The sequence below is a fragment of the Lolium rigidum genome, chromosome 1, assembly GCF_022539505.1.
Source record: "Lolium rigidum isolate FL_2022 chromosome 1, APGP_CSIRO_Lrig_0.1, whole genome shotgun sequence".
NCBI lineage: Eukaryota > Viridiplantae > Streptophyta > Magnoliopsida > Poales > Poaceae > Lolium > Lolium rigidum.
In genome coordinates, this window is record NC_061508.1 from 236,004,891 (window position 1) to 236,076,979 (window position 72,089).

Below are 72,089 nucleotides of genomic sequence, written 5' to 3' on the forward strand. Positions count from 1 at the left end.
TGGGCTTAAGGTCACAAAAGAAATCGGTGCGCACCGGATCATTTGCTATGGAGATTCAGATCTTGTGGTACAGCAGTGTTCCGGAGATTGGGATGCAAAAGATGCCAATATGGCCTCGTACCGGTTTCACGTGCAGAAAATTGCCGGATTCTTCGAAGGTTGTGAGTTTCACCATGTGCCACGCGCGGAAAATGAAGCCGCGGATGCTTTGTCCAAGTTGGGCTCATCTAGGCAAGAAATTCCTCCCGGAATAGCTTTGGCTCACTTAAGAGTACCATCGATCAAACCGAGCCCGGAATCGGAATCAATTTTTGTACCAGAGTCACACGTGGTGCCCATGGATATCGATGAAGGAAACCCGGGGACTGCTCCGGCAAGCTCGGGGACTGCTCCGGCAAGCTCGGGGACTGCTCCGGTAAGCTCGGGGACTGCTGTACCCATACCGGAAGAAATGATGCTGGTAGATAGCATGGAGATAGATGCACCAGTATTTCGGTTCGAGAGATACCGTCATGGGTTAAACCTATTAAGGAATTCCTGATCAACGGCACCTTGCCGGCTGACGAAAACGAGTCAAGGAGGATACAAAGAAGGTCCAAAGCTTACACATTCATCAACGGTGAGGTGTACAAGAGAAGCGTTACCGGTATCCTTCAAAGATGTGTGGAACCGGAGGAAGGTAAAGAAATGCCTGAGGAAATTCACCAAGGAGAATGTGGGCACCACGCTTCATCAAGGGCGCTAGTAGCAAAAGTATTCCGGCATGGGTTTTATTGGCCCACTGCTTTGGAGAACGCTGAGGATTTGGTAAGAAAATGCAACGGCTGCCAGAGGTACGCCAAGCAAAATCATACCCCAGCATCCGGTTTAAAGACAATACCGTTAACATGGCCATTCGCCGTTTGGTGCCTTGACATGGTTGGACCATTCAAAACTGCAAGAAGCAGCATGACTCATATCTTGGTCATGGTGGATAAGTTCACCAAATGGCTAGAAGTAAAACCTATCGCAAAGTGTGATGGGCATAGAGCGGTGAAATTCCTAAAAGATGTCATTTTGCGGTATGGATACCCGCACAGCATCATCACTGATAATGGAACCAACTTTGCTCAAGGTGAGTTCAAAAGGTTACGTGAGGACAACAACATCCAGGTTGGATTTATGCTCGATGGCACACCCACAAGGCAATGGCCAGGTGGAAAGAATGAATGCTTTGGTACTTTCCGGTATCAAACCTAGACTCATTGATGCGGTGGAGAAGTCACCGGGATGTTGGCTCGATGAGCTACCATCGGTTACGTGGAGTATAAGAACGACTCCAAACCGGTCTACCGGATACACTCCCTTCTTCATGGTTTATGGAGCAGAAGCGGTCATACCAACCGACATCATTCATGATTCACCAAGGGTACAGCTCTATACTGAGCAAGAGGTCAAAGAGGCCAGAGAAAACGATGTGGACTTGCTAGAAGAAGCAAGAGAGCTGGCTTTGGCAAGAACAGCCATTTACCAGCAAAACCTAAGATGCTATCATAACCGGAAGGTTAACCCGAGAGTTTTTCGGGAAGGAGATCTTGTGCTTCGCCTAGTGCAGCGCACTGAAGGCCGGCATAAGCTTTTGCCACCATGGGAAGGTCCCTTCATTGTAAGCAAGGTGCTTCACAATGATTCATATTACCTGATCGATGCACAGGAGTGGAAAAAAGGAAAGGCGGACAGGTCCGGAGAGGAGAGCAAGCGTCCATGGAACGTAGCTGTGTTGCGTCCTTTCTACTCTTGAAGTTGTGGTGTAAGAAGTTCCTTTTTTGTACCTTATATGCTATGAATAAAAGATGCCGGAACCTTGAATGAATCTCGGGGACTACCCCAATAAGGTTGCATGTAACTTGTTTATTTTTTCAGTTCATCGGTTGCTTATTGAACGTTTTTTCTTTCCGGTTTAGTAGTGTGCTAAATCCTACCGGAGTCTTCGACTCTGCTGCTGTCCGCAACCCGGCTTCATGGCAAGCAAGATAAACCGGTAGGGGATAAGCACATGAACTACGAAAAGGAGAGCGAGGAAAGAACAATCCGGAAAATTTAACTAACCCGGTTAAACCGGTTTTTGCAAAATTTCAAAGTTATTTCTAAGTTCAAGAAGATGCTTGTTTGGTGAAAGAACCTTGTGCTCATACGCCAAAGAACGCCCAGAGAAGGCAGGCAGAGCCAAGGCAAAAGAACCAAGTATGCATCAAGTTGGATGCGGAAACAATTGGGAAATCTTTGCAGTGCAGGATAAAGGCAGAACCAAAAGCAAATATGCTAAGGCAAACTTAGAAATACTTAGCTACCGGTATAACTTACCGGCATAAAATGTTGTGCGGCAACCACAAACAGACTTAAGGTTTTACATCATAAGCCCCGGCATACCGGGGCAGAATTTAACAAACATTGTTTTGAGGCAAACAGGGCCAACAGATAGATCACAGGCAAACATTTGATAAAGGGTCATTAGGCAGCAGGGGCATCGGGTGGAGCAGCACCGGCCTCAGCATCTTCAGGGGGAGCAGCGCCGGTTTCGGGAGCTTCCGGCGGCACGTCCTCGGCAGCCTCATCTTCATCTCCCTCATCTTCTTCTTCCTCATCGCTGAGGTAGTCCTTGACACCAGGAGGGGGAGGGATGAAGGTGCGGACCTCGGCATACTCAGCAAGCCGGTATGCCCGGTCCCGCCGCTTCGCGGCGAGCGCCGGATCCGTGTCCGTGGGAGCATCTGCGCGTACGCCTTGGAGAGCATCCAGATCCAGATCAGGGTACCACGAGCACGCGGAGCGCAGCGCCGTGTCAGCTCCGGCACGAGCCACGGAGCATTGCCACTCGCGAATCCGGTGCCCGGCATCATTGAGCCGCGCGGCAGTCAGCGTGATGTTCCCCGGCAGCTCCTCCTCAGGCCACAGCACCTTGAAGACTTGGATGGCGGCGGCTGGCAGGTCGGCAAGAAGCCGGTCGACGGAGCGCATATGTTGGACTCGCGCGGAGAGGGCGACAAGATAGTCGTACCCATCCCGGTGCGGCGTCCAGATTGGGAAATTCCCGCGCAATCCGATCCTCCCTCACCTTCTTCAAGGCATAGACCTGGGATTCCGGGAAATGCTCTACAGGAAGAAGGAAAAAGCATAAACACGAGACACCGGAAAAGGTATGTCGGAAAAGCAAGGAACAAGAATACATCTTCAAAAGGAAAAAGCTTATAAGCAAAAGAAGGGACAAGGCAAGGACTTACGGAGAGCCAGCGCGTCTATCTTCATAACCAACCGATCGTATTCCCGGTGATCGGTGGTCATGGTGTCAATGAGGCGCTCCGCTGCCTTCCGCGATTTCCTCTCCTCCTCCAGCTCTGCCGTTAAGACGGTGTTGGAGTTCGTGGAGTCCTCCACGACCTCCGCCAACCTGGCCTCAGCTGCAACTCGGGCGTCCTTCAAGGCTTGCTCATGCCGGAGCGCGGCTTGCATAGCCTGTTCCTTAAGCTCCCCCAAGGCGGTCTTCTGGGCCTCCAGTGCCTCGTTGTGCTCCTTGAGGAGCTGCTCCTTCTCGCCTAAGTACCGGAAAGAAAGGTCTTAGCAAGCAACAATAGATGAAATGAAAAAAGGAACGGGTTAGCAGAAAAAGAAAGGATGGTACCTTGAAGCTTGGTGACCTGGGCCTTCAGGGCCTCGATGGTAGCTTCCGGAACAACTGTTAAGCAAAAGAATGCGTAAGTATCAAAGAGGAAACATTCCGGTGAAAAGATGCCGGAGGGAAAAGAAACAAACCTTGGCAGTGGCTGTGGGCCTCAGCAAGGTCCCGATGCTCCCACAGAAGCTCCTCAAAGAGTTGCTTCCGGGCGTCGGCAGTGCTCTGTTCAAGGGAAGATGGGTGTGAGAAAGAAAGAAACAAGGTTTCAACCCGAAACTCGGGGACTGGCTATGCCGGTTTCACATGCCTCTAGTTAAAGTTTCGCGCTGAAAACTGTGTTTTCACCACGAAACTCGGGGATCGGGAGAATAGATAAGATCCGGAAAGAAAAGAAACCGGCATCAACAAAAATACAAGAGGTTTAGCAGAACTTACCACCACGTTGTTGGTAGCATCGTACCAGGCACTGTCAAACTCTTTCACGGCGCGTTTAAGCCGCGTAAAGTGTTCTTCAGTGGACCGAGGCCCAGCAGGGTCTGGTGCCGGAAGGCGATCCATCCCCAGGCCGCGGGTAGATGCGGAAATATCCGCCTCATTCCACTTCTGGGCGTAGGGGAGAAGGTGCCCCAGGTCCTTGCCCGCGCGCTTCAGCTCAACAATCCGGCCCAGGAGGCCGGTAGGCTTGTCTTGTACAGCGACAGCAGCGGGACCGACATGCAGCACCACGTCCCCCGAGCCGCCTGAGGCGGCGCCCTCCACAGCCTTGCCGCGGGAAGCCCCGGGCTTGAGGAACTTGGTGATCTTGGGGGTCTCGGACGGCGCCGGTTGCTTGGCCGCGGAAGGTCCTTGGCTGGGCGGCGGTGTCGGCGTGGCCTCGGGAGGAGGAGAAGATACCGGCGCGGAAGTATCCGGCGCGGTAGGGGAAGAGCTTGACTGCTTCTTCTTTTTCTTCGGGGGAGGAGGAACCAGAGGTTCCGCCGGCCCGGCATCAGTCTGGCCGGCGCCAATGTTGCTGGCACCGGTGTCTTGGGTCTCTGGAGGGGAGGTGAAGTCCTCCTCCGCGCGGTGATCAGGAGGTGTTGGGGCCGCGCGCCCCGAACTTGTAGTGCCTCCCGAGGGAGGCAGAGCTGTTGCCGGCACCAGATGGTACCGGACTTGAGTGAGGAGGAGGAGTTGAGGTCCTCGCGGAGCCGGCAGAGCCAAGCTCAAGCGCAGGGCTGAAAGAAAGGAAAAAGAGAGCAAATTGGAAAAAAGCAACCGGAAAAGAACTCGGTGGAAACAAAGAGAGCATGAAAAGAGATAAAAACTTACCCGGAATACATCGGCATCCGCTTCTACTTGTAGCGCTTGGTGCTAACCTGCTTCCCTCCAACGACCTCAGTCCGAGGGCGTTTGGCAGAGGGAGCATGGCTGGGGCCGGCGCCAGCGGCTGGAGGATCACTCTTCTGGCCTTCGGCCATGAGTTTATCCAGGAACTCATCCCCAACCTCGGCTTGCAGGGGGGGCTCATGCTCATGGACCTGTGGGTTGTTGCTGGCTGAGGGAATGTCTACAGAATGGAAGTAACAAAAAGAATATAAGAAAACGAACAGAAAGGCTACCTCAAGCAAGGTCAAGTCATCAGACGAACCAGCTGGTTCCGGCGGAGACTTGCCGAGGCGAGAAGATGGAGTCCGGCCCATCCTTAGATCCAGCCAATGAATGACGGGATCCGGATCGTATTTGTCCAGAGGCCTCTTCCGGCAAGGGCCTCGTCGGTCTGAATCAATCCGGGGGAAGCGGGCCTTAGCCTGAAAACAAAGGAAAAAAGGGAGGTTAGACACAAGTACAAAAGTTACCGGCAATACGACCCGAGCCGCATATCTTCTTACTTCTTTGGACGGAGGATTCCTGGCGCTGAGAGGGCAAAGGCCCCACTCCCAGTCATCCGGCATGTCCGTTTGGCAGATTTGGCTAGCCTTAAGGACCACATCCTCTTTGCTTAAGGCCAGGCCGGTGATCTTGGTGGGATCGCCGGGGCCGTACATCTCACTAATCTTGTGAGCGCGCTGCTGAAGGGGAAGCACCCGGCGGCTGATGAAGGCGCGGATGATATCGTCGGAGCAGATGTTGGTGTCCTTCATCAACTTCATCATGAAGCGCACCACCCAGTTCGTCTCAGCATGATCCGTACCGGGGTTGTATTGCCAGTTGGTCTTGGCGGGCGGCGCCGGGTTGAACGCCGGCAAGTTGATGAGGTCGACGTCGCCCGCGTTCTTCACATAGAAGAACGTAGTCTGCCACAACCGGCAAGACTCGAGGCCGTTGAACTTAAAAAAGGGGCTCCCTTGGCGGGAGCCGATGATGCAGGACCCGCATTGAACGGGGGGTTTGGGCTTAGGAATATCCTTGCCCTGGACCGAATTGATCCGGAGGGAGAAAAAGCGGGCAAACGTCTCGCGAGCGGGACGGATGCCAATGTAGCCCTCCATGAAGGCCACAAAACAAGAAAGATAAAAAACGGCATTGCCGGGAAGGTGGTGAGGTTGGAGTCGATAGAAGTTAAGGAACTGACGAAAGAAATCGAGAGCGGGAAGGGCCGAAGCCACGCTCAAAATGAGCAAGGAAAACAACGACTTCACCGGGTTCGAGCACCGGTTGGATCTCGTCACCTGGAAGCCGGCAGATGACTCCTTCCGGAATCCTCCTAGACCGGTAGAGCCAGTCGATCTCGAATTGAGTCACGTCGGAGCCCCTCCAGGCTCCGCGTGTCTTATCTTTTCCGGAGGCCCGGCTAGACGTGCCGGCCTCTTGGCCCCGGCTAGATGCCAGATCCACCCGGGCAAGATCTTCGGTTAGCCCGTCGGAGCTACTACCTTGGTTGCTAGATGTGGCAGCGGGGAGAGACCCTTCGCTAGACATAAGAATCTAGGCGACACCGGGATCTATCGAAAAACGGTTTTCCCCAAAGAGACCCTCGCGCGAAGATCTACGAGTAAGAGGAAAAGCAAAATAAAGAAGGGATAAATACTCTACCGCCCCCAAGATCCGAAGTGCAAGAAGGAAAGGGGTAAAGGCGCATCGGGCCTAACCTGAGGCGGCGGAGTCGCGGAGGAAAAGGTTCGCTGGAGGTACGGTGAGCCTGCGGCCGGCAAGGAAATCCGTCGACGGCGAGGCGAGGAAGTTCTCGAGGAAACACGAATGCAGCGGACGCGGTGAGCGCGCTGCAGAAGGTTCCCGCACGAAGAGGTCCGGCGGAACGGAGGCGTGAGTTCGCCGGGCGACGGGCTCGAGCGAGCGGCGGCGGACGGAGAACGGTGAAGGCACGGACGCGAAGAGCACTATGCGCGAGGAAGTGGAGAATGCGAGAAGAGGAAGAAGGAGCGGCGGTTGCGCTTATAAAGAAGAAGGGGAGTGGGCTGAAAACCGCTGGGCCGTGGCGGTTCGCCTCGCGGCCCGCGGCGGTTCGCACCATGGGCCGCCACGTGTCGGAGAGATACACGCGAAAAACAGGAGGCCACACGGAGGCACACAGGAGATCCGAACGGCTAGTGGGATCCGCAGCGGTGCATTAAATGGGCGCGCGGGAGTCGAAGCGAAATGACAACTGACACTGGCGCGTCAGTCACAGTGCGCATGTCTCTGTCAGGCGCGGGGCCCGAGATATTCTCGACTTCGCCGAGGAGGTGTTTAATGGTTAGGGTACCGGAAGACAAGATACCGGAGAATGACTTACGAAGAAAGATAAGGAAGATCCGGGCAAAGATGCCGGATCCGAGCGTGACGCCGGATGGATCAAACCGGTATCCAAGGACATAAGAACCTGGCATGGTCTGTTGGATAGGATCCGCCAGACTATACCAGCTTCGGGGACTAATGTTGGGGGGATGACCCCCGGTATGCCAAAGGCATGCCAAACCGGATGGTTTGAGCCATCAGGATACCGGTTAGATGTTCATGCCGGAGTCTAAGATAGGCATTTGGCTGAACAGGGTATGCCGGTATCCTCATAGGAAGGATACCGGAACCGGATAGAAAAGATACCGGGCCACCGGAAGGATGAGCTTGTCGGCAGGGCTGGTCAAAGATCCTTTCCAGAGCTAGAAGACAAAGATGAGCTAAGCAAAGTAGCTTTAAACGAAGGGCTGACGATAAAGAAGAAGATGACGAAGAAAGAAGCCGGAGGACGTCAGCCTCCCTGATTAAAGAAGACCCCGGTGTCATCTATGATTAAAGTAGCTTTGTACAGTAGCCTTGTAAAGTAGTTTGTCCAGTCAAAGATGCCATTAGGGTTTCTTGCACTGTAAGCCACCCTCTCCCCTATATAAGGAGAGGGGGCAGCCCTTCTTCACGGGCATGTAGGTACGCGCGGAACACAGAGAGAGAAAAACCCGTAACTTGTGTGAATCAATGAACATGGTGATCTAGAGTGAGTTCTTCCTTGTGTCTTTCTTCTTCAACCTCTGGCCTTGGCCAAGTTCTTGAGGAAACCATCCGGAAGTTCGTCCCACCTGATCACAAACCCTCCCCCGAATCCTCTTGCATCCATTCGGCCCCAATCTAAGCCATCCTATGGCATCTGCTTGTTCACCACGACGACAAGCTGAATTACGGGTTTCACAAAGGGCTAAATCCCGTCGTCTTCAAATGCCATTGGTTTGACCCACGTCGGGTGAGACGGGATCCTGAAATTGGGTTGGTTGAAGTTCAAAGGAACTCCGTTTATAAGGGAGAGGATGTGTACATCTTGGCTACCCAGGCCTTTCAAGTATTCTATCTCCCGTACGCGTGCAAAAACCCGACAAAACGTCTACATGGATGGGATGTTGTGATGACGGTGCCTTCACGCAATAGGCCGCCCCCGCCAAACACTGACGATTACCGCCACGTAGACCCCTCAGCAAGGAGTGTCGAGTTTTATCAGGAAGAAGGGCTCCCCGGCCATTTCACAATCGGCTTGCCGACTATCGATGACATGGTCGTAGACGATGAACAAGAAGACGCGGGCATGGATGGAGACAATGCGGAAGATGAAGCCGAGGATGTCCGTGCCCCGGAAGACCTGAGTTTGCTCGAGGCGTTCAAAGCAGGGATTGACCTCGATGCGGATGGACCACCTCCAGGTTTCATTGATGATTATTGGTTCGCCGAGCCCGATGACGATGAGGAGACACGCGGTCCAATCACGGATGGCGACACGGGCTACTGATCTATGTAGTAGTAATTGTGAGGCTAGCCTATTTGTAATAACTCCGTGTAATAGAGATTGTCTAGCTAGGTTATTTGTAAGAACTCCGTGCTATGTTTGAGAGAACTCTATGCTAGCTATTTGTTGCTTCCACTAATTAATGTTCATCCTTTTGCATTATTGTTGCTTTCATTAATGTTCATCTACTTATATTTCTGTTGCTTTCACTAATATTTATCTCTTTACAATATTGAGTACTAATAAACCACTCTCTTCATTTGTGTTTGCAGGTGATTGAAGCATGCCGCCAAAAAAAGGGGTGGCGGTCTTAAAAAGAAGCTCAAGGACTTGGTAGGTGTAGGGACTTTGAGGCAGGGCCGAGCTACTACCCCCCCTCCTAGCCCCCCTCCTGTCGCTCCCACAGGGCGGCCGCGTAGGAAGAATGCGACGCGGGTACTCACTCCTAGTCCTAGCCCCCCTCCCGCAGCCGATGATGATGACGAGGAGGAGGACCAGGAGCACCACGGGGGTGGGGAGGACCAGGAGGAGGAGGGGGTGGGGAGGACCGGGAGGAGGAGGGGGTGGGGAGGACCAGGGAGGAGGAGGGGGACGAGGAGGACCTCTCGGAGGATGAGGGGTTGGGGAACTTAGTGTTCGATCCTGATCCAAGCCTACAGTGGTGTGAGCCGGAGGATTACCGGTACGTTCCAGTCGTGGAGAGGCTGAGGCCACGTGATAGGAAGCCATATCGGCGTGGGATAACACAGCTCCCCGCGCCGAAGCACTCGGCGCTACGAGCACGTTGTTCTACAGCCCTATGGAAGGAGGTACATGTTAATTTTTGGCATTTCGTTATCGCAATTTTGTCATTATCAAAATTATTATCACATACATATTGATGTTGTCATTTCATGGTGCAGCTCGTTCCAGTATGAAGACCCGTCGCAGAGACCGCCACGTGGGTACTCGAACATCCTTGGGGGCCTACTTAGATGGTATTTCCCGGGGATAGTCAATCTCCCTACTGGTGGCTGCGACGTAGCTTGGAGGTGGGCGCACTACAGCCTCGCGGAAGATCCTCTTGGCCGCGGCACCGCGGCGGATTTGGTTGTTGCCAAATTCTGGGTACGTGACTTTTGACTTCTTACCATTCATACACTCTCCTTGGTTCACAATAATTGCACTAATGCCCCTTGTTTTACCTATGTGCATGGTTGCAGAAATACTTCAAGAGGGCCGAGGGCAAGGAGAATGCTTGCGATGATGTCCTACACCAGCTTGCAAGAAAGAGGGTGACTGGCATGCACTACGAGGCACATGTTCAATGCGTCCGCGACTGGCACGCCGACCGCTTCGTCCACATGACTAAGGAGGACGCTCGCGACACGCTCATGCAGCCGTGGCAGTACTTGCAGGTATTTGCATTTATGTGTTATTGATTTCTTTATCGCCATGTAGTTTATTTTACCATAATGGGTTTATCTTGTGCATGTAGAACCCTCCTCAGTACGTCGGCAACGACGATAGGTGCTTTCGTGCGATGGTCATGTGGTGGACATGCCCCCAGTACCTCAAGAAGCACGAGGAGGGCAAGAAGAAGCGGGCAGATATGCGAGGTGGATCGCATATCCAAGGCAGCATCCCCATCTCTCTTCACCTGCAGAAGGAGGTGAGCAAATTAATGGTTCCTTCATTCTTTGAATTCATGTTATATATTTGCTAACTCTGCAAGGGTGTGCCACTTCACTTTATTACATGTTCTCTTTTGCAGGAAGTCAGTACAGGAGCGAAGCCTAACGTCTTTGCCGTGCTAAATAAGATGAAGCAAAGGAAGACGCCTGATCCTGAGACGGGGTCCATGTGGGTTAACCCGCAATCCGAGACCCAGTGCACGTCGTATGTCTCCAAGTTCAAGCAGAAGTACGGCGAGGACGCCAACCCAGAGGCCGAGGACTTTGACCCCGAGGTCGCGGTGCTTGCGGGAGAAGGCTTGAAGCATGGCCGCCTATGGTTTGGTGACGGGTGCGTCGACCCGGCGAAGGTTCCCTCTCTCCGCCGGATCCGTCGTGGTCGTAAGAGCGGCCAGCCTGAGGTAGAGCCCCGGCCACGGGCTCGGATCTAGCTGTCGAGCGGTTACGGGTATGTTCTTCCTCGGGCCTCTACCTTTCCTTTACATGCACATGCTTTCCATTGAAATGTTAATGACATCGCGGACACATCGTAGGCGGAGATGGCAGAAAAGGAGCAGGCGGCCCGGGAGCACGCACGGAACTTGGAGCGGCGGGTTCCGGAGTATCGGCGGCAGCGAGGCACGGATGATGCTTGCGGATGCAACAAGCAGCAGCGAGATGATGCAGCAGCATCGAGCACGGATGAGCTGGCTGATGAGCCAGACGGCTCTGTCTTCTCCACCGGGGAGTATTCCTGCTCCTCCACCTTACTCCATGCCGTGGATGCCGCCACCGCCCACTCAGACCCGGGGACACCTATCACCGTGAACAACATGAACATCATCCGGAGCATGAACCGCGGTGAGTCCTCCTACACTTGTGCCCAACCCGCTACTTGTGCTTGTTCAAGTAATCATTATGCAAATGACAAATGCCAATTCCATCAAACCTTGTAGATTATGTGTCACAAGGCAATGACGATGAGGCGGGCGCAAGCAATGGAGGAGGACAAGGTTGATGGCATGGTCTTCGTGCACTCGTCGTCGTTGTAATGGATTGTTCGCACTTGTTATGGATGTTGCACTTGTTATGGATTGTAATAATGGACATTGCACTTTGTTATGCATGAACTATGTGTGCTCGATGTATTTGTGGTGTTGTTGATGTGTTTGGTGATGCTATGGTGAATATATATGTTGCTGCTGTTATATATATGTGAAATGCAATTTTGAAATGCAGGGATTAATGAAAAGCAGCAAAAAAAATGAAAAAACCAGGGGCCTTTGCCGTGTGTATGCACACGGCAAAGGACTTTTGGTCACTTTGCCGTGTGCATACGCACGGCAAAGGCGCCACGTGGCGCAAGCCTGTGCTCCTGGGAGCTGTCTGGGGCGTGCCTGTAGGGGCCTTTGCCGTGCGTGCTAGGGCTAGGCCGCACGGCAAAGGTGAGCAGCTCGGCACTGGCTGGGCGCACGGCATTGACAGGCGCACGGCAAAGCCCTGGTGGCGCACGGCAATGTCGGGGCGCACGGCAGCCTCCCTGCCGCACGGCAAAGAAGTGGCGCACGGCAGAGATGCTCACGCACGGCAGCGATGGTAACGCACGGCAAAGGGCTTTGCCGTGCAGTTTTTGCATGCGCACGGCAAAGACGGCTTTGCCGTCGAAGACTTTGCCGGGCACTCGTTGCCGTGAGTGCACGCACGGCAAAGCCGTTTCCGTGCATACAGGCGTCTTTGCCGTGCAAAGTGGCGCACGGCAAAGCCCTGCTTTCCCGTAGTGTACACGGGGCACCACAAAATAATATTCTCTTCGTAAAGCTAGAAAGCAACCTAAGAAATGCGACGTTTTGAGTGCGTGTAGTCTCAAACCAGTTGCACATGGGGAACAAGTGTGCAACAATAATACACGCAATACCATTCCCTCAACCCTCTTCCTTCCCGCGTCCGCTGCTATATATATAGCTCGACGTCATTCCCGCCATTAGCCACCACAACGAGCAAACAACTCGATTATTTCCCTATACACGCGTGATGGATCGCCAGAGCATGGGAGGCGGTGGCGCCGGCGCTGTGCAAGAGTTCCGCTACCTTGGCGGAGCTGGGCAGCCCGAGGTAGCCGGCGGGGCGTTCCTGCTGTCGGAGCTGCTGGAGGACACGCCAGCGCCTGCCGACCAGCCGCAGGAGGTCGTCGACGACCAGCTAAGCCGCGTCATGCGGTCCCTCGAGGCCGAGATCGGTGGTTGGCCGGCGCCAGCGCCGGCCGCAGCGGAGGACGAGACGATGAGCGACGACGGGGGACTGGAAGAGATGCTGTCGGAATTTGACGGCAGCCCGAAGGCCGAGGCACCGCCCCTGGCGGCCGAGCCGTTCGAGTACTGGGAGGAGGTGCCGCCGGTAGTGCTGGGGAACGACATGGGCGGCTGGTACGTCCACGGCGAGGGCATGGTGGCAGGGTACGAGTTCAGAGAACCATGTTATTACACGTACGGCGAGGCCTCCGCTGTTGAGCAAGTGTACAGCCCCATATGCCTGTGGGAATGACCCAATGAGTGATGAAATATGCGCCTGAAAAGAGTTACCAAATACTATGTGAGCAGAAACTCAGAAAGGGCAAATGGGCCTGTACATTTTAGTTATTTTAGAAGAAATAAATCTTCCATGGAGGAGGAAGAGATATTTTTAACATTTTTTTGCCAAAAATCCACCGATAATTATTTATAGTAGTACAAGAATCCAAAAGGTAATAAAATTACAAATTGATCTTTAAAACAACTAGCAGTAACTACAAGACTAGCGTGAGCCGAAGACGTGCCGCCGTCGCTTGCCCTTCCATCGCCGGAGAACAATGAGTTCATATGGATTTGAGAGCCAAACTGGATTTCGATCCGAGGGTATCTTAGGTTCTGCCACAACATAGATTTTTTTACTTGCTTAAAAGCCCATACTGAGCTGGATCCTAACCATTTCGAGATTACTGCGACATGTATCAAACTAGTTTGCTGCGACTGTAAAAGGCATAACTTCCAGCGGATTATTGCACGACAAATAGGTTCAGTCGGTCTGAGAAGTCACTGCCATCAGATGAAACCACAGGTACTGCATAGAGATGAAGACAGCGCTCTGAATATTACGCCTCCGGCATCTTCCTTGGGCATACGTAACAGGTATTTGGTTTGCAGGAGTCTTTTGCATTCACAGTGTTCACAGTGCCTCTAGCCTATGGCTATCCGTCACCAGAACAAGCACCAATTTCCTGCCAGACCTGAAAGAAAATTATCTCACGCCAAACATCCAGAAGAACAAGATTCAACTGAGAACTACTTGAGAAGTTGCAGTTTGATTTTCAAAGGCTTAACTATGGAGTGATTATTTTGTTACCTAAAATGAATGAGGCTAACAAAATTCAACAGTTTCGTCCTATTTGCTTACTTAGATGCATTTATAAGTTGATTACTAAAACTTTAACGATCCGATTGGATCATTATGCTTCAAAACTCTTTAGTACGCAACAAAATGCTTTTATAAAAAAATAGAAACATTACTGATGGTATTATGACTTTGCACGAAATTACCCAGCATACTCATCTGAAGAAGAAAGTTGGGGTGGTGTTAAAGTTAGATTTCGAGAAGGCCTACGATAAGGTGAATTGGGATTTGTTGATCCAATGTCACAAAGTAGCCTTGTTGGCAACTCGTGTGGGTGTGTGGGTGTGTGGGTGTGTGTTGTATGTTGTGTTCAACTCCTTGTACCTTGTCGCCGTTGAGAGCGTTATTAATTTAACGTCAGGCCTTTTTGGCCTTTGATCTAAAAAAAACATGTCACAAAGTAAAGGGTTTCGCTGATCATTGGTGCAACTGGTTGCATCAGATTTTACATAATGGGATGATCTCGGTAAAAATTAATGATGAGTTAGGTCCTTATTTCCAAAGTGCAAAAGGGGTTCGACAAGGAGATCCATTGTCGCCCACTTTGTTCAATATGGTTGGTGAGTGTTTAACCAAGATGGTCTTGACGGCTAAAAAAATATGGTCTGGTTGTTGGTTCGGGAGAGAAGGGCGGGCCTGGTGCAGCGGTAGAGCCTCACCGCCTGTGACCAAGAGGTCCCAGGTTCGAGTCGCGGTCTCCTCACATTGCACTTTGTGAAGGTAAGGCTTGCCACTAACACCTTCCCCAGACCCCGCACAGTGCGGGAGCTCTCAGCACTGGGTACGTCCTTTTGTTGGTTCGGGAGCTGATTTGATCCCTAACAGAATTGCGATGTTGTAATATGTTGATGATTCATGACCCCAAGAAATCTATCAATTTAAAGCTTTTGTTGTATGTGTTCGAATTAATGTCAGGTCTTAAGATAAATTTTATGAAAAGAAAAGTTTTTGTGGTAAATGGGGAAAATGATGTGATTGCTTTGTATGCCAGCATGTTTATGTCAGGTTGGAAGTCTACCTATGAAGTACTTAGGTGTTTCTGTATCTTTTTCTAAACTAAAAAGTGTGGATTGGGATTTCGTGGATGCTAAATTATTGAAAAAGTTGGCTGCATGGGTTTGTGATAGTGCAACTTCTGGGGGAAGGTTGACTTTATTGCAGTCATGCTTGTCTAGAATTCTTTTATACTATATGTCTATGTTTCTTATGAACAAAACCTTTGTGTAGAAGTTGGTGAAACATATGAGAAGCATTTTTTGGCAAAGTAAAAGTAAATAAAGGGGAAGTGCCATATGGTAAAGTGGTGAAGAATTTGTAGATCTAAAGCTAAGGGTGGTCTGGTTGTCAAGACTTACGAAAACACAATATTAGCTTGTTGGTCAAATGTTGGTGGAAGTTGGAAACTAGAGATGGGCTTTAGAAAAGAATTGTTAGAATAAATATTTGAGAAATAAAACTGTTGCGAATGTAAAGAAAAGGATGTATATATGGCTGGCGGGAGACTAAAAATGAACAGTGATAACTTGATAAGGTTTTGGAAAGATGTGTGGCTAGGGGATACATCTTTAGAGCACCATTTCCTCTCATTTTTTTATGTTTGCCAAGAGCCGGAGGTGATCTTTCAATATTGTGTTGCCAAAAAAATTGTGCTTTAATTCAGAAGGAGGTTACACACGGAGTTCTAGAACAATGGAATTATAAACAGAGTAAAGCTAGAGGTTAATATGAGCGAGGCTCACGATACGATTTCCTGGAGTCTTAATAAGAGTGTGTTATTTACTACAAAATCGGTGTATAAGTACTTGGAATCTGGTGTGTGTGGTCCGAATTATAAATGAATTTGAAAGTCTGCTTTACCTCTTAAAATCAAAAATTTCATGTGGCAAATGATGCAAAATACGGTCCTGACCGAGGATAATTCAACAAAAGAAATAGGGGTGGAAATCCAAATTGTTCTTTTTGTAATCATTTGGAGGATAGAAATCATTTATTATATTCTTGTTCTTCAGCAAGAGTGGTGTGGGGTGCACTGGGATCAGTGTTGGGGACTAACATATGTATTTCTTCTTTTGGGCAGTGTTGGGCTTAGTTTTATGCCTTCTGGCCTGGGGAGAAAGAGGTTTTATCATCTGGTGTTCGCAGCTATATGTTAGTTTATTTGGATTACTCGAAACAAGATAACATTTGATGGATACAAGATGAGATCTCCTATTTCGCTGATTTTCACAGTGTGCTCCTTTTTGAAATACTGGGCAGGTTTGTACAAGGAGGAGGCTAAGGCGGCAATTGAAACTGGAGCGGACCAGATTGTTTAGGTGGCCGTGAAGCTTGCTTGAGATAATCTGGGAAGGCCTACTCTAGATCCGGTGGTACATGGAGTGTTGATGATCACCAATGGCTGCGATGTGGCACATTCTGGTACTGATGCTGGTGGTATGAACTGTTTTGGTTTGAACTGAATGCCTTAGCAAGTTTTTGTCCCCTAGAGGTATTTCGCACGAATACTTGGTGAATACTTTCAGCGGGTTTCCTGTTAGCGTCCCACACAAACGTCCCCCACAATAGCGCTATCATGTTCTTTCCCATTTCTTTCATTTTGTTTTGTTTGCTGGTGCTTCTAAAAAAGACATGGTATTTCCATTGAGAAATTAATGGAAAGGGGATAGCCCGTTTGGAAAAAAGAAGTTGCAGTTTGATACAGAACTGGTTCAAAGAACTTCCGACCAAGAAACTGGTGATTAACAAGAGAATGCCTAATTGTTCTCTTTTAGCTTCCTGTAAGCAGACTCAGCTCTATTATATTCCTAATAAAATGACCACTTCGGCGCAGAAGATAGAGAACAAAATGTTTGGCATAAGTCAGCGAGTACAGAAAAATAGATGCATAAGTAATAAACTATGAACTGTTCTACTTCTTGTGAACACACATACAACGCCCACCTAGAATGTTCCTCCATCAAGGAAATGAACCGATTAACTGAAACAAAAGGCCCTCTAAATAAAGCACTAGTCCATGATTTTTTTTTTGAGAAACCCGACACGGGATCAGTGCCAAAGTTAAACCATGCGTTCTAAGCTCAAACCAACTGGAAGCAATATCGCATCCTTTATGTACAGCTGTGTAACTGACTAACGGTCATGAAGTACCACAGATAAATGGGCAAAAGAAGTCCGGAATAGGATAACAAGTACGTAGATTCCTGGCCATGAATGTTTGCAAGAAAGATGATAAAAAGGTAGCATGAAGGTGTGGTGCCATACACCTTGATTCTAATATACGCCTCTGGAGTTTACTGCACAAAGCTCGACATCATTTCTAAGTTCTAACAGAACCAAAGGCCATGATCAGAACTTAACTCTAAGTTCCTCAATTAGAGCACAGCTGCATTACCTGCAATGAAAATGTTTGGTTGGTTTGTTTGTTAAATAGGAACTTCCTGTGAATATTGGAACTTACATCTCATCTTAATTTGATAATCACCTGGACTGAATCCCCTACTTCGTCTTCCTCACATGAAGAGAAATATTTTTGTCTGCAGTTTATGACTTGAAGTTGTCATCAGCTTCGAGAGATTTGCTTCATCTCAAGGCCCACCTAGCAACAGCTAGTACCATAGTCCATATGCAGGAATTGAGCCAATTAACTGAACCAAAAGGCCCTCTAATATAGCACTAGTACTAGTCATTAAAACGTCCTTCGACAACGATACATTTAAGTTCCAGCTGGAATAATGAAGTCTTCGCTACAGTCTACAAATGCACAACAATGTAGCTACAGCTGCTGATTCGCGGCTGCCGTTGATGCAAGGCATCGAATGAATTGGAGCGCACCATCCAAGAGTCCCATCTTCACATTACAACCTGCGATATAGATCCCAATTTTCAGTTTCTGGACATACAGTAACACGATACTCAACAAAAAACAGAGTGAGGAGCACAAAACATGTTCTGATAACAAACCAAACCATACCCTGCATAATCAAAGCTCAACACGGATATTCACAATCTGAATGATACTATACTAACCCCACAAGGTCACTTGACAAGTCCTGCCCGTTTAGTTGTGCTTACTTACTACAAGATTTGAGTTCCAATGGTGGCAAGATAAAAAGAAGTTCAAGAAGTTCGAAGTGCAAAACCATCAAAAGGTTATCTAGTGATGTGGGTCTATAGACAATCCCAACGTGTAACGGCAATAGAGTATGAAACCGAAATTGGAATTTTTGTAGACTTGACTAAGAATGAAAAAACAAAATTCTCGATATTATGGCCAATGTTTGGATTCTGAATTGCTGTATATTCTTGACCGGTTATATGCACCTAACTCAGTAAATTAGACATTTTGCAGTTCTCCACGAATGAGTACTCCTGTTCTAAAATATTAAATAATTAGGAGAAGAGCATGGTAGGTGTAGGAATAACGAAAGCCACCAAGGTCATTTTTTACCACTCCTTTATTTGTGCTAACGCAATCAATAATATAGGAGAGAGATTGGTACATGACATCATGCTACAAATGTGACATCATAATTGTACAATCATAAACTCACAACCACTAAACCCTTCTGATAACTCTATTAAAGTTTTTAAGATGACGGACAGGGTTTAAACACTACAGGATGACCAATGAGCAATCATTTCATGTGCAATTGTGAGTTTTTTATAGGTTATTATGCAAGTGTTCACAGCAGTGTATATGAACTTGAGAACATTAGATCGCACATCCATCTTGAAGCATATGAGCTGCAGCGCATCAAGGTAATATGACGAATAATCACTACCAACTAGAAGTTTCCCAGAACCTCATATTAAGAATGCACGATATACTAAAATTACTAAATTTGATATTTAGTAATTTGATAAGTTACTAAAATTACTAAATTACTCATATCAAGCTGCAGGTTTGTGTGAATATTCTAAATTTGATATTTCACCCTGAGCTGAGTAAATTAAGGCAAGACAAGAAAGTTTATCATTATTGATCCTATTAGTATCACTAACTATTCTAGTAGCTGCTTAGCTAAACAATATTGCATAAAAATGCACAAAAAATGCTTCCAGCAGTACCTTTAGCATTCTGCTGCCCTAAGATGTTAAACCAGAAAACATTCAGCAAATCAAGAATTTCTCAATCATATCGAAATCAGGACAGTTTCCTAACCACCACCTGGGTTCCTCCATAATACAAAAAACTAGTCTATCCCCTAACCACTGAATTACTCCATATAGTACATGAACGTAAGAAATTAGGTTATAAGCCAATCCATGTACCTCTAACTATCAGAGAACTAATTCTTCTGTAGCCACTGTTGCAAACTTCGCTTCTCTTTTTTCCTTTAGAAGATCAATCTCCCTAGCCAGCTCTTCTATGTTGCTGCCCAAAGAGACGATTTGGTTTGTCCAATCTTCAGCCTTTGAAAACCATTGATGCTGGAAATTTTCAATCATCTCATTTGCTGCAGCAAGTTTCTGCTGCTCTTCCTCCTGCCGTTTCCTCTCCAACTCATTGACGCTAACAACAAGGCCTCCACTATTAGGAACATCATGATAACGGAACTTGTTCGAAGGGAACTTCTTTCTGTACTCACTGAAAGAGGCCTGACTCTGTTTCAAAGCCTTCTTATAGCCACTGACCAACTGGCCCATCACATTCAGATCATGCTCAAAGTACCTAAGCTTTGCTTGATACTTATTCTCTTGCTCAAACCTGGCTGCGTTTAACGTCTGAATAATTGTGTCCTTCTCCTGCAGCAAGTTGGCCATATATTGTTTCTGTGACAGCGCTTCTTGAATATCTCTATCCTTCTGTTCATAGGAGATGCTGGCCTTCAACAACAAGGTATGTATTGGATCTGAAATATTTGCATTAAAGAATGCTGATCCAGATGATACACTATTGTTGCAGTTCCGAGCACGTTTTTGTTGATTGCCCTGCAGAAACTGCTGCTGTGCTTCCATCTGGTCATTGTACCCGTCAATATCCCCAATGTGCCTTTTCCCATTATTTCCAAATAAAAATGAACTCCCAGTCCCCAGGTCCACTCCATTCTTATGTGCATCAGCTCCCATAGCCAAGAATTCTCCAGAGGGAAGATCATGTACGTTCTCCGTACCATTGTATTCCGTGGGAATCGAATTCATTGCCTGAAGGAGGTTCGTTGATCCCATCCCATGCAAGGATCCCAATTTTTCGGAGAATCCATCATCAAAGCTCATGACATCCCTCATTCCGACATTCCCTTTATTCAAGTTCTCGAACTGCATCCCCGGAAAGGAATTTGTTGCACCCTCACCCCCATTCTCATCCTCCATCCTCCAACCCATCTCCATCCCACCCCTATACCCCTCAAATCCATCCTGCTCTGACTCCTCTCCCTCCTCATTATCGCTCTCATCCAGATTTTGCACAAATGCATTCTCTTCAGCATCCATACTGTCATCGTCATTGGCAGAGCTGATCCACCCTGCTGTGCCTCTCTCTTCTTCACATTCTTCCTCCACATCCTCCTCCGCCACTGCTAGCACTTCCTCCTGTGTCATAGACACCATCTCTGGACTTCCATCCTCCTGTGCTGGACTCACTGATACACCTTCATCTCCCTCGCATAACTTCTTTCCTGGAACCTCGTCATTTGAAGTCCTCGCTTCATGAATAACAGCTAGTGGTTCCGGTGCAACAAAATCCAGACCCAATTCATCCCCCACATTTGGTTCATCCAAGTTCATGTCATTTGCATCATCATCCACCACCATCGATGCCTCTGATATCTTGCTCCTTGCATTAGCATCCACATCCCCCGACTCTAAATCATCCATGTTCTTGCTCCTCCGATCCACATCCTCAGACTCCAACTCGTCCACGTTACTGCTCATCAAACGCGCACCCTCTGTCTCTGATTCCTCCAAGGTTTTGCTCCTTGTATCAACAGCTGCATCCCCTGAATCCAACTCATCCAAGTTATTGCTACTCAAAAGCTCTATCTTTGATTCCTCCATGATTTCCTTCATGTCAGCATCTGCATTGCCAGACTCCAGCTCATCCAAGTTATTGCTCTTCAAAGGTTGTGCACCCTCTATCTCTGATTCCTCCAAGATATTCTTGGTCCTCGTCTCAGCATCTGCATCCCCCGACTCCAGCTGCTCGTCCAAGTTACTGCTCCTCAAATGCGCACCATCTGCCTCTGTTTCACCCAAGGTCTTGCTCCTCAGATCATCATCTACATCCCCTGCCTCCAACTCATCAAGATTAATCTTTGATTCCTCCAAGATTTCCTTGCTAGTCATGTCAGCATCTGCATCCCCCGCCTCCAGCTCATCCAAGTTATTGTGTGCACTCTCTATCTTTGATTCCTCCAAGATTTCCTTGCTACTCGTGTCAGCAGCTGCATCCCCCGCTTCCAGCTCATCCAAGTTATTGTGTGCACGCTCTATCTTTGATTCCTCCAAGATTTCCTTGCTACTCATTTCAGCATCTGCATCCCCTGGCTTCAACGCCTCCAAGTCATTGATCCTCGAAGACGCACCCTTTATCTCTGGTTCCTCCAAGATCTTGCTCTTTGTGTCACCATCTGCATCCCCGGGCTCCGACTCGTCCAAGATATTGCTCCTCACAGGTGCAACATCCATCTCTGATGCTTCTTCCACAGGATTGCTCGTCACATCAGCATTTGTATCCCTCGGCTCCAGCTCATCCGAGCTCTTGGCCACATCGCCATCATCATCATCGTCCTCTAAAGACACCACCTCCAGGGCAGCCTCCCTCTTCTCTTCCTCCTCCAGCGGCTTCAGCAGATCCGGCTTCTGCGTCAAGATGAGCCTCTGAAGATACGGCCCGAAGTAGCACACCCCGTCATCCCTCTTGGGTAACTCGAGGATCTCCTTCTCAACGAGGCCCCAGATCAGGCCGGCCCAGTCAACCCTATGCGCGGACTCGTCCTTGACCGCCTGTTCCGCGGCGGCCACCTCCGGCGGCAACACGCACATGTCGGCGCCGGTGAACGCGGGGAGGACGTAGACGCGCATGAACTCCAGGACGGCGGAGACCAGCGCCGCGGGGTCGACGTCGTCGGGCGGGGAGGCCGCAGGGGCGGGCCTGGGCGGGAGGGAGAGCGCGCGCGCGAAGTCGGTGCGGGAGACGGCGAGGCGGGTGTCCCAGACGAAGCTGCGGTGCTGGGCCGGGTCGTAGTAGGCGACGAGCTGGGAGACGAGGTCGGGGCGCGCGGGCTCGGACTGGAGGTCCAGCCGCGCGAAATCGAGGAGGCCGACGGAGCGGAGCGCGGCCTCGTGGGCGGCGAGGGAGGCCGGAGGGGCCGCCGGCGGGTGCAGGCGGAACTTGGCGCGGAGCTGGGCGAGGCGCTCCTCGGCGGCGGCGCGGAGCTTGCCGGTGAGCGGCTTCTTGAGCTTTCCGCCGCCGCCGGCGAGGGATCTCCGGGGCGGCATCTCCGGATCGGGCTTGGCGGCGGCGGGGGAGGCGGAATCGGGCATGGCGACGGCGGATTTGGTGGGGTGCTTCCGTGGGGAACGCCGCTCGGGTTTCTTGCTCGTCGGTTGGGGTTTGCGTCGGGGCATAATGGCTTGAGAGGTGAAAGTTGGAGGGGCTTATTATAAAATTGCAGGTCTCCCCGTTTTCTAGGTTATTTATGGTGGATAATTGCTGCCAACAATTTTTGCAGGGTTTTTATGCTAGTAACAATTTTTGAACACCGAAAATAAACGTATTACAAGAAGAAAAAACTTAACTTATCAAATCAGTCAAATGACATAGATTTCCTTTCAAAATGTGCAAATACCCAACACATGTGCTTCACACAAATCCTGCGACGGCATTCTCTTAGACATAAACCCCTCAAGAAGGAACAATGAAAATGGTGCGAGGGGAGGGGAGGGGCGAGGGAAGGGATGAGTTTTCAAATGTTCAAAATTCATGTGCAGAATGATTCGAGTCTTTGCCACATATCATCTCAAATTCGAAAACACCACGACCTCACAAGCTCAGGTAGATAAGTGTCAAAAAGCTTTTAAGCAATCGATGCAAAGTTCACTACTGATTATTTGAATTATTAAATTAAAAAAATCTCGGCTTTGTAAAGGTTGTTTCATGTTCAAGGATGAGAAAAGGAATATCTTACGATTTAAAATTTTTGGTCTCACAAATATTGTGTCAAACCTACAAAAATAACCAAGTTTGGCTACGATATTAAAAAAATCCCGTGGATCCTTTTGAAGTTTTACACATCACTATATGTTTTCATGCGTACTATTTTTACTGAACTTTTACATATCCTTATATGGTTCCGTACTTGTACTATGTTTACCGAACTTTTCCGAAAAATTATATGATTTTGTACTTGTATTATGTCTACCAAAATTATGCACATCAATATATGTTTTCGTACTTTCTACGTTTACCAAACTCGTACACATAATTATTTGTTTTCATACTTGCTATGTTTATCGAACTTGTACGCATCATTGTATGTTTTCATACTTATTATGTGTCATTGTTTGAGCGACGCAGGTTTGTTTGACACGGGTCCATGTGAACCCTGATGAAGTAAATTAAAATAAAATAAATAAAATCAAAATAATACGACATAAATCGGGTGTGTATGAATGTGTGCAAGTATGTGCGTGTTAAATTTTATTGTGCAAAAATATAAAGAATCTAACTTGTGCCAAAATGACAGTGTACTTATAATAGTACAATGATCCTGATTTTTATTGTGTAAAAAATACAATGTCCTATTTTTTGTGTAGGCCACGAATTTTCGTAGTATTTCTTCAAATTTTGCACAGGTAACAATCAAGGCAGTATGTATGGGCGTGATTTATGTCCAAAAAATTGAAGCTTCGGAAAGTGACTTTTGAATTTTTTAAAATTTGGGTTCATGTGGACCCGACATCCGTGTTCTACTAGGTATTTTTCAATCGTTTAACCTGATTCTTTATGTGCACTTCCAAGGTTGTTGAAGGATAATATTCCATTCGTCCTAAAATAAGTGCACGTTCGTACCTAAATAAAGAGACACTTATTTTAGGACAGGGAGTAGATAAGTGTGATTTTGTGAGCTATGCTTAAATAAACTTTTTAGTGTAATTTCACATCAAAGCTAAGCTAACTTCCTTTCTTAAAAACACAGTTTGTCCAGTTGACATGGGCATACCCTTCGGGTACCCATTATTAGTATACCTAGCTCGGCCCAATATGGAGGAGACCCAATATGGAGAAGGCCCAACAAGGCAACCCGAGGAAGTAGTCGACTAGGACTCTTGTAAAACCCTAGGCTGGTTGCATATATAAAGCTAGCCAGGGCACCCGAAATAAGGAGGACAATAGATAGATAGAATATGGACAACATAGCTCCGCCTACGGCGGCACCCTGTAAACACATCTATGATCATATACTGGATTGCTAGCAGCACGTAGGGATCCTCCACCGAGGGGACCCGAAGCTGGGTACGTCGTGTGCCTAATCTCGCTCCCGGAATCTCCATCGTCGCTCTCTCCCGAAACCCAAGTCTACAATACGTAGGCATTGCCGAGGTGATCCCTCGTCAATTGGCGCCGTCTGTGGGAACAGTAGCGATTGGATTTTGTCATCTGGGCGGGATCCTTCAAATTCATCAGCAATGTCAGCAGCAAGATTGAAATCGAGAAAAAGAAACCGGGACCCCTCATCATCTTCATCAGCAAGCACAGATCCGTCGGACCTTGAGCAGCGCCTATCCCAAATACGGTTCCGCAAGAAAAGCAGGAAGAAGGCATCATCGTATCACGCTGTTTCTCAACGCAAGGGGCCAGATAGCTATCATCACGTCGCTGCGAATCTTGTACATGAGCTACGCCAAGTGCTTCAGGTAAAGATCTCAAGGATCTTGAAAGAAAGAAAGGAAAAAAAAAGCAGCGGAGCAGCACATCCCGAGAAAGCTTCATCAGGAAGTATGCAACAACTACACGCAAGGGTAATGCTTCACGAGTTCAAAGATCCGATCGGTTGCTGTGTTCTCTCCGAAAAACAAAAGATAAGTACTCTTGTTACTGTTTATTGATACGTACTTTCAGTTTGTTGTGTTTGGTCTTTGTTTGAACAACTATTCGTCTAACAAAGGTAAACGACACGTGATCGTATCTCTAGCAAGAAAAAACACCGCATAGAAAATATAGATCAATATTTGCTCCGAAATTTTTTACGAGTAATTTCAGATTTATTTGCAAACGACAACTCTCGCGGATGCCAGCACGAACCTATTAGTGCGCACTCGCCATGGAGGATTCGCCATCGGACACAAAGACCATCAGGTCCTATATTTCCAGTTAATTACTATTCGTAAAATTTGTTTGGCCAAATTTTTTTCGGGTTGTGCTGTTATTTGGGCGCAGATTTCCGCGCTCCAATACAATTTCAGATCAGAACAAGCTCCGATTACTTCGCCGCATACAGTCGCATGCTCGGGGGCTCGCCGTCGTGAACCCGACAACGTGCACTCGCTCGGGGGGCTTGCCCGCCATGAAGTCGACGATTCTCTCCTACATGCCGACTACTTCCACCGTGTCATATATTTTTGACTAAACGTCGCTCGGATCCGCCACATCGACTGTATCTTCTTCATCAAGCACTTCCAACCAGGCGCCGCGCGACTACATCGACTATGTCCGCCGCACGATCTCCTTTCACGTCGACTCCGCCACAGCCGATAAAAAAGCTAAGTGTCCCTCTTTCAAGATTCGATTATTATTTACTTCTGTTACCCCCGAATACTCGGGGGTTGCACCATTACATCATTAGAGCCAATTCATCCGGGGGATGTACCATTACTTCGTTACCACAAATATATTCGGTTACTTGGTGAATTTCTTTTCTTCGGCTCTGGATATATCTTCTCCGGCTCAGTGGAATTATTTTCTCCGGTTCAGTGAAATTATTTTCTTCGGCTCAGTGGAATTATTTTATTCGACTTAGTGGCTTTATCTTCTTCGGCTCAGTGGATTTATTTTCTTCGGATTACTAGATTGGTTTTCTTTGGGTTATTATTGGTTCACTTATACAATATTACCCGATGCGTTTCCGGGTCAATGGATTCATCTTCTATGGTTATTACCGGAACTATTTTCTTCGGATCAATGGATGTATCCTCTATGATATCAGCGGATTCATTTTATATGGTTATTTCTGGATTCTTCGGGTCAATGGATTCATCATCTATGATATTGGCGGATTCATCTTCAATATATACTTCATGGTTAATGGCCTAATCTTCAACGTGGATTCATCTCAAATACTTCATCTTGGATTCATCTCCAGTGCTTCATTTTTTATGGCGTAATCTTCAATGGTTCAATCTTCAAACGACTTCATCTCCAATGGCGTAAATTTTTGGTTGATTCATATTATATTATTGTCAATGGATTCATCCTCAATGGCTTCACCTTATATGACGCCGCAATTTCGTAAAGTTCTTCCGACATCACGGCTAAACACTTGGAGGCTCGACAACGACTTCGCCGTGAGTAACAACTGTGACACAACGTCTAAGCAACAATTATGACATCACCCCAGCAGTGCTCGGGGGCTCGGCTATCTCTTTATCAACAATTTGGTGGCATCCACTTTCGCTATTCGGTGGTTTCTACTTCGGCTCGACTTTTTCGCTGCACTCGAAGCCTTTATCAACTCAGATGCACGACCTACTTCTGTCGACTCCGTCATATCCAATAAGCTAAGTGTTCTTTTTTACGCAAAGTTGATAATCATTTACTTTCGCCGCACCCGACGCTCGGGGGTTGCGTGGCGTATATTCACTTTACATGTCATCGAATCCGAGCATCTGACACCGTATGCGAAAAAGAGAGTCAAGGAAAAGATAGAAAAAGTTTGTTTATTTGTGCAGGAGATAGCAAATTTCAAAGTATAAGAGAGAACCCGACGAAATTGTGTACAGGGAGAACTCGACGAAATTATCCTCAAGGAGGACCCGAAAAATTATCTTCAAGGAGGATCCGAAAAATTATCTTCAAGGAGGACCCAAAAAATTATCCTCAAGGAGGACCCGAAAAATTATCCTCAAGGAGGACTCGAAGAATTATCCTCAAAGAGGACCCGAAGAAATTTTCCTGAAGGAGGAACTCGACGAAATTATCATCAAGGAGGAACCAAAAAAAAAAAGAGGAAAGAAAAGTGAAGAGGATAGGCAAATCTTCGGGTCCATTGACTCGTCATTTGTTCTGAGCAAGAGCATCGGTGATGTGCCTGACGACAATATAGAAGAGCCCAATATATTCGGCTGTCTCATCAAGCCCGAGAGAAAAATAGAAGAACCCGCAAAATGGGTCATTGCATCAGCCGAACAAGGCACTCGACAATATATTCTCAGAACGCCAAAGTTGCGAACAATTTCTGAATGCCGCAAAACTTTGCGAAGGTAAGACCCCGGATCCGTTCGTGTGGCGTGGCGCCGTCTCCGACGTCGGTTTGCTACTTTTATCCGTATCAACGGATACGAAGAAAAATCCTAACGGACGCGTTAGGTACCCGATAAAATATGGCCGGGACTCGACGGAATGGTAAGACCTTAAGCGGCACTCGTCGAGTTAACACCAGTATCCCGAGATCATGTCCAGGGACGTGATCTTGAAGTAGGTTTTTGCGGATTGCCACTAGAGCAGTTAACTAGTACCTGATCTGTCAGATGAACTAGCCCCAATTACTATTATCCCTGTACAATATAGATATGGATGTCAAATAAAAATAGCAACGGTCTGGAGTCGATAAAAAGAGGGGCTGCGCCAAGTTGTTTATCGAGTAGTACAACTTGAGCCTATGCCTAGGTGCAAGCACCTGCTCATAGGCTTGGGGCTACTCTTATCGAGAGTATTGTTCACCCTCCCGATAAAAAAGAGGAAAAATTGTGGAGTCAATTACAAGCAAGTTGAGCCTACACCCAAGTGCAAACACTTGGCGTAGCCTCGGGGGCTACTCCCATCGGGAGCGCTGGTCGCGCACCCGATAGAAAAATAACTTCGACATCATCTATGACAATCAAGGTTTGTAGACTCAACTCGATTCTACGACTCGAGTGGAGCTTACTCCCATCGGGAGCACATGGATTTCATCAAGTCCTCCAGAAATATAGTTAAGTTCTTCATCGAGTAGTACAACTTGAGTCTATGCCCAAGTGCGAGCACTTGCCCATAGACTCGGGGGCTACTCCCATCGGGAGCGCTACCGCGCACCCGATAATTTCAAGAATCGTCGACATCATCTACGCTACACATGATCTACGACATGGACCTCGCCGCGTATTTTCTTCGACTCCGGAGATGGTTATGCTTGGAGTTTCTACGCAAGTCTTCGACTTCCCTATAAACTCGGGGGCTACTGACAAGGGCATACCCTTCGGGTACCCATTATTAGTATACCTAGCTCGGCCCAATATGGAGGAGACCTAATATGGAGAAGGCCCAACAAGGCAACCCGAGGAAGTAGTCGACTAGGACTCTTGTAAAACCCTAGGCTGGTTGCATATATAAAGCTAGCCAGGGCACCCGAAATAAGGAGGACAATAGATAGATAGAATATGGACAACATAGCTCCGCCTACGGCGGCACCTTGTAAACACATCTATGATCATATACTGGATTGCTAGCAGCACGTAGGGATCCTCCACCGAGGGGACCCGAAGCTGGGTACGTCGTGTGCCTAATCTCGCTCCCGGAATCTCCATCGTCGCTCTCTCCCGAAACCCAAGTCTACAATACGTAGGCATTGCCGAGGTGATCCCTCGTCACCAGTGATAGTGAGCACACGAGTTTCACACAGGCAAGGATTTTGGAACCATTTCTCCGAACTCCTGTCCTCCGCTCAGTGGGTAAAATAGATAGGGGAAGCAACAAATAAATGGAGAAAGCGCAGAGAAGGGAGAAAGCTTTTTAACATGAACGTTTACAACAATTCTAATAGTATAGCCGACTGTTGGCTATAAGCAAGATGTTATGTCATCTATAGTCAATATGTAGCCAACAAGTATAATAGTTTGCTATAAGAATGTACAGTTTTTTCAATGGATGACCATATTTCATTCACACAATTTGTTTAGGAGCACGTGCTAGAGCTAGCTCTTGCATAAGAGGCTAAATATAATCTCTCTTCTCTTCTCTCTTCTCCAACTAGACATAAATATGTTATTTTAATCCTTGTAGCCATCTGACTAAAATTTATTGTACTTGCTCTTAGAACTGGATAGTCGATATCCTTGAAACCTGGACCGCGTTGTGACACTTTGTGATATGTGCATAAAGTAAGGAGAAATAAATACTGGTGCATTCCTTGTTTAATGATTGGTACAATACATAACATTGCATGCGGAGCAAGGATGGTTAGTGAAATTAATTATTCTCTTCTAAAATGTCATTTATTTGTTAGGCTGGCCATAGTGCTAAGTATCATGTAGTAGTATCATGTATATGATATTATCTCTATATTGAGTGGTATCATGGAGTAGCATCATAGCTACGCTATATTTATTATTTCTTATAATTTCAATTCAAATTGTGTACAAAATTTATTTGGCATTAATTTTTCTCGTAATATGCGCTATGATACGGTATCCACATATGTTACTCTAATCTCCTCTTTCCTCCTTAATTAAGTGCCACATTAGCATTTTTGTGAGACCAATATTACCTCCATTTCAAGGAATAAGGCGTCCTCGTCTTACGTGTTTTTTGTTTAACCAAAAATCACTTCAAATAGATAAACATTATTTGTATGAAATTAGTATTATTGAAAAGTTCTTTTCAATACAAATCTAACTATATTAATTACATATAATATAATCAAGATTTTGTTGCTCAATTTTTATGGTGAAAGTTCATCTTGAAATACGTGTATCCCTTATTCCTTGAAACGGAGGTGGTATGCATTATACTAGCTAAGATACTAGCATTATAACTAGCATTATAAAGCACATGCGCACTCCATATAACAGATAAATATGTGCCCACTCCATAAAACAAATAAATGACATTTATTTGTTATAAAGCACATGCTCACTCCATGTAACAAATAAATATGTGCCCACTCCATATACTACCTTCCATCTCAGTTTACACGGGTCCTAGGCATATCCCTAGATTGCTAATTAACCAACATAATTATATATACTACAAAATATATATAATTAGAAACTTCAGATGTTGTGCTTTTTAATGGTAAAAATTTTATAGTGTAAATTTTATACTCCCTCCGTTCCTTTCTATAGTGTCTATAGATTTTTGGCACGGAAATTAGCGCAAGAGTATTTTTTACACAAGACCCCTTGGCTGAACATTTTAGATCAGACTAAAATTAGGGAAATCGATAACTTCCTAACTTACCGTAACAAATCCCACAAATCTGTCTGGTTGATTCTCTATATATGTGCAGCCAGGTTTAATTAAGGAAAGAAAAAATTGCTTCCTAAATCTAAGCAATCCTTGGGTCATGCATTAGGAATCTCAATTAATTGTTTCCTATTTTGTGTAGATTTTTTTCATGCATGTCGTGTGGGAGTTGACCGGTGGAGGGGGTAATTGAAAAAAAGCCAAGCTACAGCCTTATATTGTGAAACAAATGCCAAAAATCTATAGGCACTATAGAAAAGAACGGAGGGAGTATTATATTAATTATCTATATACTTAATAATAAAGGAGCTAAGATTTCTGCCAAAATTTTCGTCCAACTTTTTATTGGACCGTTTTGCCCTCCCACCAAATAACATAATACCACGCAATGCCATTATACCGGTTCATGGTCTTTTCTTTTCCCCAGACCGTCGTGCTCCCAAACTTCGTATTCCAATCCAAATTCAGAGTCCCGATCGACCGCGATTCTTTCTTCCTACGGATTTAATACGGAGTATATTAGTTCCAGCCGCATAAGCATCACCAAAAATCCCAGAATCCAAGACGTCGGAAGTCGCGGAGGCCGGATACCTGACCTGACCAGTCAGATCTCGCCCCCAGCCCTGCTCCATCGAGGATGATGAAGTGCTTTTTTTTAGATAAAAGGCACTGAAGTGCCCGACTTTGAATTAACAAAGCCAACAACGGCGAGAAAGATACATAGTGCTGAACCCAGCTTACAAAACGACACCACACACCCACACGAACTACCGAAGAGGCTACAACCGGAAGCGCGACCAAGAAGCTCAGCCAAAGCGCCTACGAGGACTCGAAGAAGAGCTGGAGTCTACAGTGTCGGGCCGGAGCTCACCCGAGAGCGAGCCATTTTCACGCGCGCCTCAACAACACTCCTTCGTCGCAGAAGCGCCACCGGAAGCCGACCACCACCGGGGACCGACCCGCGTTGCTCGCGGACCGAGAGGTAGCACCAAGGAGGCTCGACCGGGGAGGGCACGGAGCAAGCCTTGCCGATGATCGCCGGAGAACCACCGCCGTCACAACCATCGGAGAGCCTCGTGTTGTGGACTCCAAGACGATGTCTTCAAGAAGAGAACGACACCGGAGTGCCGCCACCGCCCGATCCGAGGATCTAGGGTTTTCACCCGAGCCTCGTAGATGGATAGAGAGAAGCCCCGGTCGACGCCTTCGGGAAGGTCACGGCGTCCGCGGACGTCGCCGTCGTGGCCCAAGCGGGCAAGGGTTTCCCTCGGCAAAATCCCTCCACCATCTACGGATTGGGCCAACCAGCGGGTCAACCCACCACCGCACCACGCCGCTCGCCGGCGCCACGCCGCCCTCACGGCCGTGGACACCGGCCGACACCCGAGCTTCGGCACGCCCGCCAACCAACAAGCTCCCACCTTCCAGGGCCGCCGCCCCGGCGTCCAAGCGCACACACCTCGAGATTGAAGAAGGAGACACGGCCCGCCGCGAAGAACCCGAGACGAGAGGCGGCGGGGGGGTTTCCACCAGCCGGATCGGCGGCCGGCAGCCCCTGGCTGCCGGCGGCCCTCGGATCCGGGGGTAGATCGGAGCTCGGAGTGCCCGGAGGCCCCTGCCCCGGCCCGAGCCCACCCGCCACGCGCGCCTCCACGAAATCGTCGGGTCGCCCCGCCGCGCCGCCGCCCAGGCCGTCTTCCGCCGGAGGAGCGTCCGCGCGCGTCACCAGCCGCCGGGAAGATCCCGAGAGACCCGCCCCGCGACGGGTACGCCGGGAACACGAAGCCGCCACGCCGCCGCCGCACGACCACGCCACGGCTCCCCTCGACCAGCGCCGCGCCCCCGCCGACCGCCGCAGCCCGCGCCACCGCAACCGAGCGAGAGGGGAGAGAGTCCCCGCCGCCGCCGACGCCCCCGAGGCTTCGCCCCGGCGCGCCCTCTGGCGGCGGCGAGGGAGAGGACAGGGGAAGGGGAGGCCCGGCGGCGCGCGAGTTAGGGTTTCGCCCTGCCGCTCGCGGGAGCGGGCAGGGACGAAACTCGATGATGAAGTGCTAGCGCCATCCATGGCTTCCTCGGCGATACTCTTGACGTGAGCGTCGGCACAGTCCGCGGGTCGACCCTCCACAGCGAGGATGCCCGATGCAGCCCCTGGCCTGACCCTCCACAGCGAGGTTGCGGTCACAGCTCGACCCCCGAGGCCGAAGCGTTGGCGGCGCGCCCTCCACGGCGAGGCTGCCGGCACGGCTTGGCACTCCTCGGCGAGGACGGCTGGCAAAGATTCTGCTCGGGGCCTCCTCGTACGATGGGTGTGGTATCCGCTCGATACCCGTGGTGGATGCATCAGCGACGCGCTCTCGTTGGCGAGGCTCCCGGCGCGGCCGTGGCCTGGCTTCCCATGTGCGTAGGTGTCGGCGGTAGAGGCAGCCGGAGGAGAGCGGGGCAGAGGGAGCCGGAACTGCTTCGTGATTAGCTGAGGATTCGAACTTTCTTTTCTCTGTTATTAGCTGAAGAAAGGAGTGACGGCCTCTACTCAGGACTTACTCATGCTTTTCAATAACTGGTGTGCCCGCAGGTTTGATGTTGAATTTCTCCATCTAGAATACAGAATGGTTGATTTCCATGGACCTATGAAATTCTTGCTACAACATCGTCCATGTGAAATTTGAATCTGCTGCTGCACTGTGGCCGGAGAGGCAGCGATGGACTCGTATCGTATCTGCAGTCTCTAATCCCGATCTGGTGGATACCAGGCAATTCTCCTCCGCTCCCATACACCGTTCGGCGGTGCTCGGCTCTTGATGGCCTCCACTTTCCCCTCTCTTTTCTGGTCATGGTGCCCGGATTGAAGGTGGCGGAGTAGCGCTGAGGCTCAGGTCTCTGGTCTGGGCGATGGATCTGCAGCTTTCCCTGCCGCCGGCGACTCTCCCATAGAGTATCCCTCTCTCCCTACTATTGTCCCTCTGTGGCGAGACATGTGCTGCCACAAGTGTGACTAGCGATGGAGCCTCTGGTACTGCTCTGGTCGGGATGTGATGGGGGATTTCATAACCAGGGGTAGGGGACACATGATCGAAGACATTGGTCTTTTTAGTCACTGCTAATATGTTCAATCTGTATGGATAAGCCCTTTGTATCAGGTTAGCTGCCTCTTGTGTTCCATGGTTCCTGTTTGTTTGAATCAACAAAGTAATACTAATATGTTAATTATGTATGAACAAACCCTATGTATCAGGCAGCTAGCCTCTTGTGTGCTATGGTTCCTGTTTGTTTGAATCGACCAAGTAATTTTAATATGTTCCGTCTGTATGAACAAACCCTTATGTATCAGGTTCCTGTTTGTTTTTTGAAATTCCAGCATTTTTTTCAACATTCCTTCTTAAACCATTTAAACTAAAGAATTTATTTGTTTTCCGTGGCACTTGCCGGCTCCAGCAATCGATGCGGAGGTCATAATCACTTTGTGGAAGTACCGTAACTCCGTAAGTACTATCGTATATGTATGATGATTTTTTGGAATATTTGTCGGCAACATGCAAAGCCTTTTCGAGCGCTGCATGGATCATACCATGGTATCAGCACAACTTAGAGCAGATTTGATTTTGAAAGTTGGGTTGTGCTACATAAAAGATGCAAGGCAGTAGAGCCAGCGAGGCTTGTATTTGAAGTCACTCATGAACTCCCGATGTTCAGATCTACAACAAAAAAAAAAAATTATGTGTCGCTTCACTCTTATCTGGTATAATCTATCTTTAGAGTGTGTTCTTTTATTTTTCTTCATTTTTCAATCTGCTTTTAGTACTAACAATTGCTACGGTGACCTGCAATCTCGCCCGGAGTGTGTTCACTATTTTTTTACAACTGATTTTGCTCACTAAATTATTGCAGATGAAGACCGTGGTTCCCCGAGGTAGAGCGGCCGTAGGTGCGGCGCACCGGGGACTCGAGTTATGCGACACAGGGTGAAGGCCATCGGAACCTTGATCCAGGGTGGCGCGGTGATATACCACTGGTGCCCCGAGCCAAGATGAAGCGGTGTGCATGCGGACGGTCCCCGAGCTAGGCACTCGGCAAGCGGTGCCTCAATCCTTGGTTCTAGGAGGCTTAACAAATATGTTGGGTACTTCCCGACTTTAAAATTGCCTCAAATATTTTTAGTTTAATTTCAGTCTCATTATAGTAAAATTGTGTTGTTATTTCTTCTTGATACTCGTTATTAGAGTAGCATCTCACCATGTCAAAAATGATTTGGTCTATCAAAAAATATTTAACAAAAAACAACCTGTTGTAGAAAACAAGATTGTTTGTTTTAACTTTTAAGAACTTTGTGTTTTAGCCCGTCATAATTTTTTGACGAGGGATGCAATGGGGACATATGGGAGAGGGATGAAAGAAAGAGACATGGCCAGTACCGATTGTACGATACAACTATGTAACCTCATCCAAGGAGGTGGGGCTAACAAAAGGATGATGTTTGTGTTCTAGATATCAACCAAGGACCATGGGACAGACTTGCGATTAGCTCCGTAGCGAAGCACGGGTTTTGTCCTAGTAAATTGATAATGTTGGGATATACATAGACCCTCTAAACGGGGACGGAGGGAGTAAGAAATATATGATATTTCAAATTTTGGCGAGTACCTTGGTCTAAAACACCGTGTCTTTAATTTTTTGTAGGTACGGATGTATCCATAACTAAAATACTTCTATGTAAATCTGTATCTTGACAAAAGTAAAACACCTATTTTTAAAGAGTGAGCATAAAATCTAATGACCAAGAAAAAATATTTTCAATCCAACTAAAGGCATGTATCCAAAAACATCGACTACTTTCATATTAAGGAGAATTGACGTAGACTTTCCGTCCTGAAATTCCCAGATTTCACATAAATTTTAAAACATTAATTTAAAATGTCAAAATATGATTTCCATCCACAACTGAAACCCTAAAACTGACATTATCGTGTCTGCACACTAAATCCCATTCTGATAGCCGCGGTCTAACTCCAAAGACAAAAATAACAGTAACCAGCCTTGCAAAACCTCAGATCCAAAAACACTGATACAATACACACAACTGAAACAGCATACCCCTCATTCAAACATACGAAAATGCTACAGCTCAGGCTAATACTAGACGACCTTGGAGACCTGGCCAAGAACAAACATTCAAGAAATCCAACCAGGCAACGGTGATTTCACGTGCTAACAAAACATTCCGCTCCATGGGAGCTATTCTGCCATCAGTACATAAGATTGACAGTGCAGGCTCACTCCAACAGCGTAACAGTTCTACTCTGGGATCATCTGTTCAGTGTCAGCATCTCCCTCCGTTTCGATCTGAGGTTGCTTGGGGCCACCGCCTCCTGGAGCCTGCTTCTTCTTGATTCCACTGACAATGTCGTCAATCCTTAGAAGCATGCAAGCTGACTCGACAGCTGTCTTGAATGTCTGTGCCTTCACACTGTACGAATCCCAGATCTACAAAAATAAAAGGTAGTTGTGCTCTGCTTAGACATGCATGCACACAATACAAGCGCAATTTATGAAGAGAGTAAAAGTTACCTTCCGCTCTTTCATGTCAACAATATCACCAGACCTTCCATCAATGCCAACCCAGGGATTTTCACCATTCGCATGCTGAAGCAATATAATATATGGCATTTAAACAACAAGTGGAAGGAAAGATATCAAGTGCCACAAAAAAATTATCTTTTAAGTGGAAAAAAGCATTATGCAGAATATTAGTTCGTTTTGGGCGTGGGATAACTATAATTTTACTGTAAGCATCAATTTGCAATTAAAGTACTGAGCTGCCTGCGCTTAAGAATGTACGGAATAGTTAGCTACGTGTATTGTCAAAGATTATCAGCTACAGTAGCTCAAAAGAGAAGACTTGAAATACTGTATCAAAGCCATTGATGTATCAAACAAAGCCTTAGTCTTCCAACTGACTGAGTTTCAAAGGGTGGTCTATCCAAAAATCTAAAACCTAAATCTAAGCAATTCTACCCAGCTTATTTCCACTAAAACCACATCAAGAATAATGGAAAGGAATGAGTATTAAACAAGATCTGCAGCTGAAATGGAGGCCAGAGAGCTCAATATCATTAAAAAAGAAAAAGCTATTACCTTTCCTTGGAGTTGTGTCATCATCCTGATAACATTCAAACCACAATTTTGAAGTAGAGTTCTTGGGATTGCTTCGAATGCTAAAGCAGCAGCTTCATAAGGCCACTGATAAAAATATACAGAAAGTAATCAGAAACTCTAATGCATGATAATCGCAACAGAAAGCTGCCATCTGTGCAATGCCCCAAAGTAGACCTGGGCTAGGCCTGGCGCCCGACCTTCAAATGCCAAGACTGGGCCCAGTAGGGCCCAAAAAAATTGGCTATTTTCACATTTACAGATATTAAATTAATCATTTATGAAAAATATAAATGAATTAATGCACCTATTATAATTTTTTTAACTATTTTCACAAGTTTCAGGCTTCAGGTGGGAAACTGAAGCCCAAGACCACACATTGGGCTTTCAGGCCTGACTGGACATGCCCACACGTATCCCAAACAAAATTATTCAGCATACTGCAGTAGTGCATAGTTATGTGAACATACAACAGGCCTCCACATAAATGACTTCATTACTCATAAAATACTAGCATAAAACTTCTGAAGCAATACCTTTTCTACACCTTCAACTGAAGAACTCTTTTGCTTTAGTGTTGCCGATACAGTCAATTCAGCAGCACCACCTCCAGGTAGAAGTTTTGGGTTTTTCAAAATGTTCCTTGCAACAGACATTGCATCCTGCAAAGGAAAAAAACAAAGAAAGGCCAAGATAAAGATAAACCTTCTTACTAAAAAAAAACAAGGTCTAAAGGAGAAGAACAAAATACCTGAAGGTTTCTCTCCACCTCGTTCAAGACATCCTTGCTTGCTCCCCTCAATAGAACAGTGCATGCTTTAGGATCTTGGCAGTCAATAATGGAGGAAAAGTATTCATCACCAATCTTCTTAACCTCAAAGAGGCCAGCTCGTGTTCCCACATCCGATTCTTGAAGCTCCTCTGGCCTGTTCACTATAACTGCACCACAAGCCTTAGCAATCCTGTTGTTGTCAGTCTTCCTAAGTCTACGGATTGCACTAACACCAGCCTTGCTCAAATAATGAATAGCAAGGTCACTGAGACCTTTCTCTGTAACAACCAAGTCAGGCTTGAATTTCAAGATTTGCGCACAAAGATTCTTTATGTATTCTTCCTCCAGCTCTAGCAGAAGCTGCCTGTAATAGCAGATTTAACAGCATTACTATACACTCCAGACCCATAGCAACTCAATAGGATTACTGTAGTTGATAATACATATGGGCAGAAGAATTTGAATCTACACATCACTTACCAATCTTCTTCCTTCATCAACTCAGCATTTGTCTGATTTTCTCCTTTCTTGTACTCAACAGGGCAGTCCAGAAGGATGATGCGTGGGTTTACTATCTTCCTTTTCATTTTTCCAGGAGCCACAACATCTTTATTGAACATGACTCCTTTAAGAACCTTTGAATCCTCCAACTGGCCACCAGGAATCTTCTCTACTTTGATATATTTCTTGATATCAACTTCACGCATGCCTTGACCTAGGTCAACACCTGCTGTTGTAGTAGCATCTATAGCAAGGTCCTGAGAAGATATCAAATACTCAACAAAATTAACCCATGAAGTGAATCTAGCTGGTAGCTAACTTGACATAAAAGAACGACACTTACAGCAATTAGGTCACCAAACTGACCAGTGAATTTTGTACCAATGGAGCTCTTCACCAGCCCTAGCATTGCCACACCTACAGCATGGTAGATCTCAGTTGCATCAGTTTACAAAATAGAACATGGTTTATGTAAGAGAACCAATTTATCCACCAGAAGAGTGATAGTATTTGCAACATTCTGGATGGAGACTTACGGTCATTCACATCAACAGGCATTGCAATTTTGTCAAGGACAGCTAGAGCATCCTCCAGAGCTCTGGTGTATGCTAAAACCAAGAAACAATAAAAAGCTTCAGGACAGATACATAAATCGCAAAAGGACAAAAAGTAAGCTAAGAAGCAACAACAACTACCTCGGCAAATGACAGTGGGATGGTAGTTCTTTTCAATAAACGCCTCTGCAACATGGAGCATCTCACCAGCTAACAAAAGTGAAAGTTAGTACGGGAGAATAAAAGCCTAATACCAAATAAGCTTGCTTGCCTGAAAGCTAACTTTTAGGTACCCAATGATTTTGATGAGCATCTATTACTCATTCTTACTAGCTAAACTTTGAAGTACTGAACTTAGTGTACTTAGCTACAAAGAAATATGTTTTTTTGGCAGCTCAGACTTGCGATATGCTTAGTTCAACCAGAAACAGCTTTGACAAATATCCCAAAATTTGATGACCTCAGGAGACATGCTTATGAGAATAATAAAAATAGGACGCTAGCAAATAATGATCTTGTTAACTACTCATCAATAGCAATTGCCAGAGAGGAATGTATCACAGACACCATGCATACCAAGAATAATGACAGACGTTGTGCCATCTCCAACTTCTTCATCCTGTGTGCGGCTTAGCTCAATCATAGACTGCACACAATGAAAAGGTAAAGTCAGATTCAATATGGCTCGACAACAAATGATAACCTCACCGACAGTAACCAAGCATTCCTCATACCTTAGCAGCAGGATGTGCAATGTCTATTTCCCGCAATATAGCATTGCCATCATTAGTAACCACAATACCTTCAAAAGCAAAAAAAATGACTCAGATACAATAACCTATAACAACCTTGTAAAAACATACTCCGTATTCTATAATGCAACATGATGTAGAATTATCTCCAGCATGATGTGTAGTTAATGCAACAAAATGTTAAGACTACGTTAGAGCATGCGCAAGTACCTCCACTGGCATCCAGGAGCATCTTCAACATGGACCTAGGGCCCAATGTAGTGCGAATGATGTCTGACACAGCCTGCACATAGAACAGTTAAGAGTAATTATTATTACCTACTAATAACACTAGAATAATATACAAATAAATGCTCTAACTGTTGTCCTCACAAGTCACAAACTTAAAGCTAGGTCTGAACTTGTTGGGCTAAAACAGTGGCAAACCAAAACCGACCTACCACACAACCAGATCACCAATCGCAGGTTTGTTGTAACTTGAAACTTCAGATTATTAGGCTAATAAGACACCTAAACCTACGCGATGCCCAGGGCAAAGGAGGGAACTGATTGCTTTGACATCTCGACTCGCACCACCTTTTGCAGATCTATGACATTGTAACAGCGATGCTCCCTACAGTGGGGCTAATTGGCTACGATCTAGCTCGTGGTGCTTGGTAACGACACACCGCCATACAACGGAAGCAGTGACACGGAGCTTATGAGTGCATACCTTGGCGGCCTGGATGTTGCCTTTGTGAACCTTGGCGCCGGATTCCCTCTTCAACGAGTCCTCTGCGCGAAATCCAAACAAAAACGCATGCTTTAAAAAAAAAGGCATAAAAGGAAGCGGCGGAGATCAGATCAGGGCTAGGAAACCAATGAAACTGAACAGACAGAACCGAATCGAGGATTCGTTCCACGGGATCGGGCAAGTTTCGCTACGAGGAGTTCAAGACCCGGCCTTTGTCAAGACCTAGAAGAAAATACGGGGGATGGGGAGGGGCGGAAACCCTAGGAGCCGGGATGGGGGAAGGGCGGGAGAGGCGAGGGGGGAGGGAGCTTACTCAGGACGAGGACGGGGGCGTGCAACGCCATTTCGGTCCGGCGGGAGACGAGGCTGTTGGCAGAGTGCGGCGGCGGCGGCGAGGGGGAGGGGAGAGGGAAGGAGGAGGAGGTCGGCGCCGCGCGATCTTTCGAGCTGGAGGGTTTGTTTTGGGTTTTGAAGTGGAACCCTGGCCGCACTCGCAACCATAGGGCTCGCTCCTCACGTGAGCGTGCGCCTGAGGGTGACCTAGGGATCCGACAGGTGGGCCCGCTGAATGGGCTACCGTCATTCATAGTTTCATGCCATAAAAAAATCCACATATTCTATTTTTGAAAAGATGGATTATCTTTACTATTAAATGGGAGTTGGTCGTTTGACACACAACACACTTTGGTGGTCGTCATTGAAACCATCGTAGCCATCAAATCTAATCTCGCCGCATCTATGTTGTCCCACACTTTTTCGCTCCTTCCCACTTTCCGCGTGTGATTTATGGAAGGAATCAATCAAAACGATTCTCAATCAATACAAATTAATTACATGATGTTTAATTTCCTCGTATGTGGCTTTTCTTGCCCTGGTATGCAATCAATCAATATATCCTCCTATCTAGAGTGACGTCGTACCACCCATGACAAGCATATAGGGAGGAAACGAGCCAAGACCTACCGATGGAGCTCCAGGCTTGGCTGATGAGAACGATCAAGGTAGCGCGGCGGCGGCGCTGGGCGACGGCCACGTCCGGCGGAAAGGGCGCGGCCGGGAAGAGCTCGTCGGCGGATTTATGCAGGCTCCCATTCGATTTATTCCGAGAAGAACAACACTACCGATGGAGCTCCAGCCTTGGCTGATGAGAACGATCAAGGTAGCACGGTGGTGGCGCTGGGTGACGGCTGCGTCCGGCGGGATGGGCGCGGCCGGGAAGAGCTCGTCGGCGGATTGTTGCAGGCTCACATTCGATTTATTCCGAGAAGAACAACACTATCGTGCAACGCCCGCCGCTCCTGGAGGCAGGATCCCGCCTGAGCACCGTCACGCGCAACCCGTGCTACGTGAGTTCCAGATCCGAAATCTTGTAGATGCGCCAATGCAGAAGTTGTTCGATGGAATTGCATGACAGGATTTTTTCCCCTTTTGTGTGTGCAGGGAGACAGGTTCATAGCGGACCCGTCAGCGATGGACATGGACGTCGCGCACTACCTACTCACGGAGACCAAGAAGGACAAGGAGAACGTTGCGAACATGGCGGCTTTCCCGTCCAAGGAGGCCTACCGGAGGCTTCTCGTGGAGAAGCTGCTCAATAACCGCACACCGATCCTCGCCTTGAGGAACAAGCCGCCGGAGCCTGAGAATGTCTCGGTTGCGCCGCTGCGGACACGATTTCTTATCACCAGACCAAGCAGGCGAAGCAGATGCGCTACATTCCCCATTTTTCGCGAAAACGCAAAAAGCTTTGCGTTTCGATTCATTGATAGAAAAAGAAGTTTACATTACAAGCCTAAGAAAAGGCCAAACACCCACAGTACACACCCGACACTCAAACTAGACTACGACAAAAAGGCTGAAATCCGTCGAGTGCTCCTCCGAGACGCTCGCGAGTGAGCTCCTCCGCAAGAAAGAACCCTTGCCGATGGAAGTCGCGGTGCTTGTGCATCATTGAAATTACCAAGAGCACCGCGGCACGTAGCCAAGACGCGTACCACCCGAATCCCGCGAGCCCACCATGGCTCGCGCCGGGAGCATTGCTGCTCCGGCCTCGACCCAAATCCAAGGAACACCGTCGGCGCAGCGGCTAGCTCCCGGCAACCTCGACAGACGTGCAAGCGTGAAGTCTTCAGCAGCCCCCCAACAAACACAGAGGCCAGCCCACCACTGCTCATCCAGAGGCATGCCGAACTCATGTTCCCAAGACGACGCCTCCAAGGAGGGTACGACGTCCAAGACGCCGTCGTCGCCCGATTTGGCTAGCCAAATCTGAGGTTTTCACCCGGAACATGAGACCCTAGGCAAGGGAGGTGCCGAAACTCCTCGATGACGCCACAAGAGGAAAACAGCGCCCTCAGGCGTCGCCGTCACCGGCCCCGAAAGGCAGGGCTTTCGCCCAGATCATGGTTCCTCACCACTGCAGGCACTGTCCATTCTTCGCCAAGACCTCCTGCGCTGACCCTTTTCTCTCAAAGCGCTAGCCTTGGCGGCGCAACCCGCTGGCAGCACGTCCAATGCGCCAGGTCGGGGGCAGCCATGCCCACAAAGGGACAGACCGCCTAAGAGGGGCACTACCGAGCCGCCAGCGGCGCAGGTGCCACCATGGGGTGGGTTGTTGCGGGACTGCACACATCCAACTCAGAGAGCATCGCTGGCCACCCAACACCGTCCACCTTGTCGCCATCGCCGCACGGACGCCACGAGCCGCCACACCAAAATGGCGTAGGGTTCCGCTCAACCCGGCCAGAGCAGCAGCACCATGCGCTCGGAGCCGAGGAGGACGGACAAGGAGGAGGTGCCTAGCCGCACCCAAGCGCAGGAGGGCAGAACGGCCGGGGCCCACCAAACCCAGATCGGGCCCAAAGGGCCCAGACCCGAGCCAGCAAGCCGGCGCCGCCATGGTTCCATCTCCGGCCGCCCAGCACCACCTGCCGCTAGCGCCGTCGTCGTCGTCCCAGCGTCGTCGCCGTCGCTGTCCACCCAAGAACACAGCTTGGCCGCACCGCCTGCCGTCGTCCCAGCGCCGTCGCCGCCATCCCTAGCGTCGTCGCTGTCGCTGGCCACCCAAGAACACAGCTTGGCCGCGCCGCCCGCCGCTGGACTTGGTAGCCGCCCGAGAGCAGCCGCCGCCTCCAGCGCGGGGACGCCGCCACGCCACGAAGCCACCACGCCGCTGCTGAGGCAGCCGCACCGCTGCACCCCTCGTCAAGCGCACCGCCCTCACCGGCCCCGTCAGCCCGCGCCAAGTCCTCCGCGCGAGGGGGAGAGGAGTCCCCGCCGCCGTCAGCGCCCGGGCTTTGCCCAGCGACGCCCTCCGGCAGCGGCGAGGGGAGGGAGCAGCAGGGGGAGGGTTCCGGGTCGGTTGCGGCTAGGGTTCCCTCCCGTCGCCCACAAGTTGCTCTGAGCCATGCGCTACATTCCGCATGTATGGACATACTTGTGATTCTACTAATGCATTGCCGTTATGTATGTACTAGCAATTCGTGATGGTTACTGATTATCGTTGTAGTCCACGGAGAGCACTTTGGATGCACCGGACCTCGTAGACGACTACTACCTCAACTTGATGGGCGGAGCAGCAACCTACTGTCCATTGCGCTGGGAGACATGATCTACCTCTAGGATGTCTCAAGTGGATCCACGTCTGAGCTTGTGGCAGTCGAGGAGGACAATGGTTGCATCACAGACTCCTGATGGATGCCATCTTGCTATTAGGCTCAACTCCCCTTTTGTGTGTGCTGGGACACGAGCTGAAACCACCTGGTTAGTTAACCACTGTCCAAAAAAATTGTTATTTATGTCCTAAATAGCTTGACCATACACCAATATCTTAAAATATCATCGTCAATCTCTATTTTTTGAGCTAGGTCAGTGTTATATATTGTTGTTGTAGCACCCATATTGCTCCTATTTTGGGAAAATTCCAATATGAATCAACAAGAAACTTGGAATTATTAATGATTTGTACTTATCTTCTCAAAAAACTTCCCTTGTCCGTTTGATTATATGCCTATCATGGTTCTTCTATTAAGTTGCTAAGATTTTTTTTCTAAAAACCCATTTACATTTTCCTCCAATCCATTCAATTTCCAGTGATATGCCTACCTGGCATAGAAAAAACTTTTCTATTTCCTTTGGAGTGGATATTTTGTCAGATTTAGCATCATTTATGCAATATCTAGATACTAGATCTTGCAGTATTTAATATTACAATCACAAGAGAAGAGAGCAGAAAGCTCAATTGCAAGAGAATTCATGTCATGGCAAGATTCACAGTAATACAAAGCCTATCAAAGTATTAAATTTATTCGTGCTATGAAATGTTTTGTCATTTCCTCTCTGTTTCTTGACATCGATGTCATGACATTGCCTAGAATAAATCAAATGCCATTAAAACCATTTTCCATCCTGCAGGCTGCAGCTCTCTTCCTATGAAAAAGATGTACTCTAGCTTCCTTTTTGTGTGTTGCATATGCTTGGTTGGATGCAATTTATGTCGGTCTGTGTTTGTATCTTCTTTCTTAGGTCGACTGTCTGGTTAGCTAAAAATAGGATAACTAAATGCGCACTTGACAAGGAAAATGATGGCTTTCTTGCCTACATTAGGTGAGGAAATTCTTATTTCTACGTATGCCAAATGACTGGATGTTTTGAAAATTCCATTTTGCAACGAATTAATGAGATTCCGAACTGTGACCAGGGCATAATCATGATTTTTAGCTTATTTCTTAACATGCTTGTTGAACCCGAACATGTTAGAATAATCTTTTTTTTTAGTATCTATCGACCTCATATCATTTTCTTCACGGCCATTATCAGAAGTTGTGGTACATGTTCTCCCTATATGATTCCTTGAAACTAAAAATTGTAACATTTGGAAATTGGAACCTCTCCTATTTCTTGTAGAACAAATCTGTCCATCCTAATGTGCACACACAGAGGCAACAGACTGCGACGATCCGGTGGTACCAATTTTATTATGATTAACAGGACCAGTGAAGTGTCGCAGCAACGGCGTGTATCAACCGAAGTCAGATGCATATGATGTTGGATTATGGTTGAATCTTATTTCAAGTACAAGTTTGTTTGTAATATTATTTTACTACTATCAGATTATCTTATATATACACATGAAATTGCATCAACTTTTTTGAGCTTATAAATTTTAATTTTATTAAATTAGAGGTCATGCGGAGGTGCACGGGAAAAGCTCAGGAAGAACCCATGGCACTCTGCCCCTGGCAGCTGCCTGTTTCCTTGAGGTCGCTTGTATAATCCAGTCATGTATGGAATACGTGCATGGGTAGAAGGGTGATGCAGCACTAATATGGTTGATATGATGTCTTCGTATGGATGATTCTCCGCAGAACCAAGAAAAGTAGAGGATTTGTGAAAATTTTGAATTTTTAAGGTCAACCCATACTCTTTTAGTTATCTTTAGACCAATAACATAAGTGTGTGCTTCTTGTTTATAACCACGAACCATATGGAAAATACCAAGTTGAATCTGGATACCCGTACACCTGTTTTCTTCAATATTAGAAAAAATGATATTTCAAAAAAATTAAAAAATAAAATAAATTTTTGCACGTACATATTATGTTGATACTTGTGTAAGTTTTCACGGAAAAATACGGCTGCATGTGGCCTACAAGAAATTAACAAAATGTTCAAATGATAGTATAATGATTGGTTTTGTATTGTTCGAAATATAATTTTCTATTTTCACATTTATGTGTAGGTCACACATGGTCGTTTTTTTGTCAAAATCTGTACAAGTAAATATCAACATAATATATACATGCGTGCATCTTTTTAATTTTCCCCAAAACATTGAAATAACATTTTAAATTTTTTCGTAATCGGGTGCACTAACTTCCCCTCCCTAACCATGTGCACTACTTGTATGCATCAAACAGATACTAGGTGCAAAGTACGACCTATGGTTATTATCTTTGGAGCAGGGAAGGTTGTTAGCGGAGGCCAATCTGCAACGAAGCTTATTGTTGTTGTGTCAGAAAAGTTCAGTCAACAAAAAAGTTCCGTCAATAGAAAAGATAATGCATGATTATGTACCCAAATCTAACAAAAAGAAAATCACTCATTATGTGTAGCTATAATTGTTTTGGAAGGTTGTTCCTTTCTTGAGGACAACATAGGATGTCTCTACGTGGAAAATATTGTCTCTCTAAAGTTGCAGCTCACGAGGTGATACTAGATGTGACGGTGGAGCAGGGTAGAGAGGAGGAAGATAACTCATCCTCATCTTGAATTTTAGGGTTAAAGGGGTAAAAAGGGCAGAAGAGGTAAAAGATTGATACATGATTGGAATAAGACGATGATCGGTATGTCCGTAGCAACGCACGGGCATTCAACTAGTACTTTGTAAACACTGACTACTAGTAGATACCTACAAGTGCTCACTCTCAAAATACATCTAGATGTAATGACTTTTGTGAATTATTAGTGACAATATAATCAAATAAATGATTTATTTACTGCTCCTGCATTTTAAAACAACATATCGTACTAGTACACTAAATAGCATCTAGGTAATCTTCGATATCCTTTTCAAGGCGGAGGAAGTAGGTGTTTTAGGTTTTCATCCCAACATTAGTTCAGTTGGATTAGAGTCAATAGAACCCAAAGCTTAAAATTATCATAGCCGGTTGGGTGGCGCGTCCTTCTCCTCTCGCCCATCTCTCTCATCTTTAGCCTCTCGCACCAAAGCTCCACACGGACGTCTCCATGGCAGACGCAACTGCTCCTGCGCGCCCCTCCTCTTCGCCGGCCACCAACCAACATCATGTTGGAGATAGTGCCCTAGAGGCAAATAATAAGGTGTACTTATTATTTATATCTCAAATATTCATAACACTTTCGTACCATGTAATAACTATATCAAGTTGAAACATTAATACACGTGTGGTATTTTAAATAAACAAGGGTCTGGCAAGTACACATGTATGATCTAGCTCATTGTGGTTACTCGTTGATCAAGGTTTCCCAATTGATATGGGTATGCCTAATTGGGCATGCGGCTTGTGTAACATATTCGGGAGAAGCCCACTAGATCATAAGTTAAGCCCAAAGGATAAATCTTGTTGAATAAGGAAAGATCCGTGAAAGGAGATGCCATATTTTTATTTAGGCAAGAAACAGATGTAAACCAACCCGGATTGCACTCTGAGATCTAGCCTCCTATATAAAAGCTAGGAGGAGTCAGTGGAAAGGATATCGAATCGTTGTTGTAACCCTAGCTTGTTCTAGTTTACAAAGATCTAGCCTCATAATCAATACAGTTGGATAGCCTTATTTGTCCGACCAATCGACGAAATCACTAGCGCACCACTTTTCCCCAAAACCCAAAGTCTAGCATCCATGGACATTGCCGAGGTTAGCCATCATCACCGATCATGGACACACATGTCATTGAAAATGGGTCATATCATTGGATGAATAATATGATGGACATTCTCAATATATAAGTATTGCAACACGATCAAGTCACAGAAGTTCACATTGCGATATTTATAAAAACGTAGTAACCTAATCCTTAGACCGTAAGGTCATACCTAATCACTGTCATCGGCGGCGGATGCTTAGACATCATCAATCGCCACATTGTAAAAAAGTGGTCATAAAGGTGCTACTCATGTATTACAAAGGTATCAGTTGAGGTGTATATATGTGTCAATAGCGGGATTTATTCATCCCCGTGACGGAAGATACAATGGGTCCACTCATGAGATTACATCCAAGTTGCAACACATAACTAGGTCATGAGAATGGAATCACACAAGAACAAGTTGAATAGCTTTGTCGGTAACGAGATCGAACTAGGAAGCGTGATACCGATGATCAAGTTTCGAACGAGTGTCGGTATCAAAGTAACAAAGGAATGGAATTCGATGTAATGGTTCAAACGACGATCACATCTTCGTAGAATACACAAGGGTCATTAGTAGAGGTTCTATATCACGGCGCACTAAAACTTCTTTGCAGCATGCTAGATACTTTTGGCGACCGCTTGTCCTCCACCGAAGGCGCTACACAGCGCGTGGCAATGGGCAGAAAACCCTATCCCGCCGGAGGCGCTAAAATGCAGGATTTTCATCACAACCAACGATAATAAACAAGATAAATAGACCAATAAATGGCTCTAGAATAAATAGCGCTAACATGCAAACAGTTATGGACAACTTGGAGCTTGGAGTTGTATGACTCGACCATAGACAAGTTACGGACAACTTGGAGCTGTATGACTCGACCATAGACAAGTTACACCTGATGTTTTAATACTAATAACTTGCATAATAAGATATAACAACTTAAATAATAACTGGTTAAAACTTGTCAACCGTGTGAGTGCACTTGCAAGTACTTCTTTTGCGAAGGAGGAACACATCGACTGGGTTATGTTTGCCGAGTATAGAACTGTTAGTGCGCTCGCTTATCTATTTCTAGCACCTGTAAGTTGTGAGTGTCTCTATAGGTTTTTAGTGCTTGCGCGCTACCACTTAACCCCACCATATTGCATATGATGTCCTCTTGCATCCTCTAAGTCCCATGTGTGCTTCAAGAACAAAGGACGATTGGTTGACGAATGCTATACGTCTTTAATTCTTGCTAAGTATGAACTCATACTTAATGCTGCTTTGGGACATAACCGGGAAGGTATGAAGATCGGTCGATGAAGAACGACGTTAGCAGGGTTATCCTTCCGGCTTGGGCTAGGCAGGTTTATGGATGCCATCATTTATCTTCAGAACTCTTGTCCGTACTCAGACGTATTCGATCTTTTGTATGACTTGGATATTTGTATTGTATATTTGTATCTTCACTCGTTGAAGGTGTTGTAATATATGTTCTTGTGAGCTCTATTATAATTTTTTTTGTAATGTTACCGCTCATGTTAATTCCTCTGGCATCACGTGTGTGATTCATCATGCACGTCGTGTCGGAGGGCGTCTCAGGATCGATATCGTGCGGATTCTGGCGGGTTCGCTGGGATCCTCATGGTACCGGTTTCGGAGCGTCACAGAGGCACACAAAACTCTAAGCTGAAACAATTTTTATAGCTTGATCAAACAACAATCTAGAGATCAAGAGCAGTATGCACAAAGCACACATGACCAAACCACACAATTGAACATCTTCATTTAATAGAGGAAATCACCTTTCAAAAGAGATAGCATCCTCCAGAAAAAATAGCATTACTATCACATCATACCACACAAAAATTTCCCCAGCCAGGAAGAGATGACTAAACCAAAGTAAAGAAATCCAATTTCATTGCTCCTGAACGTATGTTTGCATCTAAGCATTATGAAGCTATTGCATAGGTTACCAAGAAAATGTACTAACTACTGATCATTCCACTTGTCTGATTTTATTATCAATCGTGGTGGAACGATGCGTACCCCTCCGGGGGCATCGGTTACGTGTTTATATAGGTGTAGGGAAAAGCCCCCATACGTGGCGTACAAGAGTTATACGTGTACATGTCGGAGCACTACTCCGTACCCGTACACATGTGATTACATAGTCTAACATCCCCCTTAATCTAAACCACGGGAGAGGTTTAGATTACGCTTAAACTCATCTAAGGATTTTACAGCAAGAGGCTTAGTAAAGCCATCAGCCACTTGGTCCTTGGTAGAGATAAGTCGGATGTCAAGAGTGTTGTTCGTAACACGCTCCCGAACAAAGTGATAATCAATCTCAATATGCTTGGTACGAGCGATTATCACACCATAAACCAGGGCGTTGTCGAAGCTTCACACCTAGTTCACGAAGAACAGCTTCAACCCATATTAACTCTGTAGTAGCATTAGCCAGGGCTTTGTATTCACCTTCTGTGCTGAAACGGGAGATAGTGGCTTGTTTTCTAGCACTCCAAGAGACTAAATTTGGACCAAGAAAGATAGCAAATCCTCTAGTGGAACGGCGATCTTCAAGACTGCTTGCCCAATCAGCATCGAAAAAAGCACTGAGAAGTGTAGAAGAGGACCTTTTAAACGTAAGACCAAGCTGAGATGTATCATTAACATAGCGTAATATTCGTTTAACTGCAGTCCAATGAGCAGTTGTAGGAGCATGAAGGTATTGACAGACTTTATTCACGGAGAATGACAGATCCGGCCGTGTAAGAGTAAGATATTGCAGAGCACCAACAATACTGCGATACTGACTACTGTCATCAGGACCGAGAGGAGTACCTTCATGCAGGGAAATAGGCTCAGATGGAGACATCGGAGTAGGAGCCGGTTTACAATCAATCATACCAACTCGTGTAAGAATGTCATGAGCATATTTTTCTTGAGTAAGGAGCAGCCCATCATGTCTTCGTTTCACTTGAAGTCCAAGAAAATAATGGAGATCACCCAAGTCTTTGATAGCAAAGTTGGCCATCAGATTCTTGAGCAAGACTGAGATAGCAGCATCAGATGAACTAGTCACAATAATACCATCAACATAAACAAGAACAAAAATGGTAATACCAGACTTATCATATAGAAACAAAGAGGTGTCAGCCTTGGATGGAAGAAACCCAAGTTCTTGTAACTTGGCGCTGAGGCGAGAATACCATGCATGAGGCGCCTGTTTCAAACCATAAAGAGCTTTATCAAGTTTGCAAATATATCGGGGGTTATCAGGATGTTCAAAACCAGGGGGCTGCCTCATATAGACATCCTCTTCCAAAACACCATGAAGAAACGCGTTCTTGACATCTAATTGCCGAAGACTCCAACCACGGGAGACGGAAATAGAGAGAACAATTCTGTCAGTGGCTATCTTGACAACATGGCTAAAGGTGTCTTCATAATCGAGACCATATCGTTGCTTGAATCCTTTTGCGACCAACCGTGCTTTGTAACGATCAATGGTACCATCAGCACGTCTCTTGATACAGTAGACCCATTTGCAGTCAATAACATTTTTGTTGGGACTAGGAGGAACAAGAGTCCATGTCTTGTTCAACATGAGAGCATCATATTCATCTTGCATAGCAGCACGCCATTGTGTGTATTTAAGAGCATCAGGTAAATTTCGAGGTTCACCTGTGGAGGAGAGCATACCATATCGTACAGTTCCGTCAGTGTATTGTTTAGGTTGGCGTATACCTTTTTGCAAACGAGTGCGAGGTCCTGGTGGTGATGATGGTGGTGCAGCTGGTGCATCAGATTCCATCGTCGAGTAGCCTGCCGAAGACACAACAGGCGAAGACACATCAGAGGGCACAACATTGTGCGCCACAGCCGATCCAGGCGAATCAGCACTGTCGCTGTCGGAAATAGTGGCCTCGTCGGAGGAGACAGACGGGGCCCTAGCGCCACGCGGACAAGGCGGAGTGGAGGCGGGCGGGGGCTGATGACCCACAAGTATAGGGGGCGTATCGTAGTATCTTCGATAAGTAAGAATGTCGATCCCAACGAGGAGCAGAAGGTGTTGACAAGCAGTTTCGATGAAGGATTCACTGTAAATGCTCACAGACAAGTATTCGGGGGTTTTGATGTAACAGATGAATAAAGTACGAGTAAGTAAAGTGCGAGAGTAACAATTGCAGCGAGTGGCCCAATCCTTTTTAGCACAAAGGACAAGCCGGTTTGTTTACTTATAATGACCAAACGTTCTCGAGGACACACGGGATTTTAGTCTAGTGCTTTCGCTACATATGGCTAATTAATCTTCATTGTTTTGATAAGTGTTGTGTGGGTGAACCTGTGCTAATGTACCGCCCCTCCTAGGACTAATACATACTTGTGATTATACCCCTTGCAAGCATCCGCAACTACAAGAAAGTAATTAAGATAAATCTAACCACAACCTTAAACTCTGAGATCCTGCTATCCCTCCTGCATCGATATACTAATGGGGGCTTAGGTTTCTGTCACTCCGGCAACCCCGCAATTGGCAAACGAGTACAAGATGCATTCCCCTAGGCCCATAAAGGTGAAGTGTCGTGTAGTCGACGTTCACACGACACCACTAGAAGAATAACACCACAACTTAAATATCATAACATTGAATATTACTCAACCATACTTCACTACTAACATTTAGACTTCACCCATGTCCTCAAGAACTAAACGAACTACTCACGAGACATCATATGGAACATGATCAGAGGTGATATGATGATGAATAACAATCTGAACATAAACCTTGGTTCAACGGTTTCACTCAATAGCATCAATAACAAGTAGAAATCAATACCGGGAGAGTTTCCCCTATCAAACAATCAAGATCAAACCCAAATTGCTACGGCGGTGACGATGTGCAGCGGTGGAGACGGCGGTGATGATGATGAAGATGATGATGATGGTGATGGAGATGATGTCCAACTTGATGGCGGTGACGATGGCGTCGATTTCCCCTCCGGGAGGGAATTTCCCCGGTGGATCTCAGCCCGCCGGAGAGCTCTTTCTCTCTCGGTGTTCTCCGCCCCGCAGAGGCGGCTGTAACTCTTCGCGAGGTACCCTCTGGAGCTTAGGTTTTCGGGACGAAGGCATACGCGAAGAAAAGGAGGCGAGAGGGGGCTGTGGGCCCCCTCCTCACAGGGCGGCGCGGCCAGGCCTTGGGCCGCGCCGGCCTATGGGGTGGGCCCACCTCGGGTCCCCTCGGCTCCCCTTCTGTCTCACTTCGTCATCCGGAAAAATAGGATTTTTGATATAATTTCCATCAACTCGTTGATCTTCCGAAATATTGCATTCTCGACGGCGCTTTTTCCAGCAGAATCTCGGCTCCGGTGCTCGATTCTCCAATAATCATGAAACATGCAAAATAGATGAAATAACATAAGTATTATGTCCAAATATGAAATATATCAATGAATAACAGCAAATTATGATATAAAATAGTGATGCAAATTGGACGTATCAACTCCCCCAAGCTTAGACTTCGCTTGTCCCCAAGCGAAACTGAACTCGGTAAACAGGACCATATGTTTATGGAGTGAAGAGTCGATAAATAAAATACGGACAAGAAGCATCATATTCATTCACACAAGACATTCTAGTAAACAACTCCCTCATATAAATCAACTTGAAACAAGTATAAGGTAATCACAAATAAAGGTGCATAAGAAATCATAGTTGGTAATAGCAAACTTCGTTCTTGGTCAGAGAACAATTAACAGGTTATTCTTATCTATCGAGCAACGCTCTCATGTTAAAGTTTATATTGCACAACTTGCATACTCAATTATAATAGTATCCTCATGATCATTGATAACTTGCAAAGCTATATTCATTCAGATAAAACTTGTACTAAACAAGGAAAAGTAAAAGGCATGATGAAGCAAATCACAATATAATGGTTTGATTACAACTACTCAAATGCTTGCTTGAGATGGAGGGAAATAGGTTTACTGACTCAACATAAAGTAAAAGACAGGCCCTTCGCAGAGGGAAGCGGGGATTAAATCATGTGCTAGAGCTTTTCCAGTTTTGAAATCATATAAAGAGAATGAAAGTAACATTTTGAGAGGTGTTTGTTGTTGTCAACGATCGGTAGCGGGTACTCTAACCCCCTTGCCAGACAAACCTTCAAAGAGCGGCTCCCATTTTATTTTTATTTTGTGTGGCACTCCTTCCAACCTTTCTTTCACAAACCATGGCTAACCGAATCCTCGGGTGCTTGCCAACAATCTCATACCATGAAGGAGTGCCTTTTTATTTTAGTTTTATTATGATGACACTCCCCCAACCTTTGCTTACGCAAGCCATGGCTAACCGAATCCTTCGGGTGCTGTCCATCAATCACATACCATGGAGGAGTGTCTATTTAGATTAATTAATTTGGGACTGGGAATCCCATTGCCAGCTCTTTTTGCAGAATTATTGGATAAGCGGATGAAGCCACTAGTCCATTGGTGAAAGTTGCCCAACAAGATTGAAAGATAAAACACCACATACTTCCTCATGAGCTATAAAACATTGACACAAATAAGAGAATAGTAAATTTTGAATTGTTTAAAGGTAGCACACGAAGTATTTACTTGGAATGGCAGAAAATACCATGTAGTAGGTAGATATGGTGGACACAAATGGCATAGGTTTGGGTTAAGGTTTGGATGCACGAGAAGTATTCCCTCTCGGTACAGGTCTTTGGCTAGCAAGGTTAATTAGCAAGCATAAGAATTGAAGGAAACAAACAAATATACATGTGATAGAAACAATCATGCATCTTCCTTGTAAGCACAAATAGTTTTAACTTCAGAATAATAAGCTATGAGCTAACAAGAAAGGAAGATAATGAAACAATTACATGTATTTCTCTTTTCTACTTAAACCTCAAAGTGTTGTTGCTATTGACCAAGCTAAGTTTGCCAAACCAAATAGATTTATTCAATGCTCCCAAAGTGATACCAACACTAAAATCAAGATCGATCATATAATAGAGATCGCAAACTAAAATAAGGTGTGCAATATGTAAATGATAAGACTTCTCATTAATATTCCATAACGATAACTCACACCAAGGGATACATAAACAACCAACTAAAGGAGAGATACTTCCAAACCGCAACCCATCTTATATGATAACTTCCCTACTCATGATATGACACTACTTGACAGTAAAAGTAAAAAGATAGTGATGATGTGATACCGCGGCACTCCCCCAAGCTTGGAACAAACCAAGGGGATGCCAATACCGATGATGAATTACTCCTCCGGCGATGGTGGTGATGAATTCCCGTCATCAGACTTCCAAAGAAGAGGCTCTCCATCAACAAACGACATCTTGGTCTCGGGAATCCTGAAACTAGCAGCATGGCTTCTGTGTTTAAACCTGTTTTCAAACTCACAGTTCTGATTCTGAACGTCATAGAGTTGAGCTTGGAGTTTGTTGGTGGTGTCGTGAAGTGAGAGGATGTCGCCCCATAGCTTTGCAGTTTCCTTCTCGTGTTCAGCAATGAGTTCAGACACAATCTTGTGGAAGATATCCACTTCACGCTCAGCCATCTTCTTGTATTTGAAGACCTCTTGTTCTAGCTTCTCCATCCTGTCTTCCAAGCTTCCTTCTCCTTTAGGACCCAGGACATCCTTGATCTGCAGTTCTCCCTCCACGAGTAGCAACTCCTTGGGGTGCATCCTCAGCTCCTCCATGTACAAGTTGTCAACGTCCTTGCAGTAGCCGTCCTTCGGGGTTTCCGACGAAGACATGATGGCTCTAGATCCGAAGCAAATCCTGGCAGAAACAGCTCGAAACAAAACACGTCGAGAAAACGATATACGGACCTCCAGGGGTCCGGGGGATTATATAGCAAAAAAATTCACGACAAAAGGAAGGTACCAGGTCGAACCAGAGTCGGAAAGAGGCGACGAGGCGGCCAGCTCATAGGGCGGCGCGGGCCAAGGTCAGGCCGCGCCGACCTAAGGGGGCACGCCCTCGTGCGTCTCCTCTACTCCGTTTCGATCTCGTAATTTTCCATATTTTCCAAAAATAGCAAAAACATTGTTCGGAAAGTAAATCGCGAACTTTTCATTACCAGTATTGTTACCTATTCAAAGTCGAGTTCTGGCGGACTGTCAATTTGTCCTTTGATGAAGGCCTCCGGTGTTTCCACTCGAATAACATCAACATCTACATTGTAAGAATCACCCGAGATATAATGCTTGAGTCTTTGTCCATTCACCACTTGCGTGGCATTGCCTTGGAGAGAGCTAATTTTAATTGCTCCTGAACGATTGATACGTCTCCGACGTATCGATAATTTCTTATGTTCCATGCCACATTATTGATGTTATCTACATGTTTTATGCACACTTTATGTCATATTCGTGCATTTTATGGAACTAACCTATTAACAAGATGCCGAAGTGCCGCTGTCTGTTTTCTGCTGTTTTTGGTTTCAGAAATCCTAGTAAGGAAATATTCTCGGAATTGGACGAAATCAACGCCCGTGGGTCCTATTTTGCTCACGAAGCTTCCGAAGTCCGAAGAGGAGACGAAGTGGGGCCACGGAGGGGCCACACCCTAGGGCGGCGCGGCCCCCTTGGCCGCGCGGCCCCGTGGTGTGGGGCCCTCGTGCCGCCTCTTGACCTGCCCTTCCGCCTACTTAAAGCCTCCGTTGACGAAAACCCCGGTACCGAGAGCCACGATACGGAAAACCTTCCGCAGACGCCGCCGCCGCCGATCCCATCTCGGGGGATCCAGAGATCGCCTCCGGCACCTCGCCGGAGAGGGGAATCATCTCCCGGAGGACTCTACGCCGCCATGGTCGCCTCCGGTGTGATGTGTGAGTAGTCTACCCTCGGACTATGGGTCCATAGCAGTAGCTAGATGGTTGTCTTCTCCCCATTGTGCTATCATTGTCGGATCTTGTGAGCTGCCTAACATGATCAAGATCATCTATCCGTAATTCTATATGTTGCGTTTGTTGGGATCCGATGAATAGAGAATACTTGTTATGTTGATTATCAAAGTTATGTCTATGTGTTGTTTATGATCTTGCATGCTCTCCGTTACTAGTAGATGCTCTGGCCAAGTAGATGCTTGTAACTCCAAGAGGGAGTATTTATGCTCGATAGTGGGTTCATGCCTACATTGACACCTAGGACAATGGATGTAAAGTTCTAAGGTTGTGTTGTGCTCGTTGCCACTAGGGATAAAACATTGATGCTATGTCTCAAGGATGTAGTTGTTGATTACATTACGCACCATACTTAATGCAATTGTCCGTTGCTTTGCAACTTAATACCGGAGGGGTTCGGATGATAACTCGAAGGTGGACTTTTTAGGCATAGATGCAGTTGGATGGCGGTCTATGTACTTTGTCGTAATGCCCAATTAAATCTCACTATACTCATCATAATATGTATGTGCATGGTCATGCCCTCTTTATTTGTCAATTGCCCAACTGTAATTTGTTCACCCAACATGCTGTTTATCTTATGGGAGAGACACCTCTAGTGAACTGTGGACCCCGGTCCAATTCTCTATACTGAAATACAATCTATCGCAATACTTGTTCTACTCGTTTTCTCGCAAACAATCATCTTCCACACAATACGGTTAATCCTTTGTTACAGCAAGCCGGTGAGATTGACAACCTCACTCGTTTCGTTGGGGCAAAGTACTTTGGTTGTGTTGTGCAGGTTCCACGTTGGCGCCGGAATCTCCGGTGTTGCGCCGCACTACATCCCGCCGCCATCAACCTTCAACGTGCTTCTTGACTCCTACTGGTTCGATTAAACCTTGGTTTCTTACTGAGGGAAACTTGCCGCTGTGCGCATCACACCTTCCTCTTGGGGTTCCCAACGGACGTGTCAACCACACGCATCAACGATACACCTCCTCAACAACATATGGTCCTTCCCATTTCGAGAGTAATTTCCCTGCAAAGAATCTGAGACGAGACCGATACAATAGGATTTTATCCCCAATATTAAATTCTCTTTTGATAATCCTTCTATCATGCCATTTCTTAACTTTCTCCTTAAATAGTTTAGCATTTTCATAAGCTTCACTTCTCCATTCATCTAGAGAACTCAATTGCAGCAACCTCTTATTACCGGCAAGTTTAGGATCTTTATTTAATTCTCTAACAGCCCAATAAGCTTTGTGCTCTAGTTCTAAAGGTAAATGACAAGCTTTTCCATAAACCATTTTATAAGGTGACATTCCCATGGGATTTTTATAAGCAGTTCTATAAGCCCATAGTGCATCCTTCAATTTACTAGCCCAATTCTTTCTAGTTTTATTAACAGTCTTTTCCAAGATAGATTTAATCTCTCTATTTGATAATTCTACTTGCCCACTAGTTTGAGGATGATAAGCGGAAGCAATTCTATGATTAATACCATATTTAGCAAGAGTTTTTCTAAAACCACCATGAATAAAATGAGAACCTCCATCAGTCATAATATATCTAGGAACTCCAAATCTAGGAAAATAATATCTAAAAGCATTCTTAAAGAGGTCTCACCATCAAGCACTTTTTGTAGGTATGGATTCCACCCATTTAGTAACATAATCAACAAGAACAAGTATATGAGTGTTACCTTCGAAGAGGGAAAAGGTCCCATGAAGTCAAATCCCCAACAATCGAACGGTTCAATAACAAGAGTATAATTCATAGGCATTTCATTGCGTCTAGAGATATTACCAACCCTTTGACATTCATCACAAGATAAGATAAACTTCCTTGCATCTTTGAAGAGAGTCGGCCAATAAAAACCTGATTGTAGAACCTTTTGCGCGGTTCTATCTCCGGCGTGATGTCCTCCATAAGCACTACCATGACATTTACTCAATATCTGTTGTTGTTCATATTCGGGAACACATCTTCGTAGAATACCATCCACTCCTTCTTTATATAAGTGTGGGTCATCCCAAAAATAATGCCTCAAATCATCAAAGAATTTCCTCCTTTGCTGAGCTGAAAAGGTTGGAGGCAAGTACTTGGAAATAATAAAGTTAGCATAATCAGCATACCAAGGACTGTCTCGCGAGCTCACCTTTATTACAGCCAATTGTTCATTTGGAAACTATCATTAACAGAAATAGGATCATAAGCAATATTTTCCAATCTAGACAAATTATCAAGCAACAGGATTATCAAGCACCTTTCCTATCTACAATATGTAAATCAAATTCTTGCAAATGTAAGTACCCATCTAATAAGCCTTGGCTTAGCATCTTTCTTTTGCATAAGGTATCTCGATTGCACAGCATGATCAGTATGTATAGTAACTTTTGAATCAACAATATAAGATCTAAACTTATCACAAGCAAAGACTACAACTAACAATTCTTTTTCAGTAGTAGCATAATTTCTTTGAGCAGCATCAAGAGTTTTACTAGCATAATGAACAACATTCAATTTTTTATTTACTCGCTGTCCAAGAACAATGCCTACAAAGAAAATCACTAGCATCACACATAATTTCAAATGGTAAGTTCCAATCGGGAGGTTCAACTATAGGAGCAAGCTTGTTAAGGCTTTCTTTAGAGTTTCAAAAGCTTCCTTACAATCATCATCAAAAACAAAAGGTACATCTTTTTGAAGAAGATTAGTAAGAGGCTTTGAAATCTTGGAGAAATCTTTAATAAACCTCCTATAAAACCCAAGCATGACCAAGAACACTACGAATACCTTTAACATCCCTAGGATAGGGCATCTTCTCAATTGCTTCAACTTTAGCTCTATCAACTTCAATACCTCTCTCGTAAATTTTATGTCCCAATACAATTCCTTCATTAACCATAAAGTGGCATTTCTCCCAATTAAGAACAAGGTTAGTTTCTTCACATCTCTCGCAAAACTTTATCAAGGTTCCGCAAGCAATTATCAAAAGAATTCCCATAGACAGAAAAATCATCCATGAATACCTCTACAATACTCTCGCAAAAGCCATGAAAAATAGCAGACATGCATCTTTGAAAAGTAGCAGGAGCATTACATAAACCAAAAGGCATACGTCTATAAGCATAAGTTCCATAGGGACAAGTGAAAGTGGTTTTCTCTTGATCCTTAGTTTTAACAACGAATTTGCGAAAACCTGAATAACCATCAAGAAAGCAAAAATGAGTATTTTTAGATAACCTTTCTAACATTTGATCAATAAAAGGCAAAGGGTAATGATCTTTCTTAGTAACCTTATTAACTTTTCGATAATCAATGCACATTCTATACCCTACAACTACTCTTTGAGGTATGAGCTCATCATTATCATTAGGCACAACAAGTCATTCCTCCTTTCTTAGGAACACAATGCACAGGACTAACCCATCTACTATCAGCAATAGGATATATAATACCAGCTTCAAGAAGTCTTAATACCTCATTTCTTACCACATCCTTCATCTTAGGAATTAGACGACGCCGAGGTTCAACAACAGGCTTCGCATCATCTTCCATATTAATGGCGTGTTGGCAAATAGAGGGAGAAATCCCCTTCAAGTCATCAAGAGTGTAGCCAATAGCACCTCGGTGCTTCTTCAATATTTCCAATAACCTTTCTTCTTCAAACTCTGAAAGCTTAGAACTAATAATAACATGATATATTTTCTTATCATCAATATGAGCATATTTAAGATTATCGTGCAATGGTTTTAAATCAAAGACAGGATCTTCCTTTGGTGGTGGTGTTGTACCCAGATCTTCTACCGGTAAATCATGCTTAAGAATAGGTTGACGAAGGAAAATTTCATCAAGCTCATCTCTTTCTTCCCTAAAAACTTCACTCTCACTATTCTCCAAATGTTGCTGCAAGGGATTATTAGGAGCAAGAACAATAGATGCACATTGTTCAACTTTAAAATCATTATTAGGCAAATCAGCTTTATAAGGGGTTTTGGTAATTTTAGAGAAGTTAAACTCATAAGATTCACCAGCAAATTTAGTCAAAATTTTCTCTTTCTTGCAATCTATAATAGCTCCACATGTATTTAGAAAAGGTCTACCAAAAATGATAGGACAATATTTACTAGCAGCAGTAACCAAGTACCAAAAAGTCAGCAGGATATTTAATCTTACCGCATAGAACTTCCACATCTCGAACAATACCAATTGGAGAAATAGTTTCTCTATTAGCCAGCCGAATAACCACATCAATATCTTCAAGTTCACAAGAACCAATTTCGTGCATAATCTCCGTGTAAAGCTCATAAGGAATAGCACTAATACTTGCACCAATATCACATAAACCATAATAACAATGATCACCAATTCTAACAGATAGCATAGGAACACTAGCTTGCTTAGACTTATTAGGATGTGAAACAATATTAGAGGCATCTTCACAGAAAATAATATGACCATCCTCCACATTTTCAGTCACAAGATCTTTAACTATTGCAACAGCAAGTTCAACTTTTATTTGTTCTTCAGGTTCTATAGGTTTCTTTTCACTTTTATGAACCACACTATTTATAACAGAGTACTCCTTCATTTTAGCAGGGAAAGGAGTTTTTTCAATATAAGCTTCAGGAATAACATGATCAACAGTTTCAACTACAACACATTTATTAATAGATGGATCAATTTTATCTTTATACGATTCATGATACTTATCAAAATTCTTCTTAGGCAATTCATAATGAGAGGCAAAAGCTTTATAAAGATTTGCAGCAACTTGAGAATCAAGACCATAAGTAGCACTCATATTACGAAATTTATCAAGCATCCATAAAAGCTTCAATGCATTTGTAATCATAATTTATACCTGATTCTCTATCTTTGTCGTTCTCCCATCCTTCCAGCATTTTCCCCGGATCCGATTAAGAAGGTCCCTTTTAAACTCTTCCTTGTTGCGCGTAAATGATCCCGTAACAAGAAGTATCCAAAGAAGGTCTTGTCTTCAAAAGAAAGTCTTGCATAGAAATTATCAATAATAATATTACCAGGAAGCTCATGAATGGGGCATTTGAGCATTAAAGACTTCAATCTCCCCCAAGCTTGGGCAATACTCTCTCCATCATGAGGCCAAAAATTATATATGCGGTTCCGATCCTTGTGAATTTCACTTGGAGGATAGAACTTAGAATAAAACCGGGGCATAATATCATTCCATTCAAGAGAATCTCCATTATCCAGTAATTTATACCAATGCGCCGCTTACCGTATAGCGATATAGAGAATAGTTTCTTCCTCACTTCATCCATAGCAATACCTCGCACACTTGAATAAACCGCATAATTCATGTAAGAACAAGAAATGATCTCCAGTGGTGGACAGCTTCCATCCCCTGTATAACGGTTACCCACTACGCGTTCAATAATTTTCATAGGTATTTTGTATGGTATTTCTTCCTCACCTGGCGCCTCATCCACTACCTTTGCAGTAGTAGTAGATTTCCCAAATAAACATTCAAGAGGAGATCTCTCCATAATGAATTATGGCAAGAAAGTGTAAATAAAATCAGCACAAACAAGAGAAGTTTCCCTTACCAATTCCACTTACCAATAGCGCTTCACTCCCGGCAACGGCGCCTGTAAAATAGTCTTGATGACCCACAAGTATAGGGGGTGTATCGTAGTATCTTCGATAAGTAAGAATGTCGATCCCAACGAGGAGCGAAGGTGTTGACAAGCAGTTTCGATGAAGGATTCACCGTAAATGCTCGCAGACAAGTATTCGTGGGGTTTTGATGTAACAGATGAATAAAGTACGAGTAAGTAAAGTGCGAGAGTAACAATTGCAGCGAGTGGCCCAATCCTTTTTAGCACAAAGGACAAGCCGGTTTGTTTACTTATAATGACCAAACATTCTCGAGGACACACGGGATTTTAGTCTAGTGCTTTCGCTACATACAGCTAATTAATCTTCATTGTTTTGATAAGTGTTGTATGGGTGAACCTGTGCTAATGTACCGCCCCTCCTAGGACTAATACATACTTGTGATTATACCCCTTGCAAGCATCCGCAACTACAAGAAAGTAATTAAGATAAATCTAACCACAGCCTTAAACTCGAGATCCTCGCTATCCCTCCCGCATCGATATACCAACGGGGCTTAGGTTTCGTCACTCCGGCAACCCCGCAATTGGCAAACGAGTACAAGATGCATTCCCCTAGGCCCATAAAGGTGAAGTGTCGTGTAGTCGACGTTCACACGACACCACTAGAAGAATAACACCACAACTTAAATATCATAACATTGAATATTACTCAACCATACTTCACTACTAACATTTAGACTTCACCCATGTCCTCAAGAACTAAATGAACTACTCACGAGACATCATATGGAACATGATCAGAGGTGATATGATGATGAATAACAATCTGAACATAAACCTTGGTTCAACGGTTTCACTCAATAGCATCAATAACAAGTAGAAATCAATACCGGAGAGTTTCCCCTATCAAACAATCAAGATCAAACCCAAATTGCTACAGCGGTGACGATGTGCAGCGGTGGAGACGGCGGTGATGATGATGAAGATGATGATGATGGTGATGGAGATGATGTCCAACTTGATGGCGGTGACGATGGCGTCGATTTCCCCACCGGAGGGAATTTCCCCGGTGGATCTCAGCCCGCCGGAGAGCTCTTTTCTCTCTCGGTGTTCTCCGCCCCGCGAGGCGGCCGTAACTCTTCGCGAGGTACCCTCCGGAGCTTAGGTTTTCGGGACGAAGGCATACGCGAAGAAAAGGAGGCAAGAGGGGGCTGTGGGCCCCTCCTCACAGGGCGGCGCGGCCAGGCCTTGGGCCGCGCCGGCCTATGGGGTGGGCCCACCTCGGGTCCCCTCGGCCTCCCCTTCCGGCTCACTTCGTCATCTGGAAAATAGGATTTTTGATATAATTTCCATCAACCGTTGATCTTCCAAAATATTGCATTCTCGACGGCGTTTTTCCAGCAGAATCCTGGCTCCGGTGCTCGATTCTCCAATAATCATGAAACATGCAAAATAGATGAAATAACATAAGTATTATGTCCAAATATGAAATATATCAATGAATAACAGCAAAGTATGATATAAAATAGTGATGCAAATTGGACGTATCAGGGGCACGCGCGCAGCAGGCGGGATCGAGGCTGTCGGGCGCGCGGGAGAGCGGGGCGCCGGCGCAGAGCACGAGGCGGGACCGTGTGAGGACCCAGGCGAATCCACACCGGGATCGCTGCCAGCAGGGGAATGTTCCCTGGAATCTGCATCATTGTTTGTGCCAAATTCAGCACTTTGCATGCTGATTTCAGCATAGGACTCTAGAGGCTGTGTTGCATCATTTTGCATCAAATTTTCAGCAGCTGGAGCATCAACCTGCGACACAAAAATAGGAGGCACACAAATAGGCACAATAGTAGACATATGATCATCAGCATGTGAAGCAACCTCATGGGGAGTGGATGTGGGAAGTAAAAGGATTTCCTTCTTAAGGAGAGCACCGGCGTTAGGATGAAGTTCTTGGAATGGAAAGACATTTTCATCGAAGACAACATCCCGAGATATATAGACACGACCTGTGGAGACATCTAAGCATTTAACACCTTTATGGAGAGGACTATAGCCAAGAAACACACACCGTTTGGAGCGAAAATCAAACTTCCTAGCATTGTAGGGATGAAGATTGTGCCAACAGGCACAACCAAAGGTTCTAAGGGCATCATAGTTTGGTGTAATCTTGAGGAGGTATTCCGTAGGAGACTCAAGGTTAATGACTTTGCTAGGAAGTAAATTGATGAGGAATGTGGCTGTGAGAAAAGCTTCATCCCAATATTTGAGAGGCATGGAGGCATTAGCAAGCAAGGCAAGCCCAACCTCAACAATGTGACGGTGTTTTCTTTCAGCGGAGCCATTTTGTTGATGAGCATGTGGGCATGAAACATGGTGTGTAATACCCGATTTTTGAAAGAAGGCATTGAGTTTCTCCTACTCACCACCCCAATCAGTTTGCATAGTAATGATACGTCTCCAACGTATCGATAATTTCTTATGTTGCATGCTTGTTTTATGACAATACCTACATGTTTTATACACACTTTATGTCATTATTATGCATTTTCCGGAACTAACCTATTGACGAGATGCCGAAGTGGCAGTTCCTGTTTTCTGCTGTTTTTGGTTTCAGAAATCCTAGTAAGAAAATATTCTCGGAATTGGACGAAAGCAATGCCCAACATCTTATATTTCACGGAAGCTTCCAGAGAGCCAGAGAGGGACCAGAGGGGAGCCCTGTGGGCCCCACACGCCAGGTCGGCGCGGCCAGAGGGGGGGCCGCGCCCCCCTATTGTGTGGCCCCACCAGGGCCCCTCCGAGGCTGCCCTTCCGCCTACTTAAGGACTCCGTCGCGAAAACCCTATACGAATAAGCCACAGTACGAGAAACCTTCCAGAGCCGCCGCCATCGCGAAGCCAAGATCCGGGGGACAGAGTCTCCTGTTCCGCACGCCACCGGGACGGGGAAGTGCCCCCGAAGGCATCTCCATCGACACCACCGCCATCTTCATCAACGCCGCTGTCTCCCATGAGGAGGGAGTAGTTCTCCCCCGAGGCTAAGGGCTGTACCAGTAGCTATGTGGTTAATCTCTCTCTCCCATGTACTTCAATACAATGATCTCATGAGCTGCCTTACATGATTGAGATTCATATGATGAGCTTTGTATCACTATTAATCTATGTGTTACTCTAGTGATGTTATTAAAGTACTCTATTCCTCCTCCATGATGTAATGGTGACAAGTGTGTGCATCATGTAGTACTTGGCGTAGTTTATGATTGTGATCTCTTGTAGATTATGAAGTTAACTATTACTATGATGGTATTGATGTGATCTATTCCTCCTTTCATAGTATGACGGTGACAGTGTGCATGCTATGTTAGTACTTGGCATAATTGCGTTGGTCTATCATGCACTCTAAGGTTATTTAAATATGAACATCGAATGTTGTGGAGCTTGTTAACTCCGGCATTGAGGTGCTCTTGTAGCCCTACACAATTAATGGTGTTCATCATCCAACAAGAGAGTGTAGAGTGGTTTTATTATGTGATCAATGTTGAGAGTGTCCACTAGTGAAAGTATGATCCCTAGGCCTTGTTTCCAAATACCGCAATCATCGCTTATTTATCGTTTCTATCGCATCTTTACTTCCTGCAATATTACTACCATCAACTGCACGCCAGCAAGCTATTTTCTGGCACCGTTACTACTGCTCATATACATCCATATTACTTGTATTTCACTATCTCTTCGCTGAACTAGTGCACCTATACATCTGACAAGTGTATTGGGTGTGTTGGGGACACAAGAGACTTCTTGTATCGTGATTGCAGGGTTGCTTGAGAGGGATATCTTTGACCTCTTCCTCCCTGAGTTCGATAAACCTTGGGTGATCCACTTAAGGGAAAACTTGTTGGTGTTCTACAAACCTCTGCTCTTGGAGGCCCAACACTGTCTACAGGAAAAGAAGCGTGAGTAGACATCAAGCTATTTTCTGGCGCCGTTGACGGGGAGGAAAGGTAAAAGGCACTCTGTTATCACCAGAATTTGACCAAGTCAGAGGTGGGCCGCGATCAAGATGGGCTTGAAGAATATATATGGAAGGAATACATGAATCGGCCTTATATGCAAAGTTTGGGCTAGTTTGCCCGTGTATCTGTAATATAGTAGGATACGTGTCGGTTAGTTAGAGTTTGGCTCGTGCACGGTTGGGATTATTCCCACGTTAGAAAGTCTACGGACTATAAATATGTATCTAGGGTTTATGAAATAAAACAACAATCACGTTCACCACAAACCAATCTAGGCGCATCGCCAACTCCCTTGTCTCGAGGGTTTCTTCCGGGTAAGTATCATGCTGCCTAGATCGCATCTTGCGATCTAGGCAGTACACGTTCATTCGCTGTTCATGCGTTGCTCGTACTGAAGCCTTTTTGATGGCGATCAACGTAGTTATCTTAGACGTGTTAGGGTTAGCATTGTTCATCGTATCATATGCTATCGTCGTGCAACCCTGAGACGTCTAGCCGCCCTTACGCCTATCTTAGGTGTAAGGGCGGCACCCCGCTTGATCATTATTTAATAGATCCGATCCGTTATGGTTGCTCCTTGTTCTTCAAGGATTAGTTTAATATCTGCATAGTTAGGCCTTACAAACGGGTTGAAGGATCCAGTGGCGCGTAGGGTGTAGATTGCTAGCCCTAGACAGGATGTTCCGGGGATCAACCTCGTGTTGGTTTTTAGGCCTTGTCTAGGGTCGGTTTACGATCACCGTGCGTGGCCGCCGAGCTCAATCACGAGTAGGATGTTCCGATTATGTGGTGAAAACCCTAGATCGTAGTAGGTCGTTTTAGCTTTATTCTGATCAAGCAGGACCACCATATATTCGTGCACCTCGTACGGATCATGGGTGGATCGACTCTTTGAGCCGATTCACAGGACGACCTGAGAGCCGATCGAGGCTCGTATTTAATGTTTACGTGTATGCCATGCAGGAAACTAAGCGAGGCACATCCATCACCTTCCTGACCAGGTATAGGTCGGTGGCACGCCCTTGCACCAAGCATCGGACGTGCGTGCCGAGTCTTTGCGGGCCGTCGCTCGGAGGGACCAGGGCCAGCCGCAGTCCCGGGAGCCTCCCGGCTCTACCGTGTTGCCCGTCGCTGCTCGCCGGTGGGTTTCTGACCGCAACACATTCTGGCACGCCCGGTGGGACAATCTGCGACATCAACCGCATCGCCATCTACATCTGAGATGGCGGACGACACTCCAGTCACGTACGAGGATCTGACCGAGGAACTCAAGAAGAAGTATGACGAGGTCAAAGCAATCCTCGAAGCCGACCTCATCGGCTCTTTTCACAGAACCCGCTCACATGGCATCAGGTGGAAGGGGTTCTCACCTGAAGGCGCGCTCGATGGAGTGGACCTGTCCGCCCCGTCAGAAGAACGCACCAGGTCCCTGCGTTAGGAGGTTAACTTCATGGTAGCTCATTCGCTACACCGCCATTCTGAGAGCCTGGTGAACACTTTGGAGCGTGTCGCTCTTCGGGTGATCCAGAAATCATGAGGCATCGCACTCTCCGTCGGGACCAGCTCTCGGGACTTACCAAGGAGAAATGCCACTCCAGTCCCGTCCACCGCCGCCATTCGCGTTGGCAGCACCGTAAGTGCCGAACTCACCGGCATACGTCGTCTACAAGATCGGTGGTGACCCTAGTGACTACCAGCTTCTTGCATGAGGCGCCTAAGGAGATCCCTCACGGATACACGTGCACATACGTGCCGGATCGCAGCAACTCGGGCGCTCACAAACCGGACCGCAACAAAGCAGGGACTTCGGAACAACAGGAGGAACTTCGGGAACGCATCTTGAGAAGCGTACGTGGCTAGCTAAGTATGCCACTCCAACAAATCTCCGAGCTCAGCTCCTGCAGCTTGGCTCGTAGCTGGAAAAGCAAGCATGGCTGGCTAAGTATGCCACTCCGGCGAATCTTCGCAGTTCAACCCCTGCAGCCAGCACCGCGGATCAGATCAGCACCATCCCGAGAGACCGGCTCGGCATGGTGCCGAAAAGGAGGACAATCGGCTATTCCAAGCCGTACCCCAACGAGTACGAGTTGATCCCGCTACCACCCAAATATCGGCTCTCCGATTTCTCCAAGTTTAATGGATCGATGGTTCCAGCCTCCATCGAGCATGTGAGCCGATATTTGGCATAGCTGGACACGATCTCAGCATCGGATGAGCTGCGTGTGAGGTTCTTCGCACGAGTCCCTCACAGGATCGGCTTTCGGGTGGTACACCTCGCCGCCACCGTACTCAATCCGGACTTGGAAGCAGCTTGGAGGAGCAGCTCCACATGCAGTATCACTCGGAGGCTTCCGAGTCCGGCATTGCCGATCTAGCACAAGTACGTCGAAGCGTGGAGAAACCGTGGCGAGAATACGTCCGAGCGCATCGTAATCGTTAGGAACCGATGTTATTCGGCTCGTGTGACTGAAAAAGAAGCAGTCGAGTTGGCAGTGGTGGGCCTGGCATCACCAATCAAGGATATGGCCTCCCAAGCAGACTACCCTTCACTAGCGCACATGGTTCAGAAACTAACGTTATATGAACAGCGCCACCCAGATTTGTACCAGGACAAATTCAAGCGTGCGGTAGTCTTGGTTGAAGCAGATGAAGATGAAGGGTCCGCGGGAGATCAAGAGGTAGCAGTAGCTGAATGGACTCGGGGGGCAACCCCCGTGTCCTGCAAATGGGTGAAGCCACAAGGTCCTCCCAGGGGGTTTGACTTCGACGTAACCAAAGCCGAGCAAATTTTTGATCTCTTACTCAAGGAAAAGCAGCTGAAGTTACCCGACGGTCTCAAACTCCCCACAACACAGGAGCTGAATGGAAAGCCATATTGCAAATGGCATAACACGTTCAGCCATAACACTAACGACTGCAGGGTGTGGCGGCAGCAAGTCCAAATGGCGATAGAACAAGGGTGTCTAATTTTCAGCCACTACGCCATGAAAGTCGACACACACCCTTTCCCCGCCGTTAACATGGTGGAGTGCACTTACCCCGGAGGGTGCCAGCCCAGGATTCTCGTTCAACATCAACATGGTAGCACCCGGACACCACTGCGGTAAGGACGGAGACGAGGGCAGCCGCTCTCGTAGCAAGGACACGAGAGGAAGCCGTTCCACGCGATCGGCTCCGTCACGATGGCAAGCGCTACATCACGGAGGGAGAAGTGAGGAATGTGAGATATCAGCGACCTCTCTCGATCACCTCCTCAACAAGTATGTGAGTCAATATGACCAACGCCGATGACCCAACGACGATGATGAAAGAGATCGTCTGGCTAGGGACGCCAGGAGACATCGTCGGCATGATCGCGACGAGGAGAGATATGAGCGCCACGCCAAGGAAAAGTCAAGAGAGCAAGACGACGAGGATAGGCACCGGACTGCCCCTTCTTCGGACACTCGCTGGGATTCGGGAATGAGCCGATTGCCTACAATCGGCAACCGCCCGTAATGTAGACAGAAGAGGAAGGATGCAGCTAACGTGTCCGTGTTCAAACGTCTAGGGCCTCTCCCGCCTCGGAACGAGCACGCTGAGCCCTCTCGGGTGGAAGATCTCGAGGAATTGGAAGACGATGAAGAAGAAGAAGATAAGTACCACCGACCAAGGTGGTGCCCTGATGGACTCAGCCGTTCCCAAAAGCGTAGGGTTCAGCGACTACGTGGTTTGGAGGAAGCCGAAAGGTTATACCTGCACACGTTGAGGAAGGCGCGGCCTGATCTGGCCGCTAAAATTCAGCGAACCCTGGACGAAGAAGGTCGGCCACAAAGGAAAGAGTGGTGCCCCAGACAAAAGAAAGCCGATGATGAAACATCGGCTGGCACAAACATGGTGTTCATCCTTCCGACGGAGTTTAGTGCTCCAGGATTAGACGAAGCACCTGTGGCACAACTTGACTGCGGCCCACGGCCGGTTATCTTTGAGAAGCCACGAGAAAGAAGGTACAGACATCTGAAGGCCCTGTACTTGCGAGGTTATATCAATGGGCAGCCTGTCAACAAGATGCTGGTGGACACCGGAGCGGCAGTCAACATTATGCCATACTCCATGCTACGTTGGTTGGGACGCTCTAGCTCGGATCTGATCAAGACCAACGTGACACTGAGCGATTTCAACGGCCAGGCGTCTGACGCACAAGGTGTTCTGAACGTGGACCTGACCGTAGGAAGGAAAACCATCCCTACGACGTTCTTTATTGTCGATAGCAAGAGCACCTATGCCGTCCTGCTAGGAAGAGATTGGATCCACGCCAACTGTTGCATTCCATCTACGATGCACCAATGCATAATACAGTGGGATGGAGATGAAGTAGAGGTCGTCCATGCAGATGACTCAGCCGAGATTTCAACGGCTGGCATGAACGCTTGGGAGACATCAGGCCAAGAGCCACTCTCAGGCATCAATTTGGACGACTGCGAGCGCATCAACATGACGAAGGACGGGGTTAGGCTTGTCTTATCCACCGGCCTGACCGTCTAGCAAGAACAAACCTATGGACAAACGTGGCGAGGCCGATCCTTGGGATCGGCCCCAAAGATCTATGGAGGAACATTGCAAAACCTTCATTGAGCGATTCAATCAACGTGGAGGCCGATTCCAGCAATCGGCCAAAATTATCCTCACCACACATTCTGTCTGTGTTCAACGTCGATCTAATGAGCAGCGGTTTTACGTCGGCTGATGAGAGTCAACACTAGTCCTAACAGAGCCGACATTCAAATACAGTGCCTTGGCCAACTACAGAGCCGATATCCGCAGTTACCTGGCAGATTCGGCTCGGGGGGTGATGACGCGTAAAGCACACGCTCGTTGGGAACCCCAAGTGGAAGGTGTGATGCGTACAGCAGCAAGTTTCCCTCAGTAAGAAACCAAGGTTTATCGAACCAGTAGGAGTCAAGAAGCACGTTGAAGGTTGATGGCGGCGGGATGTAGTGCGGCGCAACACCGGGGATTCCGGCGCCAACGTGGAACCCGCACAACACAACCAAAGTACTTTGCCCCAACGAAACAAGGTGAGGTTGTCAATCTCACCGGCTTGCTGTAACAAAGGATTAACCGTATTGTGTGGAAGATGATTGTTTGCGGAAAATAGTAGAACAAGTATTGCGATAGATTGTATTTCAATAAAGAGAATTGGACCGGGGTCCACAGTTCACTAGAGGTGTCTCTCCCATAAGACAAACGAGCATGTTGGGTGAACAAATTACGGTTGGGCAATTGACAAATAAAGAGAGCATGACCATGCACATACATATCATGATGAGTATAGTGAGATTTAATTGGGCATTACGACAAAGTACATAGACCGCCATCCAACCGCATCTATGCCTAAAAAGTCCACCTTCGAGGTTATCATCCGAACCCCTCCGATATTAAGTTGCTAACAACGGACAATTGCATTAAGTATTGCGCGTAATGTAACTAGTGACTACATCCTTGAACATAGCACTAATGTTTTATCCCTAGTGGCAACAAGCACATCCATAACCTTAGTGGTTCTTGTCACTCCTCCGCATTCACGGAGACATGAACCCACTATCGAGCATAAATACTCCCTCTTGGAGTTACTAGCATCAACTTGGCCGGAGCATCTACTAATAACGGAGAGCATGCAAGATCATAAACAACACATAGATATAACTTTGATAATCAACATAACAAGTATTCTCTATTCATCGGATCCCAACAAACGCAACATATAGAATTACGGATAGATGATCTTGATCATGTTAGGCAGCTCACAAGATCCGACAATGATAGCACAATGGGGAGAAGACAACCATCTAGCTACTGCTATGGACCCATAGTCCAGGGGTAGACTACTCACACATCACACCGGAGGCGACCATGGTGGCGTAGAGTCCTCCGGGAGATGATTCCCCTCTCCGGCAGGGTGCCGGAGAGCGATCTCCCGGATCCCCGAGATGGGATCGGCGTTGGCGGCGTCTCTGGAAGGTTTTCCGTATCGTGGCTCTCGGTACTGGGGGTTTCGTCACGGAGGCTTTAAGTAGGCAAAAGGGTAGGTCAAGAGGCGGCGCGAGGGGCCCAGACCATAGGGCCGCGCGGCCAGGGCAGGGGCCGTGCCGCCCTATGCTCTGGCTGCCTCGTGGCCCCTCTTCGTTTCGTCTTCGGACTTCTGGAAGCTTCGTGGAAAAATAGGCCCCTGGGCTTTGATTTCGTCCAATTCCGAGAATATTTCCTTACTAGGATTTCGAAACCAAAAACAGCGAGAAAACAAGAATCGGCACTTCGGCATCTTGTTAATAGGTTAGTTCCGGAAAATGCACGAATATGACATAAAGTGTGCATAAAACATGTAGATAACATCAATAATGTGGCATGGAACATAAGAAATTATCGATACGTCG

At 46.4% G+C, this 72,089-nt stretch overlaps 3 protein-coding genes and 1 long non-coding RNA gene across 4 annotated transcripts; 2 read left to right on the forward strand and 2 right to left on the reverse strand.

Moving 5' to 3' along the window:
* Positions 1-12,466: 12,466 nt before the first annotated feature.
* On the forward strand, positions 12,467-13,174 carry LOC124683341. Its single transcript, XM_047217880.1, has 2 exons — positions 12,467-13,075; positions 13,113-13,174. Exon 1 carries the CDS (start codon positions 12,521-12,523, stop codon positions 13,028-13,030), a length of 510 nt encoding a protein of 169 aa, XP_047073836.1. The 5' UTR covers positions 12,467-12,520; the 3' UTR covers positions 13,031-13,075; positions 13,113-13,174.
* Positions 13,175-17,546: 4,372 nt separating this feature from the next.
* Positions 17,547-22,399, reverse strand: LOC124656280. Its single transcript, XM_047195058.1, has 3 exons — positions 20,959-22,399; positions 19,187-20,730; positions 17,547-17,776 (listed from the first exon to the last, which is right to left on the reverse strand). The coding sequence occupies exons 1-2, from the start codon at positions 22,397-22,399 to the stop codon at positions 19,196-19,198; spliced, it is 2,976 nt and encodes a 991-aa protein (XP_047051014.1). The 3' UTR covers positions 17,547-17,776; positions 19,187-19,195.
* Positions 22,400-33,659: 11,260 nt separating this feature from the next.
* Positions 33,660-34,844, forward strand: LOC124683342. The gene is made up of 3 exons (XR_006996641.1): positions 33,660-33,772; positions 34,179-34,410; positions 34,776-34,844. It is a non-coding gene; the product is annotated as an uncharacterized LOC124683342 (long non-coding RNA).
* A 460-nt stretch (positions 34,845-35,304) lies between these two features.
* On the reverse strand, positions 35,305-40,141 carry LOC124691471 (T-complex protein 1 subunit gamma). The gene is made up of 14 exons (XM_047224752.1): positions 40,066-40,141; positions 39,732-39,793; positions 39,230-39,302; positions 39,002-39,069; positions 38,844-38,913; positions 38,409-38,477; positions 38,250-38,321; positions 38,057-38,130; positions 37,693-37,970; positions 37,192-37,576; positions 36,977-37,102; positions 36,423-36,527; positions 35,856-35,930; positions 35,305-35,771 (listed from the first exon to the last, which is right to left on the reverse strand). Exons 1-14 carry the CDS (start codon positions 40,094-40,096, stop codon positions 35,583-35,585), a joined length of 1,677 nt encoding a protein of 558 aa, XP_047080708.1. The 5' UTR covers positions 40,097-40,141; the 3' UTR covers positions 35,305-35,582.
* Positions 40,142-72,089: the final 31,948 nt, after the last annotated feature.

Coding starts and splice junctions, on each gene's coding strand:
- LOC124656280 (XM_047195058.1), bottom strand. CDS start 22,399: ATGCCCGATTCCGCCTCCCCCGCCGCCGCCAAGCCCGATCCGGAGATG. Junction 20,731..20,958: donor ACCTTTGAAGAGCAATAACT/TGGATGAGCTGG, acceptor GGAGCAAGAACA/TGGATGATTTAGAGTCGGGG.
- LOC124691471 (XM_047224752.1), bottom strand. CDS start 40,096: ATGGCGTTGCACGCCCCCGTCCTCGTCCTGA. Junction 38,322..38,408: donor TCCCACTGTCATTTGCCGAG/GTAGTTGTTGTT, acceptor TCTTGGTTTTAG/CATACACCAGAGCTCTGGAG. Junction 38,131..38,249: donor GCCTGTTGATGTGAATGACC/GTAAGTCTCCAT, acceptor ACCATGCTGTAG/GTGTGGCAATGCTAGGGCTG.
- LOC124683341 (XM_047217880.1), top strand. CDS start 12,521: ATGGATCGCCAGAGCATGGGAGGCGGTGGCGCCGGCGCTGTGCAAGAG.